Below are 71,904 nucleotides of genomic sequence, written 5' to 3'. Positions count from 1 at the left end.
CACCAGTTTGCATTTCCACCAACATCGCGTGAGGATTCCTTTTTCTCCACAACACTTGTTTCTTGTGTTTTTGATTTTAACCATTCTGACAGCTGTGAGGTGATATCTCACTGTGGTTTTGTTTGTATTTGCCTGATCTTCAGTGATGTTGAGCATCTTTTCATGTGTCTGTTGGCCATCTGGATGTCTTTGGAGAAACGTCTGCTCCTATCTTCTGCCCATTTAAAATTGGATTTTTTTTTTTTTTTGGTGTTGAGCTGTTTAAGTTCTTTATATATTTTGGATGTGTCATTTATCAGATGTGTCATTTGCAAATATGTTCTTTCATTAGGTAGGTTATCTTTCAGTTTTGTTGGTTGTTTCCTTTGCTGTGCAGAAGCGTGTTATTTTGATGTAGTCCCAATAGTTTTGTGTGTTTGCTTGTTTGTTTTTGCTTTTGTTTCCCTTGCCTCGGGAGACACATCTAGAAAAACGTTGCTATGGCTGATGTCCGAGAAATTACCGCCTGTCCTCTCTTCCAGGATTTTTATGGTTTCAGGTCTTACACTTAGGTCTTTGGTCTATTTTGAGCGTAGGGTGTAAGGAAGTGGTCCAGTTTCATTCTTTTGCATGTTACTGTCCAGTTTTCCCAACTCCATTTGTTGAAGAGACTTTTTCCCAGTGCATATTCTTGCCTCCTTTGTTGAAGACTAATTGACCGTATCATTGTGGGTTTATTTCTGGGCTGTCCATTCGATTCTATCGATCTATGTGTCTATCTTTTGGTGCCAGTACCATACTGTTTCGATCACTACAGCTTTGTAATGTAACTTGAAGACTGGAATTGTGATACGGCCAGCTTTGCTTTTCTTTTTTAAGGTTTCTTGGGCTACTGGGGGTCTTTTCTGTATCCACACAAATTTTAGGATTGTTTGTTCTAGTTCTGTGAAGAATGCTGGCGGTATTTTGATAGGAATTGCATTACATGTGTAGATTGCTTTGGGCAACATCAACATTTTTCTTCTAAGCCATGAGCATGGAATGTCTTTCCATTTGTTTATGTCATTTTCAGTGTCTTTTGCCAATGTTTTATAGTTTTCAGAGCATAGGTCTTTCACCTCCTTGGTTAAGTTTAATCCTAGGTATTTTATTATTTTTGGTGCAGTTGTAAATGGGATTGCTTTCTTTCTTTATCTTTCTGCTGCTTCATTATTGGTGTATAGAAATGCAACAGATTTCTGTAAAAATATAGGAACATTAAAAAAATCCCTTAAAACAGTGTACAAAGGACCCATCTGTTGCACAGCTATTATGCTAGACAACTTTTTTGGCGATGTATCTACAGCGTAAGCACAGTTGACAAAGTGCCTGCCCTCAGGAAGCATACGTTTGAACGGGTGTAAGTCCAACCATCAAGTAAGTGAGCAAGACAATTTCAGAAAGTGATAAACACTGTGAAGAAATGAATAGGGCAACAATACAGTCACTCTAAATTTATCTATGACTTTGGAATAGTAAAATATGAGTTATTTTACTTTTCTTTATGAGTTATTCTTTGGGGATATGGTTATAGTGTTCTTTCCTTATCCACAGGTAACAAAGATATTCTGTATTTTCTTCTTCCTTCCTTCCTTCCTTCCTTCCTTCCTTCCTTCCTTCCTTCCTTCCTCACTTCCTCCTTTCCTCCCCCTCCCTCTTCCTTTCTTGCTTGCTTGCTTGCTTTGTAGTTGTTTTTTAAATCTAGACATTTAATATATTAGGCATCTATTTTTGTACATGGTGTAACATAGGAAACATTTTATTTTTTCTCTGTAAATTAAGCAAAAGTTTCCAACAACACAAGTGAATAATATATCTTATCCTCATTTGGTCATGGTATATATATATATATATATATATATATACACACACACACACATATATATATACACATACATACACATATATATGTATATGTATGTATATATATGTATACACACACACACACACACACACACACATATATATATATACACACACACACACATACCATGGTATATTTGGTCATGGTATATATATATGTATATACACAATGGTATATAGATATATAGATATAGATATATACACAATGCATTTCATAACCATAATTCTGAGCTTTTTATTGTTCTGATTGCTCTTCCTTAGGTTAATACGAAAGCGTATTTTATTCACACAGCTTTGTCTTATGCCTTAATATTAAGGACAATTTTTTCTTGTCTGTTTTTCCTTTTGCAACTTGCTTCAGCTATCTGTGAATATCTTTGTATCATACAAGTTGAAGAATGAGGTTAGAATATTTCTTCCCAAAATTATTTGGAAGTTCCTATTGGAATTACATCGACCACTAGAGTAACTGGGGGGGGGGGGGGACTGACATCTTTACAATGTCTGTCATCTACTTCATCAATACTTATATATGTCTTCTGTGTCTTTTAATAAAGTCAAATTTTTTTATATTAAAGCAGGATGGATATATTATGGAGCAGAATGCAAAGTTACGGATTTTAAAGATAAGCCATAGGGCTTCAAGGAAATATCCCACTTGCGATGTATGGCAAGTCTCCTTATCCAGACTTTCTCACCGCTGGGTCTCTGTCCTCTGTGCATAAAGACCTGGTTGAACAAGATTTAGGGGCACTGCCTTTCCCCATTTCCCTGCTCTCTTCTGCCTGCGGGGCTAAGTGGATGGGTGCTGGAGGCAGATCACTTGTGTTCAAATCCCTGACCACAATGACTAATTGTGGAACCTGGGGCATGTGCACCAACCTCTTTCAATTTTTAGTTTCTTTCTTTTTTTTCCCCCAGGAATAAAATGGAGAATCAAATATGATAGTGCATGCCAAATGCTCAGCAGAGTGCCAGATGCTCAGCAGAGTGCCAGATCTGGAGTGAATGCTTACTTGTTAGCTACTATGCCGAACAATTTTAAGCTACAGTCACCATAATGTAGCATGTGAGTACCCGCAAAGGCAGCTGCGGTCTAAAGCTATTCTTTGTTCTGTTCAAAATGTATAACTATACATTTGTATAGTTATAACAAAACGTATAACAAAATGTGTAACGATATCAAATGCGGGAGGGTAAATAGTCTCGGTAAATGAAGAACTGAAATAAGCCATAAGAGAGTAAAGGTGAGGCGACAAGAAGCTGATACAGTACGACATACTTAACAGAAAGGAGATAAAGGGTTTGCAGTGACAATTAGGAATCATTTCGTTAGTAGGTATTATATTGGGAGTGACATTAGGGATCCAGAGGCCGAGAGAGACTGAGGGTTAGTACTTAGCAAGAGTTTTCACTAGTCTGGGCCTGGGGCGAGGGCAGAAGCAACAGGAAGCAAAGGGTGAAGGGTGTTATATTAAAAAGTTAAGCTGTAGTTGGGGAGGAAACCACAGCTCTGAAGATGACATTTTCTTGAAGGAATTGGTGAAGGCAACCGCGTGAACAAGTAGGTGTTGGTGCTGACACTGGGGAAGGTGGTTGCCCGGGCACGGGGCTTCTTCCGGTGAATTATCTCTGAAGTGAACATCCCACTCCCGTTAGGCCCCACTGGGAAGAGCGTGGCCCCCAGATGTCCAACTCTTAGGAGCAGTCGCCTCTATTGCTACTGGAACTCTGAATAAATACGCAGGGTTAGGTCCAATACTGATCGGGGGCCCCTGGGTGGCTCAGTTGGTTGAGTATCTGACTCTTGACTTCAGCACAGGTCGTGATCTCATGGTTTGTGAGTTTGAGCCTCGCCGTGGGCTCTGTGCTGACGGATGGAGGCTGCTTGGGATTCTCTTTCTCTCTCTCTGCCCCTCCCCCACTCTCGCATACTCTTTCACTCTCTTTTTCTCTCAAAATAAATAAATGAACGTTAAAAAAAAAAATCAAACGCTAAGCCGTAGCAGTTGAAGCAGGGCAGTGGTGGGTGTGGGTTGAAGGGAGAACTCAGGCCCTCTCTGGACATGACTTTCCTTTTAATTTTGGTCTCAATAGTGATTTTTCTTATTGCGGAAACGTAAGGGTAGGTAATTTATGCTTAGTGTTTGTTTATAAAGCTCTTTTAGTGAAATTGCATTTTTATTGAAAAAGCATCATTACTATAGATCCTAGAAAATACTAGGAAACAGTTTAATGGTAGGTCAAGTGGCCAATATGATTAGTTCTTGGTAGAAGGAATGAGATTGAGAGCATAGTCTGGAACACATAACCACTTTCCAGGGGGCACACACGTATAAATTCAAATTATAAATATATACATTGTTGGAAGAAGGGTAAATAGATTTGGTCGATACCTTGGGCATAATACTGTCAAGCTTTCCCCTGGATCATTCCCATCAGCATCCACACTTGATAGCATTTCGCCCATCTAACAACCAAAATAAACAAAAACGCTCCCTCGATCCAGTTTCCTCCTTTCCGCTACAGTCCCTTTTCTTTCCAAGCCTCTATGGTGACATTTGGGAGGGAGCTGTATCCCAGCGCTGTTCTGCTTAAAGGATTATACGTACCGGCTGCCTCCTGTTCTTCTCCCAGGCTCTCTTGAACTCTCCTCAGTAAGGTTTTCGCTCCTACTGGCCCACTGAAGCTTCTCCCTTCTGGTCATCTGTGCTTGTCGTGTGTTAAACCCAGCTGTCACTTCTGAGTCCTCATTTTCTGACTGATCTCCAGCATTTGACAAAATCGCTCACGCTGTTCCAACAGATACTCTCCTATCTTGGTTTCCAGGGCACCACATGCCCCCGGTCTTTCTTCTGTCTTTCTGACTACTTCTCAACTTCTCTTGCTGTTTCCTCCTCGTCTCCCCATCCTGTAGACTTCGGGGTGTCCCAAGGCTCAGTCCTTGACCTCTTCTCCGTTTCTGTTAGCTCTCACTGTGTTTGTGCTTTCATCCCTTATCATGGCTTTAAATGCCACAGATATGCTGATGACTTTCAGTGATTACTTCCAGCCCAATATTTCCTCTGACCTCCTGACCTAGCTCCCTGTCTATGTGACATTTCCATTTGGATGCTTCCTAAGTGTCTAAAACTCAACATGTCCCAACCTCTTCATATTCGTCCTAAAGCCAGCAGCTCCTCTGTTTCCTTCTCTCAGTTAATAAGAAGAGACACCATTCTTTCAGCTGCTTATATCAGAAAACTTGGTGTCACCCTCGACTTTACTCATTCGCTACCGTTCTACACCCGGTTTGTCAGCAAATTGCATCAGTCTTACCTTCAAAATAGAATCAGTGTTTGAGCCTTCCTCACCAACCCCCCGCCACCACTGGTCCAATCCTCCCTCATTTCCCACTTGGAATAGCCTCCATGTGGTGTCTCAGTATCTATCCCCGTGCCGTCTATGGTTAGCACAGCCACCAGACTGACCCGTTGACCTAGGTCAGATCGTATCACACCTTTTCACCTTCTTATCCAGTGTCTTCCCCCCCACCCCCAATTCAGAGTCAAAGTCAGTCTTTAACAACAAACTATAAGGCCTGGAATGGTCTGGCACCCTGTCACCTCTATGACTTCATCGGCTACCTTGTCCCCTTTGATTTCTCAAACCAGCTACTCTGGACCTGTTGGCTACTTCCTGCCTGGACCAGGCAAACCCCTGCCTCAGGGCCTCTATTATTTTCTATCTCCGTTGCCTGCCTAGAATGTTCTTCCCTCCTTTGCATGCTTGACTCCCCCATTCCCTTCAGCTCTTTTGTTCAAAACTTGTTTCCTCCGTGGGGCTTTTTCTAGCGACCCTCTCTAACAATCTCGGTTACCCCTTCCCCAATATTTCATTCTCCTCTTCCGTGTTTTGTTTTTTCTCTTTAGCACTTTCTGGTATATAATATATTTTACTTGTTTAATTCTCTTTATTGTCTTGCTTTCCGGCCAAAATGTTTGCTCTTCGAAGTCATGGATTTGGTTTTGTTTACTCTTGTGGCCCCAGTTCCTAGGGGAAAAAAGAGACTGACATGTTGCAAGCCTCAATAAGTATTTGCTGCGCCGATGAATGTAGCTAAATGAATTGTGGGCAAAGGCAAACATTTCCTAAGAACTCTCTTCTGCTGTTCTTTCCAAACATACATTTACAAAGGTTGCTTTCATCCTCTCGAGATGAATGATGCTGGCCGTTGGTGGCCACAGAACCGCTGTAATCTTTAGCCACCAGAACTTTCAGATACAGAGAAGCGACAGCATTAATTGCCGCTGCGTGTGTGTCTTAATCGGTCATTTATCAAGGACCTATTTCGTGCCTAGGACTGGCCATCTGTTGCACTGTCACTAGAAAGGGGACGTCCGGAGGCCCTCAGCTTTATCGTTTCCCCACTGAGCGACGCTGCATAGATTTAGAGTCACTAAGTCTTGCCGGGCCTCAGTTTCCTCCCCGTGAGTGGAGACAGTGGTATGCCACATTCCTGCGAGCTGAAGGGTATGTGAAAGTCTAATACAGGCATTATTGCACACCGCTTGATATCGCCACCAAAGAAATACACTGTCACTGGAAATAATTATAGGTATCACAGATTAGAACCACTATGTAAATAAAGACCGTTGCTCCGGTATTAAAATGTTTTTACCATGTGCGCTTTTGCAAGCATTACAGATATGGCTGCCCATTCCTTCCCCTCAGCGGGAAGTAGGACTTGTCAGGGAAGACAGGGGCCAGAAGAATAGAATTCCACCCCCCCCCCCCAGTTTTATTGAGATACACTTGGCATACAGCGCTGTGTGGGTCTCGGGTGTACAGATCATGGATTGACTTAGACGTACTGTGAAGTGACCACCACAGCAAGTCTATTTGGCAGCCATCATCTCATACGGATACCCCAAGGCCAGCAGTGGGATGTGGAAAACCACCAAGGAAGAGTCTTTAAGCTCCTTTTCACATCCTCATAGGCACTCAGTGGGATGAAAAATGCCTGTGGCTTCACGGGTGCCCGGCCAAGGAATGTACCGTGAGATGGAAAATGGCGGTCCAACCAACAAGCCTTCTTCAAGGGGCTATCATGTTCCTGCCCCTGAGGGGAGTACAGGCGAGACTGGGTCACTGGTTTTGGTTGGCTGGCCGACAACCTCATCAAGATTCTCTTACCTTGTATCTGATTCCATGTACCACTCTGCGTAAAGACTCCAGGGGCTCCCCCCAAACACCCCAAAGTTGACATCCACATGCGTTGGTTTCATAGGTGAAATTCTGTGCCATCTGGCCTCTTCCCACCTCTGCTTCTCGCATCTCACTCCACACCAGCTTGTCCCGTCAATATCCACATCTTTGCTTTCTCCATCCTCTCCATACCATTGGGTTTTTCCTTTGTCCAGAAAGCTGGAGCACCCTTCCTTCCTTCTTTAACTAGAAATCCCGACTCATCCTTTGAGACTTACCTGAGTGATCAGTCTTCTTTCCTTATGTCCCACGCTTACCCACTCGGGGAGATGCCCCTTCTCTGTGCCCCCGGAGAACCCTTTATTGTTTTTAGTTACTGAATAGTTACTCAGGGTTACAGCTTTTTTTCTTGATTCACTCATTGTCCCCAGTACTATCACTGGGCTTGGAACTGCTAGATGCTTAGTAAAATGTCCATTGTATGAATGGGTAAAATATGAGTGAATTGTCAAATATGAGGTAATGATCGCAAAACAGTTTTACTTGTTGAGGTGCTTGGGTGGCTCTGTTGGTCAAGCGTCTGACTTTTGATTTTGGCTCGGGTTGTGATCTCATGGTTTGTGAGATCGAACCCTGTGTCGGGCTCTGAGGCTGATGATATGGACCCTGCTTGGCATTCTGTCTCTCTCTCTCTCTCTGCCCCTCCCCTACTTGTACTCTCTCTCTCTCTCTCTCTCTCTCTCTCTCAAAATAAATAAACATTTGTTTTAAAAAACCCCAATTTTAATTGTTGTGTGTAGCCTAGGACATGAAACCTGGAGCTCACATACAGCGAATATCCAGAGGCATAACCTCAACTGCCATACCTCTGGTCCCAATGCCCCTCAACACCACGGAGTTTGATAAACTACTTTCAGGGGTTCAAGGAGCATCCTAGTCAGACTCACACTGAGAAGGTGCTTAGGATCCCCCCTCATAAAGTAAAGGCAGTGCTTCTCCAGAGGTGCGAGGTAAAGGTCATGGAGAGCCACAGGGCCATAAAGATATCAGAGGAAATGTGCCTTTGCCACATGCACCCCACATAATACAGTACACACAAAGCACATCACGTTAGAATGCTGTAAACCAGAGTCACATGGTGAAGTATCAGGAAGAGAGAATCACAGTGGGACACGTATGTCGTGGTGAATGGAACAAAAACCAGCTTTTCCGTGCATACCACGGCTCACCCAGAGCCACGCATTTCTAGAACGGCCCACCTGACTCGGTTGGCTCTTTTCCCAGCCTGCTGGTTAGGCGGCTGCACGGGTGGTCCCGCACCCGGGGGGGGGAAATGTCTAGCTGAAAAGAGGGGCCCGAGAACCTTAGAGTCTCTCTCCCCTGGAAAGTCTAATGAGAACCAATTCCCTGGTGGTTTAGTGGTTAGGATTTGGAAAGTCTAATGAGTAAGATTTCAGGTGGGTGAATAGCAGAGGCTGAGAAGCTTGGTGGTGAGGAGCAGGCCAGCGTTTTCCCCCTCAGCCTTTACGTCTCCTCTACACAACGCTTTCGAAATAGAAGCCATTTCCTCTCTGTTCTACCACCTGCTCCCAGCGTCAGCTTCAAGGTGGTCTACCACAAACATTCTATACCGACGGTGGAGAAACTGCCAACCTTCCTGCCAGGCACTACACCGAGCAGGGGAAGATTCAGCCCGGGCCAGACCAAAGAAAAAAAATCGCCTTTGATGTTCGGCTGGTCAACACAAAGAGGGAACGGAGGTGGCAAGAAGCTCATGGAAAAAAACACATCACCTCTTGAAGTCTGAATGTACACAGGGGAAGGGGTACTGGTGATCTGGAGACTCTGCTTGGGAGATCCCTGAGTATGGGAAGTTTTTTCTGGACCTAGAACCAGCGTAACACCTAGTCCTGGTAGGGACTTGAAAATACTCAATAAACGATTGAATAAAGGAAAGAGGAAAGACGGGATTATTCTCCAGAGGATAACTGGGTGCTTTCCACGTAGGGGGAAACTGAGTAGAAATCAAATTTTGTCTTGTTTTCTATGGGGGGAAGGGTCAAAAAACCAAACTAAACCAAGACCAAAGCAAAAAACCAAAAAACCAACAAACCAAAACACCCAGGAGGGCTCAGCTATTTCCCTTGAATAACAATGGAGAGTTTGCACCATGGAAATCACATAATTGCTTTGAAGACACCATTTCCCACCACACAGAGGAGATATTTTAAGTCGTGATTAAGACTTAATTGGGATGGGGGCGGCTTCTTTAAGGGTCAGGGTCTAGGTATTGAATAATACTCTCAGTTATCATGGGTGGGGAAACTGCACAGATAGTTGGAATAGACCATCCTAAATGCAATTTGACTGAAGGAAGTGGTATTCCACACAGAGGGAACAGTGTGCAAGAAGGCACTGAGGTATGAGAGAGCAATGTCTAACAAGTAACTTAATAAATGAAGAAAGATCAATAGGATTTAGACAATGATCCTAGAAGTTCTAAGCAAAAGGAGAAATGTAGTAATTAATTCTATTCTTATGAACCAGCAACTATGGAATCATGGACCAACTTTCAAGAAGAGGTGCCTGAAAATCAGAGCTCGAGTTTAAGTATATGGCTTTTGAAGCCACCCTTACCTAGAAGCCGCCTCTGGACCCTTTCCCTCCTCCTACCTTAAATAAAATGTCAAAAAGGTACTGCATTCTTTGATTCTTCCTGGAATAAACAAATCTTCAGGTTGCCTCAGTCGTAGAGTGAGAAGGAAAGGAGGAGTTTGTTTTATGGCTCTGTTACTGAATCTCTGTATTTCAGTTTGAGTTTCAGAATGTTCCTTGTTGGCCTTCCTATTTTTTTTATTAAAAAATAATTTAAAAAATTAAAATTAAATAATTAAAAAATAATTAATTACATAATTACTTCTTTTGATTTGGTCTTTGATACCCTAGTTATTTTGGACACCATTCATCTGTCTGCTTGGTTTCCCTTCCCGTGTCCTGAAAACTGCCCCTGTCGCCATCCCATATGTGAGAGAAACCATGTTCTTATAATAGAGTCTTCATCCCCCTGGCAATGGCTGATTGATCCAGGAGTGAGCATTTGACTCAGACTCTGGGCAGAAACTTGGGACTGGGTGTAAGTGATTCCAGGTTTAGTCTGGATGGGACTACAAACAGAAAATGGAAGCCAGGCTTCAGCAAATGGTTCTGGGAAAACTGGACAGTGACATGCAGAAGGATGAACCTGGACCACTTTCTTACAGCATAATAAGCACACAAAAGTAAATTCAAAATGAATGAAAGACCTAAATGTGAGACAGGAAGCCATCAAAATCCTGCAGGAGAAAATGACAACCTCTTTGACCTCGGCCACAGCAACTTCTTACTTGACATGTCTCTGGAGGCGAGGGAAATAAAAGCCAAAATGACCTATTGGGGCCTCTTTGAGAGAGAAAACTTCTGCTTAATGAAGGAAACAATCAAGAAAACTAAAAGGCAACCGAGGGAATGGGAGAAGATTTTTGCAAATGACATATGGATAAAGAGTCAGAATCCAAAATCTATAAAGAACTTATGAAATTCAAAACCCAAAAAAAGAAATGGGCAAAAAACATGAATAGACACTTTTCCAAAGCATCCAGATGGATAACAGACACATGAAAAGATGCTTAACATCACTCATCATCAGGGAAACACAAATCAAAACCACAATGAGATACCACCTCACACCCGTCAGAATGGCTAAAATGAACAACTCAGGAAACAACATATGTTGGCGAGGATGTGGAGAAAGGGGAACGCTTTTGCAGTGCTGGTGGCAATGCAAACTGGTGAAGCCACTATGGGAAACAGTATGGAGGTTCCTCGAAAAATTAAAAATAGAGCTACCCTACAACCTAGCAATTGCACTCCTAAGTATTTATCCAGGATACCAAAATGTTGATTTGAAGGGGCACATGCACCCCAATGTTTATAGCAGTGCTATCAACAATAGCCAAAGTATGGAAAGAGCCCAAGTGTCCATTGACTGATGAATGTATAAAAAAGATGTGGTGTATATATATACACACACACACACACACACACACACACACAATGGAATACTCCTTGACGATCAAAAAGAATGAAATGTTGCCATTTGCAACAATGTGGATGGAGCTAGAGGGTATTATGCTAAGTAAAGTAAGTCAGAGAAAGACAGATATCATATGATTTTACTCATATGTGGAATTTGAGAAACACAACAGATGGCCATAGGGGAAGGGAAGGAAAAATAAGATAAAAACAGAGAGGGAGGCAAACCATAAGAGACTCTTAAATACAGAGAACAAACTGAGAGTTGCTGGTAGGGTGTTGGATTGGGGGATGGGCTAACTGGGTGATGGGCATGAAGGAGGGCACTTGTTGGGATGAGCACTGGGTGTTCTATGTAAGTGATGAATCACTAAATTCTCTTCCTGAAATCATTATTACACTATATGTGAAATAACTTGGATTTCAATAAAAATAATAATAAATAAATGAAGCGATAGATAAATAAAAATAAATAAAACACCTTTAAACCTTTAAAAAGAAAAGAAAAAAAAGCCTCATGGTCTCAGAGTTGCACGTAGGGCTGCCCGACAAAGCAAATAAAATTACGGACGGTCCAGTTAAATTTGGATTTCAGATGAACAGCATATGACTTTTAGTACAAGTATGTTCCAGGCAATAGTTAGTGTATACTTATACTAAAAATATGTGTTGTTTATTTAAAATTCAAACGTGACTGGGAATCCTGAATTTTATGCGGCACCCTGGTTTCAGGAGACTTCGGAAGAATTCGGTCCAATCTTGATACAGAAGCATGCTCTGCAGAGAAGCATTTCAGGTTCCTGCCCCACAATTCACTCAACTCCCCATCTTCAAAGAGCAACAAATCATGTAGGAACAGAGTGTGCCTGGTGAGCGTTTTGCGTTCACATGAAAAATCTGGGGGGGGGGGGAGGGGAAAGGAAGGCTAAGTATCCAGGTAAATCAGGAAAAAATCCCATTCAGGTATTTGTTCAGCAAAAGCAAAAGCAAGTATTTTCTTCTCTCGTTACTGAATTAAATAGGTAACCGTCTTCACAGAACCTGACTCTAAAATGTTCTGTTAGGAATTTTCACTGTCAAGTACATAAGATTTTGCATGATATTAACACTATATTAATAACACTCACTAATATATGTTGAGTGCTTAATACATGCCGGAAACAGTTCTACATAGTTGGCACGTGCTAACTCACTTAATTCTTGCGTCAGGTCTGTACGGTAATTAGTATTATCGCTTCTTTTTTTTCTATATAGAAAAACAGAAGCACCGAGAGGTTAAGTGCATTAAGCAACTGGCTGAAGTTCACGCTCGAGCTCCGTGATTGTGCATCTGTAACCATGTACAATCACAGCACTAAATATCTTCTCGAGCATAAACCTGTGTGTAGAAATTTTCTTGTCACAAGACTCTAGCGTATGTTCAAATGAAAATTTTTGGTTTTAGTTTTCAGGGAACTTTGGAATGGAAATTCTGTCCTTTAACGTTCCATCGTGATTCTATGTGCGCTGCCCTTGCTGTACCAATTTTTGTCGTTGAAGAGTAAAAATTAGGGAAGTATTTTCTATTTATTTATCTATCTATCTATTTATTTATTTATTTATTTATTTATCTATCTATCTATTTATTTATTTATTTATTTATTTAGAGAGAATGCATATGAGCAGGGAAGGGACACAGAGAGAGAAAGAATCCCAAACAGGCTCTGTGCTGTGAGCACAGAGCTCCGTGTTTCCAGCACAGGGGGTTAGAACTCACCAACGGTGAGATTGTAACCTGAGCCGAAATCAGGAATTGGATGCTTAACTGCCTGAGCCACCGAGGGGCCCCAGGAAATATTTTCTTTCTTTCTTTGTTTTTTTTTTATAAAGTTTATTCATTTATTATTTCTGAGAGTGAGAGTGACAGAGAGAAAGAGAGAGAGAGAGAGAGAGAAGCCAAAGCCTAGACTCCGAGCTGTCAGCACAGACCTTGACATGGGGCTCGAACTCACGAACAGTGAGATGAACAGTGAGATCGTGACCCGAGCCGAAGTCAGACGCTTAACCGACTGAGCCACCCAGGTGCCCCAGAAATATTTTCTTTTGTTTTCAGTCTGCTACTTTCATCTGAGGATTTAAATGTAAAGAGCGAAAGTGTTTATAGTGAAAGGCAAATGAGATTGCATCTTCCTGGTCTTTCACCCTTTGTCCTTCTAATGTTTCTTTTATTTTTGAGGGAGGGAGGGAGGGAGGGAGGGAGGGAGAGAGAGAGAGAGAGAGAGAGAGAGAGAGAGAGAGAGAGAGAGAGAGAGAATCCAAAGCAGGCTCCAGGCTCTGGGTTGTCAGCATGGAGCCCAACGTGGGGCTCGAACTCAGGAACTGCGGGATCATGACCTGAGCGGAAGTCGGATGCTTAATCGACGGAGCCACCCAGGAGCCCCACCCCCACCCCTGGCCTTTGTCCTTCTGTAAAGCAAAACATTTCACCAAACCAAGTTGTTTTAACTTCTGCCTGGGTGGCCTAACGTCAGCATTTATGGAAATGTGGAGGGAGCCGATAAACCAAGGAAAGCAGTTCTGGGTTACCCGACATTAGAGACAGCAAAGAGTGACTGGAGAAAGTTTGCTTCATGTGACTAAGTTTAGCCTCTGGGGAAGGTCTCATGGTGGTCTGAGTCTAGGGAGGAATGGTTTTGAAAGTATTCGTCACCGCTGGTGACGAAATTTCACTGCAGTTTTGGTTACTTTCAATAAACCACATAGACCCGCTGTGGATTAGACTGGGGGCAGCACGCATGCGTGTGTGTGCCTGGGGGCGGGGGGGGGGGTGGAGTGAGGGGGAGGAAACTGGTAATAGCTGTGGTGTGATTTGCCTCCTCGCTGCTGCTCTCTTAGGTGAGGAAGCAGGCTTCAGCAGTGGTCCTCTCGCTGTCAGTAGACCTTTCCGCCTGTGGTTTTTTGTGCTACTTTATAAAAAACAATCCCAGATGTTGTTTCACTCCTTTTTGGTTGAGGTGGATTCTGGGGGGTTTAATGGTTCTCCTCCCCAGATGTGGGTGAAAACAAGAAACAGGTGGGCATCACTGATTTAACCCAGGAGCTGCACTTCTTGGACTCTGTCTCGAGAAATGATTGGACAACTGCACCGGGATCTATGGGAAAAGATGTTTCCTGCAGTCTGGTAAAAATCGCCTTCTCCCCCGGGCGCCTGGGTGGCCCAGGTCATGATCTCACGGTTTGTGAGTTTGAGCCCTGCGTCGGGCTCTGTGCTGACAGCTCGGAGCCTGCAGCCTGCTTGGGATTCTGTGTCTCCCTCTCTCTCTGCCCCTCCCCCGCTCACACTCTGGCTCTCTGTCTCAGAAATAAGTAGACATTAAAAAAAATTAAAAAAAAAAATCGCCCTCCCCCATTCAAGTGTTCTGAATGCCCATCACGATGAGATTAGTGAAATGAGTTTTGTTACCTGCATCAGAGATCCTCGACGGTCATTAAAATTGATACGACTTCTATATTTGTGGACTTGGAATATGTCATGAATATTTTACGTGAGAAGAAAAAGAGGCTAAGGGCCCGTATATAGAGTATATTTTCATTTTTGTCATCTATCTGTACCTATGTGCCTAGCAACTATTCTGGAAAGACTGGCACAGAAGTACTGGGAATGGTTATCTCTGGATAGTAGAATTTTAGATGATTTTAACTTCTCTTTTCTGTTTTCCAAACAATTTTCTAGAGTCAATAGTCATCAAATGGCTCATAAAAAACAGAAATAAATAGTCCATATTACTTCATCTTTGTTTCTGTAAATACCATTTCCACAATGCAGCCATCCCTAACTACTAGAACAGATATAGAGAATTTTTCCAACGATATCTGGTCTAATGTAACTTCAATGGACCCATCTTAGTGGGAAAGGTTATACTTGCTCTGATGAATTTTACACTCCCTTGTCAAAGATCAGTTGGCTCTATTTGTGTGGATCTATTGCTGGGCACTTTAGTTCGTCCCACTGATATAATGATCTATTCTTTTACTAATACCACATTGTCTTGATTAGTGCAGTCATTGACTTTTCAGAAGTTGCTACAGCAGGTGTCCTAGAGAGTGTGACCCGTGCATTATCCAAGATTCAAACTCGTGCCTCTGACCAGTGCTGTGAGGACCCACCTGTAGGCAGTCCCACAGCGTAATTTGGGAATTATTCCTGACTTAAACATGTTCTGTTGTTTGCAATGAAGAACTCGCATGGAAAGAATGATCTCTGTAGAGAGAAAGCCAAGTTTTATTTTTTAGTAGTAGAAGCTCTATGATTTGAGAAGAATAATTAAACGTTAGTACAACCTCCAAACAAAAGAAAGAATCAGTGAGTCTTCGAACCAAGGTGGACCCATAGAAGTTACATGTTTACACTAAAATATCATTAGAAGTCTCTGTACCTGTTCTGGTTAGTGAGGCATGGGTTCGCTGTAGAAGTAGAATTTCTAGAAACGCTTGCTCCATATAAAACAGCACCTCCACCCTATTTCCAAAATCTCTTGCCACCTGCTTTATTTTAACTCATGGCTCTGTATCATCACCACTTGACACATTTTTGCACATTCTGTGTGTTGTTCTTCTCGCTCTGCTAGAATCTAATGCTGGTAAGAGCTGAGGCTCTGTTTCACTATTGAATCGTCAGCCCCTCAATAAATATTTATTAGCTGCATACATAAATAGAAACTAACACTCTTGTAATTTGATTCTTTCCTCTCAGAACTAGAAACAGAAGCCCTGTTCCGTTTAACTCAGACCTAGCTACTTGACGCTGGTAGTGGCCCAGTGTGACCAATAATATAAGGGGGAAAAAGCCAATGGATATGGAGACTAGAATAGGCCTTAAAATATAATCTGGCCAACCCACCATCTTTTTACAGATGGGAAAACGAATTTACAGTGATGGACCTTCTCCCTCCCTACTGATCTCGTCCAAATCTGAACTCGTAGACCTAGGTTGATTGGTTCACTTTATGCCAATGATGGGTTAGAAGTGGAAATCTGCGTTCTCCCTTGAGGAAACAGGACTGAGATATGAGAACTTCCATAGACATAGGAAGCCATATTGCCACTATTACGACAAATGCCCATGACAGACACCAATGTGCAAAGGGGGGGGGGGATCCACCTTAATATTTTTAACAACTAACTCCATTATAGGCATAACAGCTGAATAACTAATTCACTCTCTTCTCCCCACTGAAAGGGAAAAAAGTGTTTTCTCCATTTTGACATTTTCTTCCTTGAATTTCTATATGTGCACTTTTTGGGATGGGGTGGCTCCTGCCAGAAATGCCTAAAGTACACCTGTCACTTTTAAACTGCTCTCAATACATTCACTTCTAGGAACTGTTTATTAATAGGATTAGCATTTCCTCACACTAGCATTTTAAGCACAAAATAAGCAAAGTTTACATATTTATGCAATGCCTTCCATGCCGGTTATGCAAATGTAATTACCACTAGCAAATTTGTTTTGGCTGAGAAAACTCCAGATGCTGGAAAAACATCTAAAGGTATTTTTTTTTAATGTTAGGATTATCAACTGATGCTATCAGTGGGATAATGATTCCATCTTTGGCTTTGACAGTAAACCCAGAAATTCATGAACGTGGCTATTCCAGCAGGAAATAAAAATATAAGGATTAAAAAAATCTCCCAGGGGCGCCTGGGTGGCTCAGTAGGATAAACATCTGACTTCAGCTCAGGTCATGATCTCACAGTTCTTGGGTTCAAGACCCGCGTCGGGGTCTGTGCTGACAGCTCAGAGCCTGGAGCCTGCTTGGGATTCTGTGCCTCCCTCCCTCTCTCTCTGTCCCTCCCCCGCTTGCACTCGATCTCTCTCCACTCAAGTCATGTCATTTACAGAGTGTCCATCAAGGAGTAGATGTGCTCTAATCAACGTGGGTTTCCCCCATTGTATTGTAGTTTTAGACCTTTGCTCTAACTTCCACTAAGCCCTGCTAAGGATGTAACAGAGTAGGCCTTGGTTTCATCACTGTAACTTGTTTTCACATTTGTAAAAAAGATGGTGGACCAGCAAGATGATGATGATGATGATGATGATGATGATGATGATGATGATTATTATTTTTCAAGTAGCCTTCACACCCAGTGTGGAGCCCAATGCAGGGCTTGAACTCACAAACCTGAGATCAAGACTTGCGCTGAGGTCAAGAGTCAGATGCTTAACTGACCGAGACACCCAAGGGTAGGCCTCTGATGAGACAGTATCTGATCAATTTGATTCTCCAGCCAACTCTGGGGACCCCTTCAGATTCAATCCAGTATTGTACCTCCTAAGGTAACACGCGCAACTCTCAGAATCCGCCTGGGTTCTGCATGACAGATGTTTACTGGTCGTGGGGTTAACACTCTATAAAGTGATTGAGCCTCTGTCATCAGGGAGTCAATTTTGTTTTTTCACTCTGTTCTATCAAAAACAAAGTTGAAGACATTTTCACTAGAGATGAAAAGAAAAGATCCTTTTGGTTAGTCAGACAATTAGGGTATCCATGGCACTCATTATTCCACCATAAGGAGGTCTTGCATTTGTGACTGATCCTTTGGGATCAGATGAAAACGTCTTCCAGCTGGAGGTCAAAGGTATCTGGTGGCATGCCCATATCTTCGTTTTGATATGTCAGATACGGGGAGGAGACCAGGTACAGGGCGGCAGAGAATCATAGGTTTGGCAGACGCCAAAAAAATCAGTCATTATTATTCATCGAAATAAAGTCACAACCTCTGATGAAAACCACACATCTCTTCCTTGTCACCAGCTTCTCTGGAAGACTTGGCTCCGGTCTCAGAGTCTTTGTGATGATTTCAGTGTTTGCCTTTTGATCATATTTGCTGCCATTTATGGAGTCCCTTTTATGATCCAGACATGTTGCATGTTCTGGTTCTAATCCCGATGCCTGTGAAGCGGGGAGAATTTTGATTCTCCCTTGTGAGAAACCCCTCGTAGTGGTGAGCTGGGATACGGAAAAGACCCACTGACCTGGTTTTATAGCTCATGGTTCCCAGGGCAGTGGTTTCTCAGGGAGAGGCTCCTTCTGAGGGCTGCTGGCCATGGTCCTGGCCAGTGCGTGTTTCTTTCCAGGCCAACTGAGTCTGCTTAACATCCGATTGAGGAGATCCATAAATGCTTTCAATTCTGCACCACAGAGGATTTTACGTTGATGGCAGATTTCGTGACCAAAATGACAGCCTTCTGATAAACCCAAACCAAAAAACCCTACGCTTTTGCTTACGGATTTTAATTTCCTGGCAAAGTGACTAACGTGACATCATAGAGACTAGGCGCCTTTCTTCTTCCCAGCCTAACCTTCCCTGGATGGTTGGTTATTTTGACGCTATGGCTTGTTCTGGTGAGATTCCCCACTGGCCTGGGAACAATGAGCAGTGTAATGGAGACTATGTATCAGCAACTTCTGTGTGGTGGTCAATGTGCCACATTGCCTCTGTCACCTTGAGCCTGTGGACTCCTGACCCTAAGTGATACCTGCCTATGCAGTGCAGAGCAGTGGTTTTTAACCTGTTGATAACCACAAGCCATTTAGAAATTTCTTTGAGATTTTTGGTGTCCCTTTTATCGAGACACAAGGGTGAATATGAACCCACTGAATGAGAATATGCCTGCCTGTCCATTGCACATACTTTCACTAACAAAGAATAAATAAAATACCTATAAATGACACAGGAGCTTGAAATGTCAGAAGCTAGGTCTTACTGGGTTTCTTCCTCACCCTGTCAGCCTGACCATGAGATCGGTAACTTCCTGGGGGAATTCTCATAAATGTTTTGGTGTATTTCTTTACGCCTCAACCGCCCCCCACCCCCACCCCCCCGCCGCATGTTTTATGTAGTTGAATTCTACTGAACATATTTGGCTTCAATAATGCATACAAGTCGGGGATTCAAGCTTTTTCTATAAAGAGTCAGGCAACAAATATCTTAGGCTTTGAAGACCATGTGACTCAGCGACTCTGTTGTCTTAGTGTGCAAACAGACATCAACGATACACAAGCAAACGGGCATCGATGTGTTCCAGTAAAACTTCATTTACAAAGCATGAGCTAAGTGTGTTGTGCTGACCCCTGACGTATGCTGTTGAAACAAACTTATTATTAATAATATCTATCAGTTATAGATAATATCTGTCTAGCACAGTTCATTAGAATTCACTAATGAAAACACCCCCCCAGCATGGGGGTTTGACCATCCTCCATAATTTTATGGGTTTGACTATCGTGACTCAAAGTCCATGGCAGGAAATAGCTATTTTTTTCCCTGTAATTCTTGTATTTTGGAGGGTAAAAAATTATCCTTGCACAATATCTTATGTAAAAAAATAATAATAACCTATCAAAGAAAAGTTAAGCCATTCCTTATTAGGGATTTCTGGAACTACCCGGCCTCGGTTATCATATTAAGTGGTTACTGAATAAGACATTTTTTTTCTAAACTGTGAAAAAAAGATGTACAATTTTATTGGTAAATCAGCAGAAGCAGAGTAGTAATCAGGGAGGAAATGACCAGACACAGGATTTGTCCACAGGTTGGAGAATTCAACCGAAAAATGTATCATCCAACTGGATTTCTACCCAGCACCAGCTTCTCTGTCTCCATCGGTGTTGAATTCACCACCAAACTATCTCCAACCCTTCTTGCTCTAGGACAGGCTCTAGCTTGGCCATGGTTAGCACCTACCCCTATCATCCTACATCATGCCTACACCATACCTCCCTAGACAGAATCCATGCTCTAGATTGGTTTCTTTCTTTCTTTCTTTTTTTTTTTTTAAAGATTTTATTTTTTTAAGTAATCTCTACACCCAATATGGGGCTCAAACTCATGGCCCTCAGATCAAGAGTTGCACACTCCACCGACTGAGCCAGCCAGGCACCTCTAGATTGGTGTTCCTGAAATGCATCTGCAGTAGGTTTAAGGCTTCCGTGAAAAAGGGTTCTGTAACTTAAAAGTGTTTAGGAAATGCTGGGATAGCCATGTTTTACCACGGCACTTCTCAGAGCTTTTAATATGCACGTGATTTCATGATGTGCAAAATTTCCCAAGGTTATTAGAAACGAACTCCCTTCTTGTTTTTTTCACAGAATAATTTATAGAACTAGTGTTTGGTATGAATTATTTTGAGAAATCCTTATGGATCTACCTGTCATGTTGTTCTTCGGAACTTAGCTTCTTTGTGTACTCCCTTAGGGACCTTCTCTGCTTCACAGGGTGATAGTCTATCATGTAATGTATTAACCATAGTCCAAAGTTAATACCTGAGAGTGGGGCTATATGCCTTATTCATCCCAGGAGTATTTGAGGCTCCCGGACATCCAATGTTACATTTCAAGTAATTGATCAGGCTACTATAGCACTTGTCACGTTGCAATGCGTTATGATCGATAGATGATAGATAGATAGGTAGATAGATAGATAGATAGATAGATAGATACAGATGTAGATCATTCACCAGAAGATGAGTCATGACTTGTTTTTTTCTTTTCTCCTGTTTCTAAGACAGTATCTTACACGTAGTAAGAACTGTCTTCAATAAATAATTTTATGAGTGAGTGATTTTAATGGAGAGATTTTAGGTATTATGCCAGAACGATGGGAGAATTTCTTTGGGTCAGTTCAGCTTTTGGTGGAAACTCAAAAATCAGAGTATATTATTGACTTATTTTCATATTACTCACTGGCAGCACCTGTCAAACTGCTTAGAAACTCCTGGGAGCGCACATAGGTTACTTCCTCAATTCGTATTAGATGCTTCTCTCTCTCTCTCTTTACTTACCTTGAACTTAAAGATAAAAATGTATCCACAAACTACCTAACTTTCTTAATGTCATTTTTCTAATTGCATTCTTGTCTGATAGACTGTGGTCTAATTTACATGGCGAAAATAAAAGAGCATGGTTACAAAGTAGACTTGTCATTTGTATGTTATCTGAGTATTTTGTTGACATAATATTACCAGTTTCCACCGTATTTCCGTGAGGCTGATGGATGTAAATGTCGGAGCACTGAGTCACTGAAAGGCCCAAATGGTTGGCTGATACTTCAAAGCTAGTTTGTGGTAGAACCTTTCCTGATATTCATGTCATAGGGTTTCTTTTATTCCCTCTTCAGTGGTGTTTCTTTGTGACATGTCACTTATTTAATAAGTCAGAAACATGTAGCTGAAGTGATAAGTAGAGTTGTGTTCATGATTGATTTGGTGAGCGTCCCCAGAGAAATATCAGAACTACAAGATACTTTCCCATCATAGAAACTCCTGGTCTAGATCTTAGACAAGATAAGAGAACTAAAATGTTTTATCTGTATTTTTAAGCTGAGCTTTTCTGTCAGAAAACATATTCTTGAGGTTTGCGGGGAGTATCTGTGGCTCCTGTTGGAAATTAGAATGGCATAAATATGTACGTAGCTCGGATCCTCACTTTGTGTGTGTTACTAGCATTGCAACAGTCAGGCGATTTAGTAGAAAAATAGTTGTAATAAATATGACAAAGCACTTTCACCAATGAAAAAGAAAGATACAAACATCCCCGTGGAAATGGACAAACATTTGAAGAGGCAACTCCTTAAAGATTCTCAACCTCGCTAGTAGTCAAAGCGACTGAACAACAATAAGATAGAATCTTCAACCTTTCACCTATAAGTTTGCAATGGCTGAAGTGATTGACGAAACCCACCGTTGGTAGATCTGGGACAACAGGTACCTTCATGCCTTGTTGGTGGGGGTGTAACTCAGCCCCCATTTTTGACTTTAAGCTGCAGTTTCATACATCATACATCCATACCCATGAACTGGCTGTCCAGGTAATGAATTTGGCTTTGTAGACCAGTGGACAAGGAATGACCACTGAGAGTTATCTTATGTGGCACTAATTTGCCAGCCAACTTCATGTTTACCTATTCAACTTTTGCGCATCTTCTTGAGAAAGCAGTGTGTGTGAAAGTAAGACACCATCTTGTGCAAATTTCCTGGGGGGAACTTATGATGAAGAGATACACAGAAAAAGTATGAAAAGTTCAAAAACATGCATATTCTCCTTGCTAGGTGGTCTAGGGTTAAAAAAAAAAAAAAGAAAGAAAGAAGCCAGGGGCTAGCAGCAGGGGAGTCGTAGTGCATCAGAAGACATCTAACAGGGCATTGGTTTTGTGGGTTCGAGCCCTGCATCGGGCTCTGTGCTGACAGCTTGGAGCCTGGAGCCAGCTTTGGATTCTGGGTCTTCCTCTCTCTCTGCCCCTCCCCCGCTCATGCTCTGTCTCTCGCTCTCAAAAATAAATAAACATTAAAAAATATTACAAAAAAAAAAAAGCTGGCTTTGGAATCTGGAAGGCCTGAGTTCGAGTCTTCACTCTATTATCACTCAGCTTTGTAATTGTGAGTGAATTCCTTAACCTCTCCTAGCCTTAATTTTTCATCTATAATATGTAAATAATGACTCTACTCAATGTATTATATTGTGATAGGGATTAAATGGGCTAATGCCCTCAAGAGCTTAGCACAGAGCCTTATGCACTTCAAGTGTACAATGAATCTCCAGCCATCGAATGCTGTAGAAAGGTAGTGAAAGGATATAATATACACAGGTATTTACCTAGAGAGCTGTCTGGAGGAAGGTCCATGGCTAAATTGCCATCTCTGGGCAGTGGGATTTGGGTGAATTTTTCTTTTTTTTCTTTCTTTCTTTTTCTTTTCTTTTCTTTTTCTTTTTTTTACTTTTCTGTAGTGTCTGATTTTTTTTTTACAACAATTATACTGTTTTTTTTTTTAATCAGAAAAAAGATAACAAAATGATTTGAATTTAGGGAAGGAAGCTAAGTACAATTTAAGAGATGTTATACTGGGAGCATGTTTTAAAGAAAATAATAGTCACAGTAATCTTTCTTTTATTTAAAATATTTTTTAAATTTTTTTTTATTTATTTTTGAGACAGAGAGGACAGAGCATGAGCAGAGGAGGGGCAGAGAGAGAGGGAGACACAGAATCCGAAGCAGGCTCCAGGCTCCGAGCCGTCAGCACAGAGCCTGACGCGGGGCTTGAACTCACCAACCACGAGATCATGACCTGAGCCAAAGTCGGACGCCCAACCGAGCCACCCAAGCGCCCCTCTTTCTTTTATTTTTATCTTAAAAAAAAATGGAACCTTGTGCACGGCTGGATTAATCATAGCGGATTGGCTGCGTCCAGGCATGCGAGGCCTTAACTGTTCTTTCCAGGCACGGATCTCAATTACATTTCCCAGATGCAACCCCCTTCTCCCACTCTCTCCTTGTTTCTAGGTGGGACCAGATACCTAGTTCCTCCCAGTGAAACATGACCAAAGAATAAATGTCACTTCCAGATCAAAGTAGTAAAGAATAGGCATGCCTTTTCCATGGTCTTCTGTTCCCTGTCCGGCAGCAGGAAGAAAGGACTCCCAAGCCCCGAGGGCTGGTTTTGCCCAAAGGTAGCAAACCTCCTACTGGAGGGAGGCCTCCAAGAGAGACAGCTGACCAGGAACTTCTGCATTGATCTTTGTGTGAGTGAGTAGTAAGCTTTTATTAGTGTTATGCCCTTGAGAGTTTGAGCTGATTTGTTACAGCGTTTGGTCTTATCTGAGTTCTACCATTATACATCATCCTCTTTGGTCCGTGTATGACCCTCTTGGATTCAAGTCATTACATCGTATAATGTACCACCACAAACCTACCCCCAATGAGAAGAACATTCCGAATAACTTACATCTATGTGCTCCTTCCCTTTGATCTATATCTATATCTAATCTATATCTATATCTATCTATAGATCTAGGAGTAGAGTTTTTGGAGCTGCACAGTATTTAAATGGTCAGCTTTAAATGATAATGCCAACTGCTTTTCTAAAGGTTGTACCAGTTTCTAATGCCATAAGTAATACACGTTGTTCCATATCTTTGCCATCACAGAAGTATTATTAGACTTCTCAATTCTGGCCATTTGAGTAGGAATAAGATGGGGTCATGCTGTGGTCTTGATTTACATTTTCACGATCACTAGTGAGCTTATGCCAAAATCCCTCTGAAGAAAAAGATAAGAAAAGAGGGCCTGCCTTGCTAGAAATTAAGGTTAACTTATAAGGCCACAGTAAATAACCTAGAGTAGTGTGAGCCAAGCATAGACAAATTACCAATGGAACAGACTAGAGAATTTAAAACAGATGCACATAGATGTGGACCTTTGATATATGACAGTAGTGTGGGAAAAGGAGAAGCTACTCCAGAACCACAACTAGAAAATTCAGTTATCCAAAGAGAAAAGAAATGCATTTGGATGTCTATCTCACATCGCATACAGAAGTAACCACCAGAAAGGTTAACCATTTAAGTGTCCAATGCAAGACGTTAAAACCGTTAGCAGGGGTTGGTCTTTCTGGCTTTGGGGAAGGGAAAAACTTATTAGGGCACAAAAAAGCAATAACCACAGAATAAAACATGGAGAAATTTGGTTACATGAAAGTTAGTATTTTTTGTTTATCGAAGACATGGTAAAGAAAGTGAAAAGAGAAGCTACAAACTGAGACAAAATATTTGCAACAGATGTAGCAGACACAGAATTAGTATGGTGAACACATAATTTTCACATATTGCTAACAAAATAACAAATTATCTAGTAGAAAAATGGAATGCATTCTACAGAAGAAGACATTAAAAATTTTTTTGTAATGTTTATTTATTTTTGAGAGAGGCAGAGACAGAGCTTGAGCGGGGGAGGGGCAGAGAGAGAGAGGGAGACACAGAATCCAAAGCAGGCTCCAGGCTCTGAGCTGTCAGCACAGAGCCCAATGCAGGGCTCGAACTCACGGACCATCAGATCATGACCTGAGCCGGAGTCGGACACCCAACCGACTGAGCCACCCAGGCGCCCCCAGAAGAAGACATTTTTATGTGGATCATCTATTATGTATGAGGAAATACAAATTAATTTTTTTTCAGATGAATAAAAATATTCAGATCAAAAACTAAAAAGAAAAGAGAAGATATATTGTGTTTCCTTACTTATATCCTTCATAATTTGTATCTTCTTCCCTCAAAAGTGAATGGATTCCTTCAAAAATGGATTCTACCATTCCATTGTGAGGTCACACACACACACACACACACACACACACACACATATGGCACTGATGTTTCAGAGTATAAATGTTTATGTTTGCTTGTACTTATGCATGCTTACTCACTCATAGGCTTATGTACTCTTAAACATTTACATTTATTCCAAATATATAATCCAGCACCTTCTCTGTGTCAGGCATTGTCCTAGACTCTGAGGAATGAAAAAGATGAACAATTTCTGGAAAGAGATGGCAAATTTTAAAAGTCAGCAAGTAAATTATTGTTATATTACATGGTGCTGAGTACTATGAATGGAAGTAGAGAAGCAAGGGGAGAGCAAATGATACCAGAATTGGCGTGTGGGTACAGTTTTCAATTGGGTGGTCAGAAAAAGCCACAGTGAGACAGCAATGGGAGCGAGACATGCTTATGTCTATGGGAAGAGAATATCAGGCAGAGTAAACAGCAAGTGAAAGGGCTTAGAGGCAGAAGCATGGCTGGCATGTCTGAGAAACAGCTAAGAGGTCATAGTGACTGCAGAAGAGGGATAAGGGAGAAAGAGTGGCAGGAGACAATGTTAGAGAGTGAGAAAGGAAGGCATAGGTCATGGAAGCATTTGTCAATTCTCGTGAGGATTTTGGGTGCATATAATTATATGCATAGTAATTTTATAATTTTTGTATCCTCTTGATGGATTAACCCCTTTGTCATAATACGATGTCCTTTGCCTCTTCTGACATTTTTGATATAAAGTCTATTTTGTCTTAGTATAGTTACCTCTGCCCTCTTTTGGTTTCCAGTTGCATGGAATATCTTCTTCCATCACCTTACTGTGAACTGATATGTGTCCTTAAAGCTGAAGTGAGGCAACACATAGTTGGTTTTTTTTTTAATCCAGTCATTCTATGCTTTTTGATTGGAGAATTTAACCCATTTATATTTAAGAAATTATTGATGGGTAAGGACTTACTGATGCCATATTTTTTTTTCTGGTTGTTTTGCAGTTCTCTTGTTTCTTTCTTCCTCTCTGTATTTATTTGTGAGTTAGACTTTTAGCAGTGTCATTCTTTGATTCCTATCTCTTTATCTTTTGTGTGTCCACTATAGGTTTCTGCTTTGTGGTTACCATGTGGCTTGCATAAAACATATTACAGATATAACAGTCTCTTGTAAGCTGATAACAACTTAACTTCAATTGCATATTAAAACTTTTTATTACCCAACCCCCACATTTTATGTTTTTATGTTATAGTTTGCCTCTTTTTTATATTGTGTATCCATTAGCAAATTATAGTAGCTATATTTATTGTTAATACTTTTGTTCTTTAACATTTACACTAGAGTTAAGTGACTAACACACATTGGAGCACCGAAATATATCAAATAATGGTAAGAGATCTGCAGGAGAAAGAACCAATAATACAAGAATAGCAGGGGATTTCAATACTCCACTTTCAATAATGGGTAGATTATTGAAACAGAAAATCAATAAGGAAACATTGGACTTGGACTACTATTTAGACCAAATGGACCTAAGAGACATATACGGATCATTCCATCCAACGGCAGCAGAATACACATTCCTCTCAAGCACACACAGACCATTCTTCAGGATAGATCATACTGAAGGTCACAAAACAAGTCTTAGCACATTTAGGAAGATTGAAATCATACCAAGTATGTCTTCTGAGCAGAAGAGTATGAATTAGAACTTAGTAACAGGAAGAAAACTGGAAAATTTACAAATATGTGGAAATTAAACAACGAACTTCTGAAGAAACAATGGGTCAAAGAAGAAATCAAAAGGCAAACTAAAAAATATCTTGAAACAACTGAAAATGGAATCATAAAACTTGAGAGATTCAGGAAAGGTGGTTCTAAGAGGGAAGTTTATAGTGATAAACACTTACATTAGGAGAACAAAAGATCTCAAACAACCTAATTTTACACACTTCAGGAAACTGGAAAAAGAAAAGCAAACTAAGCTTAAAGTTAGCAGAATGAAGGAAATAATAAGGGCCAGAGTTACAAGAGCAAATTCTTTTTTCTTTTTTAATTTGATTTTATTTTCTTTATTTTCTTTTACTCTATTTTATTATTTAATATTTCTCAGTTTTAAATTTTTTAAAACTTTTTTCCCTTCTCTTTTCTTTCAATAATCACTTTAAATGTAAATTTACTAAATTCTCCAATCAAAAGACATAGGCTATCAAAATGGATAAAAAGCAAGACCGATCTATATTCTGCCTACAGGGACTCACTTTAGACCTAAAGACACCTGAAGATTGAAAGTAAGGGGAGGAGAACCATTTATCGTGCTAATGGACATCAAAAAGAAAGCCAGAGTAGCCATACTCATATCAGACAAACTAGATACTTAAAAAAAATTTTTTAATGTTTATTTTATTTTTGAAGGAGAGAGAGACAGGGTGTGAGTGGGGAGGGGCAGAGAGAGAGAGAGACAGACAGACAGACAGACAGACAGAATCTGAAGCAGGCTCCAGGCTCTGAGCTGTCAGCACAGAGCCCGACATGGGGCTCGAACTCACAAACCGCGAGATCTTGACCTGAGCTCAAGTCGGACGCTCAACCGACTGAGCCACCCAGGCGCCCCCAGACAAACTAGATTTTTAAACAAAGACTGTAACAAGAGATGAAGAAGAGCATTATATTATAATTAAGGGATCTATCCACCATGAAGATCTAACAATTATAAATATTTATGCCCCAACTTAGAACACCCAAATATATAAATCAATTAATCACAAACATAAAGAAACTAATTGATAATAATACCACAAAGTAGAGGACTTTATTATCCCACTTAAACAATGGATAGATCATCTGATCAGAAAACCAACAAGGAAACAATGGTTTTGAATGACACACTGGACCGGATGGACTTAACAGATAAATTCAGAACATTTCATCCTAAAGCAGCAGAAGACACATTCTTCTTGAGTGTACATGGAACATTCTCCAGAATAGATCATGTACTGGGTCACAAATCAGCCCTCAACAAATATAAAAAGATCGATATCATACCATGCATATTTTCAGACCACATGTTATGAAACTTGAAATCAACCACAAGAAAAAATTTGGAAAGACCACGAACACTTGCAGATTAAAGAACATCCTACTAAAGAATGGATCGCTTAACCAAGAAACCAAAGAGGAAATTAAAGAGTCATGGAGTCAGTGAAAATGAAAACAGGACAGTCCAAAATCTCTGAGATGCAGTAAAGGCGGTCATAAGAGGGAAGTATATAGCAATCCAGGCCTTCCTAAAGAAGGAAGAAATGTCTCAAATACACAGCCTAATCCTTGTCTGGAAAAAAAACAGCAAATAAAGCCCAAAACCAGCAGAAGAAGGGAAATAATGAGGTTAGAGCATAAATCAATGATTTAAAAAACAAAAAACAAAAAACAAACCAGAACAGATCAATGAAACCAGGAGCTGGTCTTTGAAAGAATTAACAAAATTGATAACCCCCAAGCAAGATTTATCAAAAGTAAAAAGGAAAGGACCCAAATGAATAAAATCATGAATGAAAGAGGAGAGATTGCAACCAACACCACAGAAATATAAGCAACAATAAGAGAATATTATGAGCATTTATATGTCACAAACTGGGCAACTTGGAAAAAATGAATAAATTCCAAGAAACATATAAATACCAAAACTGAAACAGGAAGCAATAGAAAATTTGAACAGACCCATAATGAGTAAATAAATTGAATCAGTAGTCAAAAAACTCCCAAAAAGGGTCCAGGGCCAGATGGCTTTCCAGGGGAATTCTACCAAACATTTAAAGAAGAGTAAATTCCTATTCTTTTGAAGCTGTTCCAAAAAATATAAATGGAAAGAGAACTTCCAAACTCATTCTGTGAGGACAGCATTACCTTGATTCCAAAACCAGACAAAGACCCCATTAGAAAGGAGAATTACAGACCAATTTTCCTGATGAACATGGATGCAAAAATTCTCAACAAACTAGCACACCAAATCCAACAATACAGTAAAAGGTTATTCGCCACAATCACATAGGATTTATTCCTGGGATGCAGGGATGGTTCCATATCCACAAATCAATCAACATGATACATCACATTAATAAAAGAAAGGAAAAGAACCACATGATCCTCTCGATAGATGCAGAAAGAGCATTTGACAAAATACAGCATCCTTTCTTGATAAAAACCCTGAAGGAAATAGGGATAGAAGGAACATACCTCAAGATCATAAAGGTCATATAGGAAAGACCCACAGCTAATATCATCTTCAATGGGGGAAAACCTGAGAGCTTTCCCCCTAAGGTCACAACAGGGATGTCCACTCTCACCACTGTTGCTCAGCATAGTGTTGGAAGTCCTAGCCTCAGCAATCAGACAACACAAAGAAATAAAAGGCATACAGATTGGCAAGGAAGCAGTCAAACTTTCACCCTTCACGGACAACATGATACTCTATGTGGAAAACCCAAAAGACTCCACCAAAAAATTGCTAGAACTGATATGTGAATTCAGTGAAATCACAGGATATAAAATCAATGTACAGAAATTGGCTGCATTTCTATATACCAATAATGAAGCAGCAGAAAGAGAAATCAAGGAATTGATCCCATTTACAATTGCACCGAAAACCATAAAATACCTAGGGATAAACCTAACCAAAGAAGTGAAAGATCTGTATGCTGAAAACTATAGAAAGTTTATGAAAGAAATTGAAGAAGACACAAAGAAATGGAGAAACATTTCATGCTCATGGATCAGAAGAACAAACATTGCTAAAATGTTGATACTATGCAGAACAATCTACACAGTCAATGCAATCTCTACCAGAATAACAGAATTCTTCACAGAGCTAGAATAAACAGTTCTAAAATTTGTATGGAGCCAGAAAATGGAACCATAATGTTGAAAAGAAAACCAAAGCTGGAGGCATCACAATTCTGGACTTTAAGCTGTATAACAAAGCTGTGATCATCGAGACAGTATGGTACTGGCACAGAAACAGACACTCAGATCGATGGAACAGAATAGAGAACCCAGAAATGGACTCGCAAACGTATGGCCAACTAATCTTCGACAAAGCAGGAAAGAGTCCCCATTGGAAAAAAGACAGTCTCTTCAGCAAATGGTCTTAGGAATACCGGACAGCGTGACATGCAGAAGAATGAACCTGGACCATTTTATCACACCATACACAAAAATAAACTCAAAATGGATGAAAGACCTGAATGTGAGATAGGAAACCATCAAAATCCTAGAGGAGAAAACAGGCAACAATCTCTTTGACCTCGGCCACAGCAACTTCTTATAACATATCACTGGAGGCAAGGGAAACAAAAGCAAAAATGAACTATTGGGACCTCATCAAGATAAAAAGTTTCTGCACAGCGAAGGAAACAATCAACAAAACTAAAAGGCAACAGACAGAATGGGAGATTTTTGCAAATGACATACCAGATAAAGGGTTAGTATCCAAAATCTATAAAGAACTTATCAACCTCAACACCCAAAAAATGGGCAGAAGACATGAACAGACAGAAGACATGAACAGTGAAGAAATGGGCAGAAGACATGAACAGACAGTTTTCCAAGGAAGACAACCAGATGGCTAACATACACATGAAAAGATGCTCAACATCACTCATCATCAGGAAGACAGAATGAGATACCACCTCACACATTTCAGAATGGCTAAAATGAACAACTCAGGAAACAACAGATATTGGTGAGGAGGCAGAGAAAAGGGAACACTTGTACTGCTGTTGGGAATGCAAACTGGTGTAGCCACTCTGGAAAATAGTATGGAGGTTCCTCAAAAAATTAAAAATAGAACTACCCTATGGCCCAGCAATTGCACTACTAGGTAGTTTTTTAAATTTTTATTAAAAAATTATTTTAAAGAATGAAATCTTTACATTTGCAACTACGTGGATGGAACTGGAGGGTATTATGCTAAGTGAAATTTAGTCAGTCAGAGAAAGACAAAAATCATATGACTTCACTCATATGAGGACTTTAAGAGACAAAACAGATGAACATAAGGGAAGGGAAACAAAAATAATATAGAAACAGGGAGGGGGACAAAACAGAAGAGACTCATACATATGGAGAACAAACTGAGGGTTGCTGGAGGGGTTGTGGGAGGGGGGATGGGCTAAATGGGTGAGGGGCATGAAGGAGGGCACTTGTTGGGATGAGCACTGGGTGTTATTTGTAAGTGATGACTCACTAAGTTCTACTCTGAAACCATTATTACACTATATGTTAACTAACTTGGATTTAAATTTAAAAAAATAAAGAAATCCTGTGCTCATGGGTTGGAAGAATTATTATTGTTAAAACGTCCAGAGTATCCAAAGCCATTGATAGTTTATATAATCCCTATCAAAATTCCAATGGCTTTTTTCACAGAAATAGGAAAAACAATCCTAAAATTCATGTGGGATCAGAAAAGATCCTTAATAGCCAGAGCAACCCTGAGAAAGAAGACGAAAATGGGAGGCATCACACTTCTTGATTTCAAACTATATTCCAATTCTATTGTAATCAAAACAGTATGGTGTTGGCAAAAAAACAGACATACAGTCCAAGGGATCAGGGTCAAAAGCCCAGAAACACACCCATACTTACATAATCAATTAATATTTGACAAGTGAGCCAAGACTACTCAGTGGGGAAAGGACTGTCTCTTCAATCAATGGCGCTGAGAAAACTGGATATTCACACGTAAAATCGTAGAATTGGACCTCTATCCCAAACCACTCACAAAATTTCACTCCAAATGGATTAAACATCTAAATGTCGTCCCTAGAACCATAAAACTCCTAGAACAGAACATAGGAGGAAAGTTTCTTGACATTGGTCTTAGCAGTGATTTTTCAGATATGACACCAACAGCACAAGCAACGAGGTAAAAAATACGTAAGTGGGACTCTGTCAAACCCAAAAGCTTCCGCACAATATAAAACAACAACAACAATCAACAAAATGAAAAGGCAGAGTGGGAGAGAATATTTGCAAGCCATCTATCCGATAAGGGGCTACTATCAAAAATATATCGGCAACTCCTACGACTCACTCATTAGCAAAAAACGAAATTATCCAATGAAAAATAAGCTGAATAGACGCTTTTCCAAAGACGTACAGGTGGCCAGCGGTAATGTGAAGGTAGTTGGCCATTAGCGTCCGCGCATTCGCAGGCTAACACATCAGCCTGTTTTGTCCCAGGTTTCTATTTTCTTGTCGCCTAATTCTTCCCCACCAGAGACCGTAGTCCTGCTTTGAAAAACTGGAAGTGAATAATTCACTCTGAGAGTTTAACCAATTTCGTTTCAATATGCTAAAGAAAAATTCAGCCGTGGGTCAAATTGTCTGTTTGATTGAAAGCCTAAGAGGAAAATCACAGGCACAGGAGCCTGCCATCTAGTGGGAGACGCAGAAATATAATTGAGCAGGGCAATAAACTATAAAAACGGTGGTGGAGACAAAGCTCCAAGGGAGCACAGACGATGGCGCAACTCAATTTTATCTAGAGAATTCAGGAAAACATGCAGTTTCCAAGTATGGAGCTGGGATGGGCATTGGGAAGTGATATGTGGGAGGGTGTAAGCGCGGATGGTATATTTGGTTGAGCACACACACATTTGTTGAGACTAGGAGGTTCGGGAACGGTGCGTGAGGGGCAGAAAGGGAACCTGAAAGGGAAACGTTCTATTGATCTTGAACGACCTTGTGTATGACAAGAAGAGACCGGAAATAGATTCTGTAGGCAATGGATATTGGCAAAGAGCTTCTCAGGAGGGAAATGACACCATTGAGACATTAGAATGATTAGTCTGGCAGTGTCGCGACAATAGATTGGAAAGGCGGGGGGAGACCTGACACTGGGAAACCAGTTGGTCTACTGCAGTGGTCCTACTGAGATTGACGAGGGCTTGCCTAGAGCCACTGGAAAGAGGAGCAGGTGTACTGAACAGCTACCTAGAAGGTATACTTAGTGCACCTTGGTTGAGGGCGACATGTGAGTGGATAGCAATGAGTCTACGATGGCCCCAGGTTCTGTGTTTCGATAATGGATGGACAATAGCATCATTTTCCAGGTCAGGGAGGAATAGGAGGAAAAGCATTTTGACTGGAGTACCAGGAAGGTGCCACGGATATACTTGAGTCCTGCTAGAGGTCTGCGAGTGGAAACTACATTTGGGGAAGACTCCATGGCGACAGGTAGCAAGAACTAGAAGATGGTCTTACGATTTTGCCGAGTGATTCTACTTCTGGTTACTAAGGGGAAATGACTCCATATCTGTTAATGAAAACTTACCTTATAGACGGGATCTATGTGACAATGTTAGAAGGGAGGGGTTTAATGTGTGTGTGTGTGTGTGTGTGTGTGTGTGTGTGTGTGTGTGTATCACAAAGACTGTGAAGGACCGTGCGAGGATATTTTACACTGATGCTAAAATAGTATTTGGTCACAAGTGTGCAAACATGTGTCTACCCATAGAGACTTACTGGAAAAAATGTTAAAGATGAACGCTGGCAGGATGGTATGATCAGAGACAATTGTCTCTTTCTTTCTTTCAAAAGAAAGTTCATGTCAGGCCAACTACTTATCAAGAGCTTTTTAGAAGGTAGATATTAATTTGTAATAAAGCAAACATGTGCATGCAGACATGCTCCAAACACTCTTATTTAACTGCTTCTTGGGTATGGGGGTGGGGGGGGCGTGTAAAGAAATGGGAGTCATTCGAATGAGGGTCCGGGAGAGGAATGAGAAGAAAAAGTGGTTGAGAAACTCAGGGCCCCAGCAGCAGCCCTTTGTCCCCCAAGGCGGTTTCTCTGGATGGCATCAGGGACCTGGGGGGCCACGGTGGGGGAAGCCTCACGTCACAGCGGATGTGACATGAGACAGGTGGGGAAGCAGGACCGCTGTGACCACCGCACCTCATTTCCTTACACTGTCCCCACACTGGGCCACGGTACCGATGTGTCCTTGGGCCATGCCTGCAGCGGAAGATTTGAACTCAGATCGGTGGCAGGAGATGAGACAAAACCACGTTCCTCGTCTGCTTGCATTTGGTTTCACTGACACATTCACCACAAGGGGCCAAGGCCACAAGGTGTGGGGTTAGCGCGAGTGGGGGGGCGTGGGGGGGGGCAAAGGAACTTTTTCTTCGGAGAGAAAGGCATCTGTACTGCAAAGACTTTCCACGATTCCACACCCACCCCGAAAGCCCCCTCTTACCACAGGAAGTGCGCTCACCACTGGAGGAATAAAGAGGCTCTTGAGAGCGGTCGCATCTTCACTCTGCCTGCACAGCTCAGAAGGACTTCAGCCATGAGACCTCTCGTCCTGGCCCTGCTCGCCATCTGCTTTCTCACCGAATTCATGGCTGAAGGTAAGCTGATAGGTTCTGCGTGAGACGGGCAACAGATAATGCAGGCAGGTGGGCACACGTCTGGGGTCTGAGTCAGGTTCTGACTCGAGAAAACTGCTTTCCCCGGGGTCAGCCTCAGACTTCCCCTGCGCAGAATGGGAAGGGTAATTTTGCTTTCGGGGGACTTGATGGATGCCGAAGACAGACAGAACTCGCTTAGAGTCTGGGCTCCAACTTTTCGTAACTGGGTGACTTGAGGGTACGTTTCGTAGCCTCTCTGGACCTACACTTACTTGTAAGTTGAATATCATGACAGACACTCTCACCTGGGCTTAACATGTAAACGAAAAAAATTAGGGCGACTTAGCAGATTTCCTCATGAGTAATAATTTCTTGATTAACGTTAGCCGTGGCCTGGTGGTGATGATTGTCTATGCCTTTGTAGCTTTTGCCTGTTTAATAGCTCCTTTGATCCATTCTCAGAATTTTGGAAATTTTTGCCACAATGCGAGGATGAATTGGAGGGTGTATGTCTTGAGGCAAATCATAAATTTCTGTTTGAAAAAATGAATGGGAGCTCATGCCTTCATACCCAGGAAATCAGTATCACCTTCAAGTAGGAAGGAGAGTCTATGATTACTGCTATGAATGTTGTTCCCATTAATGATAAACTTCTTTAGTTTATAAGAGACCATGTGATAAGGGCTGACAGATCAATGCCTTATACCCATTCAGAGAATCCTGTAAGACAGACCAAGATGAGACCTAGCTATACTAAGCCTCACCTGACTGTTCTACATGTTTCTTTCTTTTTTTTAAGTTTACTGATTTATTTTTGAGAGAGAGAGAGAGAGAGAGAGAGAGAGAGAGAGCAGGAGAGAGGGAGGGAAAGAGAGAGAATCCTGAGCAGGCTCCGCACTATCAGTGTGGGACCCGACGTGGGGCTCGAACTTACAAACCTGAGATCACGACCTGAGCCAAAATCAAGAGTCAGACGCTTAACCGACTGAGCCACCCACGCACCCTTACGCATCTTTATTTCTTAAAGGATCATTTCCCCCCACAGTTGATTGGAGTTTACTTCTCATGGCTCTGGCAGTAAGAGGGACTATCCTTCGAGTATAATTAAGGTTTCAGCTAACTCTCCTTTCAGTCTCTTAATTTGTAGCCAAGTTTCCTCCCTGAGTCACTTCCCAAGTTTCTTCCCTGAACGACCGCTACACGTCCCACTGGGGTTTAAGCCTCTAGCAATCTGTGCTCTGACTCAGCTCAGCAATATGAGCGAGGGCGATGCCTTCAGCCGTAACACACGCGCACAGACGCTGCTGGGAATAAGAAGATGTGGGGGTTTAGAGTCTAGAGGATTCTTGGGGTCTTGGGGAATCCATGTTAGGTGCTTCTCAGAGAAAAATGCTGTTTCCCAAGCAGTGCCCCACATCAGGCTCAGTGCTGACAGCTCAGAGCCTGGAACCTGTTTCGGATTCTGTGCCTCCCGCTCTCTCTCTGCTCATGCCCTGCCTCTTTCCCTATCTCAAAGATAAATAAAAATTAAAAAATAAAGAGATTCTACCAAACTCTTAATTATTATTACCCCTCCCCAGTTATTTCCCCTTCTTCAATGTAAGATGGCTGTCTAAGCTGAAGCGTAATCCCCCTTGTGGGGGTTTCTACTGAGGACGAACAGTTGATGAACAACATCCTTTATATATCTCACACTTTAACATTTAAAATAATACATGTGGCTCCCCCACATTTTCTGTTGCCTTCCCCAAATTACTCTTTATCACATCACCCTTTGTCAGTTTATTCGTAGCATTGCAACATTCATGCTATTTGAAACGATATTTTATTTTTGTTTGCTTGGTTTTCTTCACCAGGCGTGGGGAGTGAAGTTCTAGAAAGGAGCATCTGCGTGAGCCTGACGACCAAGAAACTGCCAGTTAAAAACATCAAGACCTACACCATCAAGGAGGGCTCCATGAAAGCAGTAATGTGAGTTTGTTTCCCCAAAATCTGGGCTTGATGGGACACAGCGTATAGAAATACTGCCCTCCTCAGGAAGTTGGCCCAGAGGAAGACTTCAAGCAAAGCAACAGCCCCTTTGTTTTTCTGTATTAGCCACGTCTTTACGGAGCACCGAGTGGCAATTTTTGAAAGCAATTTGGCAATCAGATAAAGAATATCATCCTTCTGTCTGATTTAGCTTAGCAGAAGAGTCTGACTGGGAATTGGATGAATATTGTGCTTCGTTCTGAAGGCTAGGTTGGGAGATGGCTGGTTTGGGTCAGGATCTGACCATAGGGCCACACTGGTGTGAGATGCTTCCCTTCCCCTCCTTTCCCTCACCCCTCCCTTCCCTTCCCTTCCCTCACCCTCCCTTCCCTTCCCTCACCCTCCCTTCCCTTCCCTTCACCTCCCTTCCCTTTCCTTATGGTGTGCTAAAGTCGGGCGCCATGTTTTAGCAGTTACTGTATCTTGAGGAAATGTGTGACGAACTAGCCTACAGGGAACCATTGTCTTTCCAGGATCTCATTTTCAGAATAGCAGCTCCCCCAACACATAAGTGCAACTTTACCCAAAGAAATTAAATAAGGAAATCACCTTTGTCCCCAAAACAAGACGGATGTGACTGACTCCATCTTTGCCTTGCTTTGCAGATTCATTACCAGACGTGGCCTCAAGGTCTGCGCGGATCCACAAGCCGAGTGGGTGAAAAAGGCAGTAGAAAACGTGGACAAGTCCACCAGAAGAAACATGAAACAGACCAAGCCAACAGGAGCCCAACATTTCACCAATTCAGCTGTGACCCTGACCACATAGTGGCCTTCTGGCACCTTGTTCCCTCGCTAGCCCGCCAGCTCATTTCCCTTTACAAACTCCTGGACTAATTAGATTGTATTCACTTTTTATAAAAGTGCTGCACGAGTCCACTTATTTTCTTGTATTTTTATTTTTCGTGTCTCTCATATTCATGTAGATGCTTTAATTAATAAATATTTATTACTCAGAAGAGTCTCAAAGCCTATGCATTGCGTGTTGGGAAAGCGTAATACATCACGTAAGTTCTAGCTCCGTCCTAACCGTACCTCCCTTTGACGGAACTCATGACGGGAGCGATTTTGGCCAGTGTCTGTCAGAGACGAGAGCCGTATTCACCATTCTCAGGTTCCAGCTTGCAGTGGTCCTCCACACGCGAGTCACAAGTGACAATGGTGACCATGGAAGCGATTTAAGATCTACCTCAACCTGTTTTCCTAATAGAGTTCTGTTTGTGGAATAAGGGAGAAAATACTGTCGTTGCATTTCTATCCTGAGCGTCCACCTACTCAAAAAGTGGCTTCAGTCATGTTTGATCTCTAGCAAATTCTCTTATCCCTCTGTGTTTCTTTGGGTCTTCCGCGAAAGAACGCAGGCACAGGACGTGTCGGTTCTTTGTCAAGGTAGCAAAGGTCAGACGTTTGGTGAGAAGATACTTTATTCAAATGACCGTCAATGCTCTTTGAATGGGCAATGCTGCCTTTCTGTGACATCTGTAATTGTCACCACTTCAGGGAGCGTTCTAGGCACGCTTGCCTGCCAGTAAGCTTTTAAACACCTCAAACACTGTCAACCTGGAACATTCCTTGAATGTGATCACAACTTGCGGTAAAGTTTTAATGAAAGGCGCATCCAGGCGCTCAATATCCCAGACTCACGCTCTCTCATGTTTTCATTAAATTGCCGATTTGATTCACGTTTATGGCTATACTACCCCAGTAGCTGGTGATGCGGACATCTAGGTCTGACTCTAAACTGCAGGAACTTACTGTGCTTTGATCATTTGAAGCGAAGAGAGAGGACTTACTACTCTCTAATCCTCAGGGGGCACTCCACGCTATCAAATGCTTTCAGAGAGTAACTGAGGGCAGCTGGTTGGAATCAGCTCACTTCTAGTCATTCAGCTAGCGAGCCAGAGCGGAAACCACCAGAAAGCTGCTTCCCAGGACACTGTGGACCCATCTATCCCTCCCGCTTCAATTTGCCCACCCTAAGTTGGAAAGCCGGTCTTGAAGAAACGAGCACCAAGGATAAAATACTCGCTTTGTGAGGGGCGACTCACGGCAAAGTCACGGATGGGGAAGGCACAGATTCTTGAATGAGCTGCGTATGTGCCTCTCCCCAATGTCTCCCAGACGCTACAGGTTTTCATGAGATCATGGGATATGTGGAAGAATGTATGTATGTGCGTCTTGTTAACTTACCACATTATCTAAAGAGGTGCTGTGTGATGCCGAGGGGTTTCAGCCAAATGTTGTACAGCACCTCCCTCCTTCTCTCTCTCTCTCTCTCTATATATATATATAGTCAAAATTTAATTTTTTTTTACATTTTTATTTATTTTTGAGAGACAGAGAGAGAGAGACAGAGCACACGTAGGGGAAGGGCAGAGAGAGGAGACACAGAATCCGAAGCAGGCTCCAGGCTCCGAGCTGTCAGCCCAGAGCCCGACGCGGGGCTTGAACTCACGGACTGTGAGACCATGACCTGAGCCGAGGCCGGACGCTCAGCCGACTGAGCCACCCAGGCGCCCCATGTATATGGTCAAAATTTAAATAGCACAAAAGGGCTGCCAAGGAAACCCACAGTCCCCGGCCCTATGAGTTCTCTTTTCTAATCTTCCTCCTTACAAACAACTGCTTTTCACTCTTTTGGCGGAGGGTCCTTCCCATAGTTACCTTCAAATCACCAAGAGTTTCACACCACTGTCTTCCGGGTTGTCGATTTGGACATTATCTGTGACTGCCTCTACGAACCACGAGAACTTAGCTCACTTAGCCCCAAGTTTCTGCCATTGTCTCTGTATGATTACGTGGCTATTTTCAGTTCATTCTGTTTATAGCTTTAAGTCATAAACCTATCATTTATTTCTTGTCCTGTCACCTACAGGCAGCATGTCCTGACTTTGCATGTGTTAGTACCGTTCTGTTTTCTACAGCAAAGACTTAAATAGGGGTGACTACATCACCAGTGCTAGTGGATTGCTTTGCAACTGTTAAGACAGTGAATCTCATAACCGACCTCGATTGGAGACAAAACAACGAACGTATGCAAATTGTGAGGCCTACAGCTCAGATCTGAGCCCCTGGAGGTGTGGTCCGAGTTCAAGCTCGTGACCACTAGGTCGTGCTGCCTTCCTCTCCTCAGAGGCCAGTCCCCTGAAGGCCAGACCACATACACAGAACCCACGAAGAGACGAGCAGGCCTACATAATACCTTCATCGAACCAACTAATTAATCCGTTCGTGTTCTTTCTCGCACTCATCCGGCAGACGCTTATGTGTGCCTGATGCACGCAGTCTGGATGCTTTTCTGGGCCCTGGGATGCAGGGTGGGGGAGGGGGGAGCCAGACACAGTCCTTCCCTGTGGGGAGCTTACCCAGCTCAGGGGACAAGTTCACCAGAGGGCCACAGGGGTGACGAGAGGGAGAGCGGAGAGTGGGGGCAGTCACTGGCAGGCGTAAAGCTGTCCTGGCTTCAGCCTGGGGACAGGACGGGCTTCCCCTGGAAAGTAGCCTTTAACCTGAGACGGAAGGCTGAGCCAGTTGTCCAGAGGCGTTCCAGGCAAAAAGAACGAGCAGCCGGTCAAGCTGCCTGCAGGCGAGAGAGATGGGTTGAGGAAATGCACAGGGTTTCGTAGGACTGAGGGACAAAGAGAAGGTTAGAGAATAATTTGGGTGGGGGCAAAAGTGAGGGAGAGAGATAGAGATGTCGCCGGGGCTTTGTCAGCCAAAACAAGGAGCATGCCCACACGTGCAAGGCTGTGGGAAATGAGCCTGGTTTCGAAGTAGAAATTGAAAGGCAGAGAATGAGGCGGGGGGGGCTGGGGAGCCAGTTGGGAGGTGGTTCTGGACCTGGTGACTTTTGAACTTGGCCTGGCCTGGGGTGACATGTTTTCCCTTTTCCTCTCGGGCCTTTTCTGCTTAGCCCGGGTGCCCATCAGGGACGCGTGACTGCCTGACTCTGACCGGGTGGCTCAGCTGTCACGCCAAATGCCTCAGGCCAGCCAGTTGGGTCCCCGATTCCTGGGCTGCGGGCGGCCAGGGCCGGGATGCGGAAAAACCGCATTTGTGGAATCACCTTATTATTTGCATTATTTACTGGCTAAGACTGGATCTGTGGGACCAAGATGAGTCAACCACCAAGAGGAAGGAGGAGGCTGGGTTGAGAAGCCATAAACCTGGTATCGGTGGGGGTTTTAGAGATCCACAGCCCAAACCTTTTGATTTTTCGGTTTCCTGCGAATTTGCTGAGCCCTTGCCAAGTACAGGGGGCACAGGATCTGGTCCACTGTTATGGAGCCCGCGGTCTCGTGGGGGAGAAAGTGCAGTCCCCAAAGCCGTTCCCACTTGGACATTCCCAGAAGCTCAGCTCAGGGCTGGTCTCTTCTCAGAGCTTTGGGATGTCCCCAGCCTAGGTGACGGCCTCGCATGTGCCCACTCGGCCCCTGGGTTTAGCTCTGTTATGGCTCATCTCACTCTGAAATACCAATTACTTTTCTTTATTTCCCGTCTTCGTCGTGGAGGTAGGGACTGTGAATTTGATCTCTCTGTTTCCTAGTGCCTGGCATAGTGCCCGGGACATCGCAGGCTTCCAATTGGTGGGATATAGACTACATTATACGTATCTCTACTCTAGCAGTTATCGGAAAAAGCAATAGGCATGGAGAAGAGAGAAGAGTTCAAAGTGCCCCAGGGAGGCTAGGAAAAGCTCTGCAGAAGAGGTGATGTAAAAATTGCACCTTTACACCCGAGAAGGAGCTTTCCGGGAAGAGATGCTACAGGCCGGTGCTCCTTCCCCAGGGCGGGGTCCCAGGTATGAAAGCCCGGAGGCAGGAGAATCCAGGAACGTCAAGGGACACTGCTTCTTTCTGGGACTGCTGGGGTGAAGACGCAGGGGGTCATAAAGGCAAGGTCGCTGAGGCTAGACTGAGAAGCCCCGAATGCCCTGGAAAAGGGGAGGGGTTTCACAGGAGCACCCCTCGGCGGGGCAGCATGATCAGATTGAGGTTGGAAATACTACCTTGGGGTGTGTGTGTGTGTGTGTGTGTGTGTGCGTGTGCGCGTGTGTGTGCAGAAAATGGTTGGGGGTGGGGGGGAACAGCGAGGTGACCGCTGCATCAGGCCGGGCTGGAGGAGGTGGTGGCCCGAATGAGGTGGCGGCGGTGGGAATAGGAGCCAGAGCCCCAAGGCGGGACCGGCATGGCTTTGGTTGTCAACCGGATGTGCGGGCGGAACCAGTGGGAGGAAGGAAGTGGGGCTGTTCCGAGGCTTCCAGCTTGGGTGGCTGGTCAAGAAAGAGCACAGGTGATTAATAAGATTTTCGTCGAATTTCTGGTGAGGTTACTAATGGATCCGGAAGTCAAACAGCACCAAGGAGAAGGGGATGAGAAGGAGGAGGCCTGGGAGCGTAAAAAGACTGTATAGGCCCCAGCGCTCCAGTCATTCAGACAAAAACCCGAGCTACACTCTTATTCCCTTTTGACAGACCCTCTTTTGCCAAGGGCAAGGTAAAAATAAGACTGAGTATCTGTGAGATGCTCTGTGCCACTTGGGGAAACAAAGGTACCCATAAATGGAATACAGTATCCGCTGGGTGAGTCACCAGTGTTATTTTAAGAGGGATTTGTCACTCGGCAGTGGGAGGCAAAGAGGAGAGGAGAGATGAATCTGTAATGAGAGAAGAGAGAAAAGAGATACAAAAAAAGGTTGGGAGTGGGAATCGGGGGTGACTGTGAGGCGGTGTTTGAGGACAGGGGGGCGGGGGGCAGAGGCCAAAGGGACTTGTCTTTTTTCTTTCCTTGGGAGGAACTAGTAAACATTGGGACAGACGGCTGAGGGGGAGAGGGCACAGGAATGAGCAGGGGTGATGAGCTTGGAGGCTCGGGGGGGAGGGCACAGGAATGAGCAGGGGTGATGAGCGAGGCCAGACTGAGATGGTCTTAATCTGAACCAGCAGATGCTGTGTGAGGGGCCATTGGATTCTGTTTCTCTGACGACTGGATGGGGGTTGGGGGGGGAAAGGGGTAGATGGGGGAGGGGAGCACTGGGAGACTAACCCAACATAAGCAGTGGGGGAAAGAGAGAAGCCAGGGGTCCTCGTGCGATCTCCCTCCCCCTTTCTCACCACCCCGGGGTAGATACTAGTGTGGCCCTTAGGAGCCTTAGCTCCTCCTGGACTCCTGTACTGTCTTTACCACTTACTATACAGGTGACCACGGGAAAATTCCTCAATTCCTCGGTGCCTTCGGCCACCTCATTTATGAAATTGGAGTAATGATAGTGCTGAAGATTATCGTGAGGGTTAAAGCAGTTAAAACACAAAGGCCTCGCACAAAGGGAAGGCTCAACGAATGTTAGCTTTTATTATCCCTAAGTGGGTAGGATGGGAAAGGATGTGGTAAAATGGAGGGTGGGTGGAAAAAGGAATAGATACGTGGCACATCCACCAGATTTCCTGGAAGCTGACACATACTGGCTGCGGCCTCGGTCTCCATCATTTAGGCGAAACTGGATTGAGTTTCCTCCATTTTCTTTATAATTGCATCTAACCCACCAAATCCTAGAGTGTTCTATGGAATACTTGTACCACGAGAGTCGCCATTTTTTTTTAATACAAGCTAGTATGGCCATATGCATTTAGGAAATGATCACACTATCCCCCCTCCTCTTGGAGGATCACGGTGACGTAGCTTCTCCCAGTCTCAGAGAAGTACTGTGAAAAAGACAGTGTTCAAGCTCACTTATCTCACTGCGTCCTCAGGTTAACCTGAGTACAAAGCTCCTTTCCCTATACCATTTGCCAACATCCGAGGAACACCTACGTTTTTCAAAACACTGGAGACCGAAAATCTACTCAGATCCATAACCTTGCAAGAACGGAGCTGCAATCTGGTAACAGCACCAACACAACCAGAACGAGGCATCTACTCCAGGTCTGCTCATTTCTTGTCTCTGGTGGAGCCTAGAGACCCACTTTGGAAAATGTCTGTTATCGTGGGGCTTGTGTGTGGGTGTGCGTGCATGTGAGGCGCTCCCGGACCCTTTGGTTCCTTTGTGTTGTCATTGACCAGGTACTGCCTAAAGTGTCTACTTACCAGCCCCTGTTGGATACCTACTATGAATGAGATGTCATGCCAAGTACTTTGGAGCCAAAGGAGAATACTTGAAGGATCCTAAACTTTCCTCTTCCTCTGGCTTTGCGTATGCCTTTCTTTATGCCCGGAGAGCGACACCTGCTTCCTCTTTCCTCCTTCTCCAATCGTCACTGTCCATCTCAGATGCCACCTCCTCTAAGAAACATTCCCCGTGCTTCCAGCTGGATTTCATCGGTGGCTTCTCTCAACTTCCAGCCTTTTCTTAGGCTATTCGTTGTACTCTGTCTCAAGTTGTAGCTATTTGTGAATTTTTATCCGTCAAAAAAAAAACCCACCAAAAAACGGGGGGTTGTTGGCAGGAGGGACTGTGTCCCATTCATCTCTGTATTCCCTGTAGTGCCAACAACAGGGCATCCCCAGAGTCCATGCTCAACATACAGTTGCTGAGTTAGAGTTGTTAAAAGTAACATAAGGTGTGGTCCCTGTCACTGAAGTCATTTATGTTGTGGTTGTGGAGACAGTACGCACAAAGGGTACAAAGGTACCAAAGGGTACAAAGGGTACAATGGTACCAAAGGGTACAAAGGGTACAAAGGAGGGCACAAAGACAACAGAAGGTAGAGGTGAGTAGTAACTGGCTAGTTAATGGGATGGACTGAGGATGATCTTATATTTCTTTCAAAGAATCAGTTCCAGTTGATTGGTAGCGATCTTCTGTATTTGGTGAGATCTTGAGGGTACTTCTTGGCTCCGTGGAAAGAGGGCCGTGGTCAGTTATGGGTGTCTTCCTGGTGATATGAGCTCACTGGTGGCATGAATTTAGATTATTTGGTGATGCTTATGGTCAACAACGCATGAGGCTGAGAAGAAGCAGGTTATTAGGGGCCGATTGGGATTGGTCACAGAGAGCTTGTGCCATGGATAAAGATATTGCAACTGGACCATGGAGAGGGAGTAGGAATTACAAACTCATGGGGAGGGGCGCCTGGGTGGCTCAGTCGGTGGAGCGACCGACTTCGGCTTGGGTCATGATCTCATGGTTTGTGAGTTTGAGCCCTGCGTCGGGGTCTGTGCTGATGGCTCAGAGCCTGGAGCCTGCTTCTGATTCTGTGTCTCCCTCTGTCTCTCTGCCCCTCCCCCACTAATGCTCTGTCTCTCTGTCTTTTTAACATAAAAAAAAATTAAAAAAAAAAAACCTAACGGGGAGAAGTGATGTAAGAGAAAAGGTATGGTGGGGGTAAAAGACCAAGATATTTTTGTGGATTATTTAATGAATTTGCCTCTTCTCTTAGACTATCAGTGAAGTCAAAGCTCATTTTTGCTCTCCTCATGACTGTATACCAATGGCCGGCAGTGTGCCCAGAACTGCCCGGCAGTGTTTGAGTACAAACACTCAGCAAATATGCACTGAATGAGCCAGGAGCATGGCCAGGAGAGTTAACCCGACAAGTAGGATAAATGCAAATGTGGCTTAGGAAGGCTTCTTGAGACTGAAGAATCACCTTTATTTTGCAGTCCCTCTGGAGAGGTGAAATTATTTAGGGGACAACTTGAGTTCCCCTGAGACATCGGTGGTGTATTTGAGTCCCTCTGGGGAGGTGAAATTATTTAGGGGACAACCTGAGTTCCCATGAGATGTCGGTGGTATTTGAGTACTCTATTTCACAGCTGAATTAAGGCGATGCATTTAGATCCGTCTCCCATGATTGGACCTCATCACAGCCTTACACACCTGTACCCACGCCAGTAGGAAATGTAAGTCTCAGTAAAGGGTGGGTGCCCAGAACACGTTTCTGGGGCTGTGCACAGAGGCTCCCCAGGTTCCCAGGGAGAGAGCACTCTCACCTGTCGCAGGAGAGCAGGCCGTTTGTGAGTGGGCTTCAGGGCCGGGACATAGTCATGAACACCTGCAGCCTGAATCCTCTCCTCTGGCCTCATGGCTCCACGAGGGGCAGCTCAGTTTGGGAGGAAGATTCATCTCATTCCACAGGACAATTGCATGAGAAGAGCTGTGTGTGAGGCCTCCCTGCACATCCCATCACAATGGGTTGAGAGAAACAGTGAATATTTACACATCCAAGCCATGGACTTTCCACCTGGACAAAATATGGGCCTTCGTGTTTGGTTTTCATGGTAAACAGACAAGGCAAGTGGTCATTAGTGTGGTGTCGTGACGGCTTTAATCACTCCGGTGATTATTTTTCTGCCTTGGCTGGAATTCTCGGACTGACCCCCTCATCACAGTGTTGACATTTTGTGGCGTGTCTGGAAGAAGTTGTCTCGGGTGTCAAGGAATCAGAATTACTTAAGTGTTTTGATCGACAACAGCAGGGGAATCTAATGGTTAGATTAGATGACAGGTCGTTCTACTCATTGCTACCAACAGTCCTTTCCCATTTGTCCAAGAAACCGTTCGGCCTATGTTTGGATTAATGCTCACATTTACGTGGACTGAATGTGACTATACTAAATTTTACATCCCATGTAATAGACTTGTGATATTTAGTAAAGAATACTTTGAAGATGGACATTAGATCCTTTTTTTTTTTTTGAACACTAGATTCTAAAGTGAGTCGCTTAATGTAGTTGGGGTTGTTTCTTGATCTGCCTAGTGATTGTACTGGGGTGTTCAGTTCATGAAAATTCTCTTAGTTGTTAACTTATGTGTATTTGTCGCTATGTGTGTTATCATTCAATAAAAATGGAAAGAAGTTCACCTGTTCTCATCATATTTAATACTGGAATTCTTTAAGAATCCACAAGAGTTAAATTTGACAAAATTTTGTATTTATGTATTTATTTAAGGATTTTATTTTTTTTAAGTTTATTTATTTATGAGAGAAAGAGGGAGAGAGAGTGCATGCAAACAGGGGAGGGGCAGACAGTGAGGGAGGGAGAGAATCCCAAGCAGGCTCTGTGCTCTCAGCGCAGAGCCCGATGCGGGGCTCAGACTCATGAATTATGAGATCGTGACTTGAGCTGAAACCAAGAGTCAGATGCTTAACTGACTGAGCCACCCGGCTGCCCCTTAAGGACTTTATTTTTAAGTGATCTCTACACACAACATGGGGCTTGAACTCACAACACAAAGGTCAAGAGTTGTGCGACTCAGTCCTCCAACTGAGCCAGCCAGGGGTGCCCCAGTAGCAGATTGTCTTAAAGGTGAAAGTTTTAAGGTCCCTAGAAGTGGAAGAAGACAGCTATTTCCCATTACGTTCACCTTGAACAATTAATTTCATGGAGTTGATATAATATTATTCATAATCACCAGTGTGGAAATCTTGCTCCCCCTGCCCAATGAAGTGTTTCTCCATTTACCTGGTCAGAAGCAAGATCAACAAGCAGAGGAAAACTGCATCCAAATAAAAAGATCCCAGGACACCCTTGATGTATCCCCCTGGCGTATTATCTTGATGCCTTGAAAGTAAGAAACAACGCCAAATGCCTCTGTTTGCAAGTGTCCTTTGTGAGAACATTTTCCCTGAGATCAGGGAGGAAGATGGGAATTGTAATGTTTACAAATGAGGACAAAGAGGCTGCCCAGCCAAGGTAAGGACTCAGCCATGGCTTTGACTCTGGTCGGGTTCTGTGTTCTATGTCCTTCAAGTATTCATTGAATATTTACTATTTTAATAATTAGGATCGATGTAAATAAGGATCGTTCAGCAACAGACACGCATAACTCTTTATCGAGTGTCCATCCCGTATAAAGCAGAGGGCTGGGTGCCTTGGGCAGTGGAGAGGATCCACAAATCCTTTCTAATTAAGTGTGTATCTTCCTCCAGCCAGGTCCTTGGCTTTCTCAAGTTGGGCGGGGTGCGTTTTAAAAATTACGAGCAAACTGCAGTAACTCTTGCATTAATGCTCTCTCTTAAGACACTGGCAAACTGTTTTCGAAGCTCTGAGGACCTGAATGTGGCACGGAAGTTCAAGAATAACTATGGGAGCCAAGCCATCCTTAATTAGCACAGCTAAACCCAGGGCCTGTGACTAGGGAGGGGCAATCTGCAAGGATCGCGTGAAGGTACAATGATTTCTAACTCCAGCTCCTCCCGAATGAACGTGATGTATCGCTTCGTGCGCAAATATATAGTATTTTATTATTCTGTGTTGAAAATGGATGCATGAGTGATTTCAGGGTTTGCCGACAGGCTTCGCCACAGATCTTGGGGGAGGAACCTTATAGATGGCCTAGGAATTTACGGCAAGGAACTTAAAACACTGTTTTGTAAAGCTGGCTGCGGATTTCGGATGGAAAAGCTTGTCTCCGTTTTGCTACTATCCTGTGTTGGCATACGAGCCTGGAATATTTTTTTCCTCTTGGGCCACGATGGTGTCAAGATGCATTTTTTTTTCCTCCAAGCATCATATTAAGGTTGTGTTGAGCCCCAAACTGGAATTGGGGTTGGTTGGCTGCAGGAGCTTACTTTACCTCCGGTCGTAACCATGGTGATGACTCTCAGCCTCGGCTACATGACCGAGTCCTCTACCTCACCTTCTGGAACCCCAGAGAGAGGACGAGGGAGGATATTATTGGCTTTCTTTCTGGCTAATGGGTGTGGTCTTTGGAGGAAGCACCATCTTCTATATAGAACCGCCTCTATGTTCACAACATAGGGACGGACCATGCTCCGTCCCTATGTTCACAACATAGGGACGTCCGTTACCAAGGGACGGACATGGGGGCTTGGTAATAGCTTCCTGTGTTTTTGGAGGAGAGGTGGATCCTACTGCCATTACCCAAGGTGCCGTATTCCCTTTCTGTTCTTTCTTTTCTCCCTGGCCCTAACTAATATGCTCAGAGCATTCTGGTTTCATCACCGTGTCCGTAAGTACGTCTGTATGTTTGGAATATGTCGAAGCTATAAAGGAAGAGATGGAAGGAATAAAACTGCAAAAATGGAGTCTCTTCGACACTGAGATGAGCTTAGGCATAAATATTTTCTTCTTTCCTGGATTACATCTTGTGTGCACACCTCTTGAGCAGAAAAACAATTTCAAAAGGTAGAGCTATCCTCTGATTACACTAATAAATCACACGGGTTGCTACGAAGATGTGTAATATATTACACTCTGGAGGAAGAAGGTTACTATGATGAATTGGTGTCATCCGTCTTACATATTCCTGCCCTTCTAATCTTGATGTTAGATTGGATTTATGTGAGCGCTTCGAATTTTTAATTTTTCTGAAGTGTGTTTATTTCAACTTTTAGGACAAGAAGGTTGACTTCTTTACGGGCTGGAGCAAATGTGAGAAAGCCAAGAAAGCCTGGCTACATTTCTTAATTTTTTGTAGATCAGGCTGAGGTACACGGATTCAGAGAATTCAAAATCATTAAGACCATTAACTCTGATCTACGAGGAACGGAGGAAACAAAACTTTGCTCAGCGGGATCTGGTTTAACTGCTTTTCTTGGGAGTCTGTCTTGACGTAGTGATGATGACTCCATGGCATTGGAGTCAGACAGCCCTGGCCTCAAATTCCAGCTTGAATAATCACTGGCTGTGTGACTTAATCAACTGCGACACCTCTCAGACCTTCAGTGTCTCCCCCTGTGAATAAGACCTATCTCACGTGATAATTATGGGACTCAAATGAAATAAAGTGATGAACAAAACAGACCAGAGACAAGATCCCTGTCCTCATGGAACTGCCTTTCTAGGCAGGGTGGTGGGGAAACTGCACGCGTGTGCGCGCACACACACACACACACACACACCAATCAATCGGGAAGTGATGAGTACTGTAAAGAAAATGAAACCATTGTAAAAGGACAGGGATGATGGGGGGCAGGGGGCAAGGAGTGGTCTTCTTCTTTCAAGAGGGCATGGTCAGGGAGGTCTTCTTTGATAATATTGAGGAGACCTGAATGACATGAGAGTGGCCATGAAGACATCTCCATGAAGAATATTCCAGGCAGGGGGAGGAGTTAAAACAAAGACCCTGAGGCAGGAACAGGATTGGTATGTTGAAGAGCAGGGGAAGACCTGTATGGCCAGGACTGATGGGTGACAGGAGGATACTGGAGGGGGAGTCAGGGGGCTCACAGAACAGAGCAGGAGCCCCCTATTGGCCACAGAACTCCGGATTTTATTCCGAGCTGAATGAGGAGTCATTAGAGATTTCTGGGCAGAGTCATGATGCAATTTGTTTTATATTTTGAAAGGATCCATCAGGTGCATGCAAAATAGATTCTAGAGGGTCAAGGTGGAAGCAGAAAGTTCAGTTCGATTAGTAAAGTAACCTAAACAAGAGATGGTGGCTGAGGTGGTGGGTAGGAGAGGTGGTGAAAAAATGGTCATATTTGGAAGATTGTTTTCTATTTTTTAAACAACTCTGTTGAGGCATAATTTACATACCATACACTTCATCCATTTTAAATGTACAATCAGTATTTTTTGAAAATTTCTAGATTTATGCAACCATCACCCCAACCCAGTTTTAGAACATTTCCACCAGCCCCCAAAGATCCCCCAATTCCCGTTCACGTTTCACTCCTGTTCTCACGCCTGGTCCCAGGCAACCACTAATATGCTTTCTCTCTCTGTGGGTTTGCCTTTCCTGGACGTTTCATATGAGTGGAATCATACAACATGTAACCTTTTGAGTCTTGGTTCTTTCACTTAGCATTTTCTTTTTGAAAATCTAGGTTGTGGCATAGAACAGTAGTCTATTCCTTTTTTCTTTGCTAAATAGTATTCCGTTGCATGAAGACAGTGCATTTTGTTTATCTGTTCACCAATTGATGGTCATTTGGATGGTCTTCCTTAATGACTACTATGACTAATCCTTCTGTGAATATTCATGTACAAGTCTTTGTGTGGACATAGGTTTTCATTTCCCTTGGGTAGATACCTAGCAGTAGAATTACTGGATGTTACTGTAAGCTTATATTTGGCATTGAGCATTTCTTATGTTAAGAAAGTGAAAAACTGTTTTCCAAAGTGACTGTATCATTATGTATTAACACTCAACAATGTGTGAGGACTCAGGTTTCTCCATTCACTCACCAGAGCTTGTTATTACCTTTTTTAAATTGTAGTCATTCTAGTAGGTATCTTGTGATTTTAGTTTGCCTGTCCCTCATCACTAATGATGTTGAACATGTATTGGCCGTGTGTATGTCTTCTCTGATGAAGTATTTAAGTATTCGACTCACTTTTTGATTGACTTGTTTGTTTCTTTACCTTTGAGTTACAAGAATGCTTCTTATATTTGGGACACAAGACCCTTTGTCGTATTTATGCTTTACAAATATTTTCTCCCAATCTGTGGCTTGCCTTTTAATTTTCTTGACATATATTCTAAAGCATAAAATGTTTAAAATTTGATAAGGTCCAACGTATCTACTTTTGGTGACATATCTAAGAACTTTTTTTTCATTTTAAAGGCAAATCTAACGGAATTTGATGATGGGTTTGATGTTGGGTCGGGAAGAAAAGAGGAGTCAAAGATGACTGAAGATTATGTTCTGAGCAATCAGAAAAAAAAGGAATTTTCATTTATCAAGTGAATAAAGACTGGGAAGGAAAAAGTTAGGCAGTGGGAACCCAAAGTTGTTTTAACCAAGTTACATTTGAGATCCTCGTTAGGTGTCAAAGTGAGGGTGTGAACCAGGCAGTTAGATTTAGATGGTTAGAGTCCAGCTGTTTGAGATAGAAATACAAGAGTCATCACAGAAAGAGAGTATTTAAAACCACAGCTTGTAGGTCATGCCTTAGGGTATGAATGTGCACAGAAGAAAAGATTTCAAAGCACTGACTCCTGGAGCACTTACATTAATAGAAGTGAGGGAGAAGGAGAGAAATCAGAATGGAGATTGAGAAGGGTGTCAGGCATGTCAAATGAACCACCAGAGTGGTGTTCTGGGGGACAAGTAAAGAAACTGGCTCAAGGTACAGATACGTGAGGGCCGTAGGACCGAGAATTTGTTGTTGGATTTGGCAACATGAAGGTCATTGGTGTTCTTGGCAAGCACAGTATTCGTGGAGTAATGAGGACTAACGTCTGATTAGAACGGGGGAAAGAGAGAATTGAAGGAGAGAGTACAGCGTGTTGTTAGGGATGACTTTTAGCCATAACGAAGAGATGAGCCACAGTGAAGAGAAGAAACATGGGATAGTAGCTGGACAGAAATGTGGGGTGGAGGGAGGTTTCTTTTCCTTCCGCACCCTCCTTCTCTCCCTCCTTTCTGCTCCCCTCCCTCCCTTCCTGCCTTTTAAAAAATATGGGTGATACTACAACAGACAGCGGGAAACTGATGCCAGGAGAGAGGGGAGATAATTGTAGAAGTGAGATCCCTGAGGGTGTGATTGCTGAGCCTTGGTGAATACGTGCCTATAGAAAGGAGCATGAGTGGTTGATCACTGTAAAAACAAACCGGGTTGTTCATAAAGAGAGGTGTATATGCTGGAACTTGGTGGTGGGAGTACGGGGAAGCTTGCTTCTGTTTGATCTTATTGTTTCAGGGTTATCAGCTGAGAGGGGAAAGGAGGAGAGAAAGGAATTGTTAGTTTGGGGGAGAGAGAAGAGAGCAGAAAGTTGATGTCTAGGAGAGTGGGAGTTAGTGGATGAGATTGAAGGAGGGAAAAGGGGGCATGGATGTAAGGGAGAGATAGTGATGATGAATCCTGGAATCGAGGGGAGGTGAGTGAGGACCTTAGGTGACAGCCAGTGGAAAGGTGGTAAGGTCAATGTATTTGGGGCCATAGTGGAATGCGGTCAAAGAGTTGTTGGAATCAGGATACTAGAATGAATGAGATCCAAAGATAGGGTATGTGGGTCAGAAACCAACATGACGGGGTGCCTGGGTGGCTAGGTCAGTAAAGTGTCAGACTCTTGGTTTCAGCTCAAGTCATGATCTCATGGTTCGTGGGATGGGGCCCTGAGTTGGGCTCCACGCTGACAGTGAGGAGCCCACTTGAGATTCCCTCCCTCCCTCTCTCTCTGCCCCTCCTCCACTCATTCTCTCACTCTCTCTCAAAAAAAAGTAAACATTAAAACAAGAAATCAGGGGCGCCTGGGTGGGCCGGTCGGTTGAGCGTCCAACCTCAGCTCAGGTCAGGGTCTCACGATGTGCGAGTTCCGGCCCCGCGTCCGGCTCTGTGCTGACAGCTCGGAGCCTGGAGCCCGCTTCGGGATTCTGTGTCTCCTTCTCTCTCTGCCCCTCCCCCACTTGTGCTCTGCCTCTCAAAAATAAATACATGTAAAAAAAAGGAAAGGAAAAAAAAAGAAGTCAACATGACAGAGGAGATGTCATCCTCTGGTGATGGCAGTGTGTAGAGTATGACCACAGGAGTGAGGATCTCAGGCACAGTGGAAAACAAGGGGTAGGGAAGAGGGAGAGCAGGCCAGTATTTGAAAACACAAGCCACGTGGATATTGACGCCGGCGAGAATCACAGCAGGTGTAATGAGACAGAGTCCAGCACCGGAAGTGAGCATTTTCAAGCAATGAAGGTCAGGATCCTTTGATTCTCAAGAAGCCTGCAACCCAGAGGGTGGGTTGGTAGTATTGTCTCATGATCCCGTCTCCGGCGTCTGCAGGGAAGGCGGGGGAGAGGGAGAAGCAGCAGTTTGCAGGCAGCAATGAATGCAAGGAGGCTGCTTAATCTGTCGCCAGATGAGCCATGTTTGACGGGCAGGAGACAAAACGGCCATCGTGTGCCTGGGTCAGGGCAGGTGCGCCGAGAACATTCATTCCCTTTTCTGAGTCGGCAGCAGGCGCTTCCAAACCTGCACATCTTGCTTTTCAAATTGTCATTTGCCTTCGCTTCCAGTCTGCGGCGGCATGGCCTTCACGCTACTTAAAATCTGCTTTTTAAGGCACATCCATGCTTGGTTCTGTTCTAGCGGACGGCAATATTTCTTGGGACGCGCGCACACACACACGCACACACACAGCGATCCTCCGGAACACCCTCAAAGCAGCCACAGACATGTCATTTTCCCTCAGCGTGACACACCCTGAAGGTGGGGTGGTGGGTCAAACTTAGTTCTCTTCCTGTGGCTGTGAACTTGCGTTTTCTCTACGTGAAGTTACGTAACTGTTTAAGGGACACGAAGCCACGAGCGAGGGTCCTTTTCTGCTGTTGTGTTTGCACCCAGGCAACGTCAGCTTTTTGGATCTAACGGGGTCCCGGGAACAGGCATGCAGGCTCTACACTCGTTCCCGGGCCCCTTACGAAGCCACATTCCTCCCAGCATTTCTGGGGATCCCTAAGAGGGCTCTTAAAATGATGATAATAGCCCTACTCCTCGCCGCTGTGGCTTCTGCGACTGTGCAAGCTCAGCAGCCCTCATGGTCAGCAGAGCTGCTAGTCCGGCCACCTGACGGGTGTGCTGAGCTGAGTCCTGTCTCTCTAGCTGGTCTGTCGCCTCCTGGTGCAGTGGCTTACCTCCAGGACGCTCTTTGGCTGTAAGAGTGAGAACGTGCATTCCAAGGACGTGTAGGTGGGGGAGGGGAGGGTCCCATAAGAAGGCCACTGAGCCCTGAGGTGTTAAAGCGGGTGGCCATGCAGTGGGTTCACACAGCCCCCCACCCCCCGCCATATATCCAGGTATCTGAGTTCACACAAGTTCAAAGCATCCATTCTCATAAACGCTCCATGACTCCCTCCCATTCAGAGAGTCTGGTCATCACAGCAAAGGTCCTTTGTCCGTTTCAGACTCTGTCCCATGTTCCTGCAATCTCACGGCAACGCGACCCCAGTGACAGCTTTCTCCCCGTGACCACCACAACAAAGGGATCCAACCGCGATTTCTGCATGTATCCCAGAGCCAAGGATGGATTTGCTGTATGTTTTCCCTTCTTTCTCTCGGGTTTTCACCCTGTTCTAGGCTCAATGACCCTGTTGTCGATCGCTGGATGCAAGTAGATGCTTGGGGGTGGGGTGCTGTCCCCTCCACAAAGGAGACCCGCTTGCCATACATCTCATTGTGCCTCTGTCCCGCTGGATCAGATAGAATTTGACCTAAGCAGACGCTCAGCAGCTGAGAAGAAAAATTTATTATATTGGCATAAGAACTTCTGCAAAGAATGGGTAGAACCTGTGAATATTCCATTTTCCATCCCTATCGACTCAACCGGGCTAAACCCAATTTATTCATTCTGATATAGACCCCAGAGTCTTTTCAGTGTCAGCTCTCACCATACTCCCTGTCGGTTCTGTGTATCCCTCAATATGTCACGGTTATTAGAGTATATGCCTTTAAAGTATTTTTTTCCTCATGGGCTCTTACAAACTCCTCCCCCCCCAAAAAAAACATAAAAAGTAAAATTTGTGGTTATAATACTAAATCTAGAGGACACACAAAAGTAAAAAGGAGAAAACAAAAATCAGCTATAATCTTAGGATCCATAGATATCACGGCGTCGTTACTAATTCTCTTTTGCTTTCCCTCTGCCCCTAGGATTCTTTAAAAATTGAATGGGGGGGCGCCTGGGTGGCTCAGTCGGTTGGGCGGCCGACTTCGGCGCAGGTCACGATCTCGCGGTCCGTGAGTTCGAGCCCCATGTCGGGCTCTGGGCTGATGGCTCAGAGCCTGGAGCCTGCTTCCAATTCTGTGTCTCCCTCTCTCTCTGCCCTTCCCCCATTCATACTCTGTCTCTCTCTGTCTCAAAAATGAATAAAACATTAAAAAAAATTAAAAAAAAATAAATAAAAATTGAATGGGGATTATATTTAATTTTGTGCCTGCCTCTAAAGATAGCAAATGTTATAAGCAGAGGTTCCTTTAGGATCTTATTCCTGATGGATTTGGTTGAAGAAACAAACCAGGTGAAATAAAGTGAGATTTTAGTACAGCTAATACAAAGCATCCGCCGCTGCTGATTTTCCTTGGAGGCGACCCTGGAAGCCTCTTTCGGAGCCGAGCTCCTACTTACTCTGCAGTCTCAGCCACAAGAAGAAGAAAACATTAAGCCAAAAAAAAAAAAAAAAAAAAATGCAGGCTGACGTCTTTTCCATTTCTGCCCCGCCTCGGTGTAATAGACCTGTGCCTTCACTTCCTGGGAGTGCGCCGCCAGCTGCTACGATTGGTAGGTGCCACTAGGACCTCAAGATGTTGGGAAGAGGGACAGATCATAAACGCCACTCAGTGGTTCTGAGTTTGGTGAGATTTTTGTCCCCACCCGAGAGATGTCTGCAAAATGACCCGTGGGTAATCCGAACTGGCTCGGCCAACTCCTATTTCAAGAGAATTGAGAAAAGGGGATTTACGGTCACCCTGTCTGCCTATTTTCTAGGCTGATGTTCACCACATGTTTTTTGGGGAAGGCTGGTTCTGCTGCTGTTTCGTTCTCCTGACGAGCCCTTGCCTTCCACGAGGCAGGACCACTTCATGTTGGAAATCAGCTAACTGACTTGATTTTGGCAAGAAAGGCTCGTAAATCTGAGGTACTAAAGAACACAGTGATGCAAACTCTTCTTAGAATATGTATTTATTTTTGGAAATGTGTAGTTATATACACGATACCCACAGGCTCCGTGAAACAAAGCAACATGTATGCTGACCGGTGTAATACACATTTAATTCCATCATTAAAAGAAATCTTTTGTTTGCTCTGACACCTCCACTTTTATGCTTATGAGGGGACGGAAATGTCAAATTTAGCACCCCGGGGAAAACTGTCCATCGGGTTCAGGAGGAACTGAGGCAAATGGTAAGTCTGATGGTAGGAAAGCATCCAGACCCACGTTGTTCTGTTGCACAACCCCCGCTTTGCAAGTCAATCTCTTACGTCACATGTACCACAGGACTGATGATGGGCCCTGGAGACAAGCGTGTCCCCTGCCCCCTTCCCAAACCAGCGGCATGAACAGTTAGTGAGTTTGTCATCTTTGAGATCATCACGGAGACACAAATAGCAAGTGTACATTTCAGTCTACAAACAGAAGTGTAGGAGAAACCTAGTTTTCTTTGCTTTCCAAATCTCTCTCCAATGTTAATTTCAAGCCATGTTTTGCTAGGATGGGGCAGTGTCTTCTCAGCCAACTTGGAGTCTTCTCTCCCCACTACCATTATCATCCTAGGGTTTAGTCTAGCTTGAGGAGATATGGGAAAGCCATCACATGGGAGCAAGGGTCCATCCAGTGCTCGGTTCACACGGGCATCCGCTGTTCCATGCAGCCACCATTGGGACATCCCCCCACTTGTGTCCACGTGACTGTCTCCTCTAATCCCCGGCAATGGAATCACGCTGCTGCTTTTGTGCCCCATCTGGGGTCCCAGAACTTCTTCCAAGGCCCAAGCTCTGTCTGTATAGCGTGGTCTTTTCTGGAAGAGCCATCCTCCTGCTCATCGCAAGACCCGGTTCACCTTCACTTCCTGCAAAAGACCTCTCCTTGTCCCTCCAGAGCCCATCTCCCCTCTTTTCCCTTTAAGACTCCATGGTGTTCACCTAGCACTTGCCATGCAGGGATTGTCTTGTCCTGAGGGACCAGAGTCCTTTTCACAAGTGTCTGTAGGCCTTTCTAGGAATGGGCTCAGATCCTCACTGATACGTCTTCCTCAATGAAATTAGCACTCCATCCTGCCACCAAACACCCCTCAAGCTCACGTACAGAAGCAAAGAAAGGAGACACAGGTAACAAGTAGAAAATGCAGACGCATGTAGGTTACCAAGATTATGCCCGACAAACCAGAAACGTGCCGTGTATATGTTTGATCTTCTGCACTACACTATCACTCAAAGGCGGCGTCTCTGTGTTAATGATTTTTTTTTTATCTTCACCAGCATCCAGCCCAGTGACTCAGATGATGGATGCATCTGTTCTATGCTGACCCCAAGTACGATGAAGAAATAAGAGGGAAATTAAAAAGCAAATAAAAATCCCCACCAAAACGATATTTCTTCTTAAAATGTTGACCGGAAAACTGCAGACACAGAAACGATAGATAGATAAACCCTAATAATGGACTGCTCTATCAGCTCTGTTAGTAACACAACAAATTCAGTTCCGTTCAATCAGGGTTGTCTCATTTCTTCAAAGTGCTGCTGGACGAGGCTCTGGTGATAGAGAGAAAAATAAGACATGGTTATAGGGTTACATTTGATATGACTGCTTAGGATTTCCTAGCGGGTAGGCGTGTTATGCACTCATAAATAGGAACACAGATATGCAAGAAACTAGTATTTTCTTAAATAAAACACTCATTTTTAAGAGGAACCCAAGGGGCCCAGCTAACTCCTAGAGAAGGGAAACATATAAGGTACGGGGGATCAGAAGTCACCTACAACCTCTCAAGTGGGAAGTTCCTCAAAAACCAAAACACGCAGGGGCGCCTGGGTGGCTCAGTTGGTTAAGCGTCCGACTTTGGCTCAGGTCATATATGGTTCATGGATTAGAGCCCCGCACCAGCCTCTGTGCTCAGAGCCTGGAGCCTGCTTCGGATTCTGTGTCTCCTCCTCTCTCTGCTCCTCCCCTGCTCATGCTCTGTCTCTCTCTCTCTCTCAAAAATAAATAAAACCTTAAAAAAATTTAAAAACCCCCCCAAAAGATGCAATATTGTGTTAGCTTCAGGTATAATAATACAATGTTGCATGGCAATTATACCTCAATAAAAAGAAAACAAACTTTTTAAACAAAGAAAAAAACCAAAAAACAAAACAGATGCCATTCTTGGTAGGTAACTAAGGAGCGATTCTATGCATACGGCTGTATACAGATCTTTATTAAAACCCGAGTCACCGCTATTTGGATAGGTCTTGCACAGAATACACATACCCATTGTTGTGTAAACTGAGACACTTTGGGAAGTCAAAGGGAGCACTGTCCTTAACAATTACTCTGTGACCACAGCTGACATAAAGCTGGAGTGCGGCCATCCTCGTCCCGCAATGCTGTGGCCATCCTCGTCCCTCAATGCTGTCGAAGTGAAGGAAAAGAATTAAGGGCAAACCCAAACATAAAGACACTTGAAGACCCTTAAAATCCCTTCTCAATATCAAACCCTCGCTGACTCAGAGGTAGATTCTCCTCTCCTTTGCAGTGAGAGGGAAACAGTTTCCCCAGAATAATTTCACAAAATTTCTGCCACCTCCAGAGCTTACCTTTTGTGAAGTCCCTGCACCGGGGCTTTCCTGTTTTCAGATCTGAAATTATAACAATGTTTACTTGTTTTGGGGCTGGTGGGAAAAGAACCAAAAAATGGTGAATATTAGATGCCAAGAAGACAGTATTATTTCAGTGTGTTTGCATGGGACGTTGAATTTGTGACGGATGCTGAGTATTGAATATATACTTAAGTAACTTCCCTGTAGGCGATTTTAATTTTTTTTCGCGTTTATTTATTTTTGAGACAGAGAGAGACAGAGCATGAGTGGGGGAGGGTTGGAGAGAGGGAGACACAGAATCTGAAACAGGCTCCAGGCTCTGAGCTGTCAGCACAGAGCCCGACGCGGGGCTTGAACTCACGGACCGCGAGATCATGACCTGAGCCGAAGTCTATGCTTAACCGACTGAGCCACCCAGGCGCCCCTAGGCGATTTTAATAACATACATTAGTTCCTTTTATAAAGTAGTACATATACACTTATTGTTTAAAAAAAAGTAAGACAGATATACAGAAGAAACCAAAATCACCTATCAACCCATAGAGAGAAAACATATTAGTATATTTCTATTTGTGTATTTCAGATAGTTGAGATTATACTATATATGTACCTTTTCCTTCTTTTCTTTAACTTTTTTTAAACATTTATTTACTTTTGAGAGAGGCCACTCCACATTTTTCAATACGGAGGGGTTTCATGCAGGAAATGTGAGGCTTATATAACCTTGTATACAGCGTCGCCTTGGAGGAGAGCACTTGGAAGAGATCAGGAAAGCCCAAGGTCTGGAAGCCCAATTATTTCTGCGATGCCACTGCTGCTGAGCACCTGCCAGAGGCTGGCCCCCCACCCCTGTCCCCCGCCCCCCCCCACCCTGTGCCTAGAACTCCCGCCAGAAATAATGGCCTCTCCTTTCCTTCCGCCTTGCAAACCAGGAAAAGTGCCACCCACTGATCAGATCCAGACACCTGCTGAGAAATAACAGTATCCGGGCTGGCAGCACCTGTGACGTCCGGGAAAGCTTAGGCGGACAGGGAAGATAATGCGGCGCGTCGGTTCATGTCAGGGCCACAGGTGATGCGACAAATCCGACTTCACTTCATTTTTCTCCCTAATTGTACATTTCAGTTATTGCTCCGACCCGTGGCTGCGAATGGGACGGCGGTAGCTCAGATCGCAGCGCTCGCGGCCCCACCCGCATCCGTCTTAAGTACGCGCCCCGTGTCGGTTCCGCCTGGGGGCCCGGGACAGCCCACCCGCGGTTCTCCCCCCACCCCCGAGTCCACTCCCGGCCCGGCCGTACCTCCAGCCGCACCGCCACTGGAGGGCAGCACCTGCCCGCCACCCGTGCAGCGGGAGCGGCTCCGGGGCTGGGTCCCCCAGCTGCGGCCCCTTCCATTGCCAAGGCGCGGCTCCGGTCCCCCCCCCCCCCCCCCCCCCAGCGGGCTTCTCCCCGGAGGGACGGCTGCTCCGCGCCAGGGCCGCCGCTTCTTTCCTGAGCACCGCACCGCGCTTTCAAGGCCGCCGTCTCCTTTATGGCAAAGCATCTCCAGCCTGTGTGGATGCCCCCCCCCCCCACCGCCGAGGGTGGACTTGACCCCTGGGCCTGGGTGGAGGCCCTCTCCATCGGCCCCTACCTCCAGCCGGGCTTCCCTTCCGGAAGCTCCTTTCCCCGTGAAAATCAGCTCACGTGGGGCCCCGGGGTGGCTCAGTCGGGTTGGGCGTCTGACTTGGGCTCAGGTCATGATCTCCCGGTTTGTGAGTTCGAGCCCCGCGCGGGGCTCCGAGCCTGGAGCCTGCTTCCGATTCTGTGTCTCCCCCTCTCTCTGTGCCCCTCCCCTGCTCACGCTCTGTCTCTCTCTCTCTCACTAATAAATAGACGTTAAAACATTTTATAAAAGAAAATCAGCTTGTGCAAAAGGACGCCATTAACTGCCAACTCTGACATTTCTTGGCACGTGGGTTTATCGTCTGAACCTGTAGCACCCAGCGCTGCCAGGAAACTTTTGGACATCACTCTTTGCCCACGTTCTTCCCATAGATTCCCAAACAACGGAATTACTGTATACAAGAGAATAAACATGAAGGTTTGATACATACTGGCAAATTGATTCCAAAACCTCTTACCAATTTATACATCCGCCAGCTAGTTAACAGTGCCTCTCCTGGAACCCTGGCTCACTGCACTTTTTGCTGAGTGGTATTTTATCTGTATCTATTTATCACCTATGTAGATATTTCCCTATATTATATATATGGGATATGTAAAGTATACATATCCTATTGCATAATGTATAACATTTACAACATAGATCTATTTCCCACAGGCTGCTTTGTTCACCATATTAAAGCGAATCATGCCCCAACCCTCTCTCTCACGTATATCCTTGAGGCTCCGAAAACCAACACCTTCTAAAACTGTGAGGAAAGTTAACACCCTCCTCATATTTGTCTCAGTCAACGGTAATTGTGGCAGTTTTAATTGTGGACGGAATAAAAGGTGTTCTTCCACAAGTTGAAGGTGTAGATCACTAAGGAGTAGGTTGAGCCGTGGGTGGCCAAAATCCCAAATACCAGTGGGTTAAACCAGATTTTTTTTTTCTCTTTGTCATAGTGGGTCTCCTAGTGGCTCTCCCCTGGTATGAGAGCATCTGAACCAGGTTCATCCACCTTCCTTTCCCAAGTTTGCATCCACCCAGCAGGAAGGAGAAGGGGAAGGCACGCTTCTGCTTGCTAGAAGATACTTTGCAGAAGCTGCACATAACCCTTCCTCTTAGAGCTCATTGCCCAGAAGGTAGCCAGCCAGCCAAGTTCAGCTTCAAGGAGGGTGGGAAATACAGTCTCTGTCCAAGTGTCAGATGAGTTCAGCAGGGAACACATACCAAGGAACAAATAGTGGTCCCTGTCCCAAAGGCACAGAAGTACAAGATATGTTGGGTTTTTTTCCTTAAATGGCACAGTTTACTTATTTCCTGGAATGCCTGTGCTCCTCCTTTACATAGAAAATACAAAGCTGTGGATAAGAGCCTATTGTTTTCCTTTCTTTTAATTATAGTCTGCTTTGACATAGATTATAGCTTCAGAGATATTTCAGATTCATTTTGGAATTCACATGGCTGCAATTTCTCATGCTTTGCTCCCTTTCCTCGCCCAGCCTCTCTGTCTTGCCGTCGACGGGTCTGAGAATACACACTCAGACGTAGCAGGTGAGGTTTGCTTCCCGTCCCTTCCTTGACAAAAGAACAAGGAAAGCTTTCGAAAACATCAGGAGGCAGAGAAAGAAACTAAGAGAGAAGAAGGAGAGATAGCAGGTCTCTGCGTTGAGCATCTCAACTTAGAATGAATATAGCCTCCGTCATGCAAATTAAAAAACCCAATTTGGATGGGCCAGGGAGGTTTAATGGAAAGATACACATCAGGAGACTTGGCAATTTACAGGGGCAGGATCTCATCATGCTTCTGTACACATCTCGTGCATCTCATCAAGCACACAACAGGCCGAAATTACAATAATCCAATTTCATAAATTATTGGCCAAATAAGTGAAGACAGTGATGTAAATTTTGGGGATTAGAGACCGTAAGCCAAGAATAGGCACTAGCTTGAGCAACGGATCTCAGGGAGCCCTGAGTCTGCTTATCATCCGAACCACTTGGCGAGTAGCCTTTCTGCTGACCAGTTGGTTGGGCCAGAGTTCTCTGATCACTTGCCCATCTTTCCGTTCAGTTTTTGCAAACCTCTCCTGAACCACATATTCATGCAGTGCGCTCTACTCGAGAAATACTTTCTAAATGAAGCAGTGTGTGCATAGTTGATACAATGATGATGAACTTGAAGTTGAGGGTATTCGCATAGTAAGTGGCAGAGAGTGGGAAACTTCCTGCTCAAGGTTCAAACGCTCATCGTTTAGGGAGTCCAGCCCCCCAAATTCTTCCGAGGTCGGCGGATCTTCAGGTGCCCCCAAATCTGAGCTGTTGCTATAAGCTTTTAGCCTCTGGTTAAGGCTGGCTTCCACGCCGCCCCTAGCTTTGGGTGTCTGACCATGTGACTGAATTCTTGTGAACGGTGTGTGAATTCAGTCAAAACATATCTGGAAAGACATTTAACTGAAAACCTCAGAGTTCAAGGAGCTCTATTCGAGAGTATGCAAACGTACAAGAAGAGGATGCACAAAAGAACCCAGTGGAGGGGCGCCTGAGAGGCTCAGTCGGTTAAGCGTCCGACTTCGGCTCAGGTCATGATCTCACGGTTCGGGAGTTCGAGCCCCGCGTCGGGCTCTGTGCTGACAGCTTGGAGCCTGGAGCCCGCTTCGGATTCTGTGTCTCCCTCTGTCTGCCCCTCCGCCGCTTGCACTCTGTCTCTCGCATTGTCTCAAAAATAAATAAACATTAAAAAAAAAAATCCCGTGGGGTGGATCTGATGAGTCTTGACATGGGGGCAAAAGTGGGTTAGCCTGGGACATCAGGACTTAAGCCAGCCTGGGAACTGCTGGTGAGGGTCTAAGTCTTTGGAATCATTAGAAGCTCAGTCATAACAACAGGAGGAGGATGGGGCAGGGGCTGTTTTTTCCTCTTTACAGTTGAGTGCCTGCCCAAGTCATACAGTGCAGGGCAGCGGGGAGGGGAGGGGAGGGCGCTGTGATGAAAATACAACTCAGGTGTCCCGACTTGTAGGCCAGGGCCCTTTCTATCATGCTGCAGCCGCCTGCTTCCAAGAGAGCCACATTCGATGCCCAGAAAATGCCATGCAGAAGCCTGCTGTGACTATTCTAAGTTTGAGTGGGGGTGGCTGGGGTATATGGTGGGTAGAGCCAGGGGAGGGCTGTGGGGAGGCCATCCTGCCATCCTGGATATGGAAGCCTTTTTTTTATGGCTTACCCGGTTCCAGCTGGCATAAACAAGGCAGAGCTGAAGATTAAATGCCCTGGACATTATTAAGCCCATTAGGGTTCTGGATACCTCCCCCCAGACTTCTCTTTACATCCCCAATCAAGTTTGATCAAATTTCTCACCTGTTCATGAAGAGATGTCCCTCTTCCTCGCCTCTCCTCAAGGAGCAAATATTCTCTCATCTACTTTGGGAAGGAAAAAAAAAAATTCTTTTAGTCCAGAGTTCAAGTCACCAAGAAAAAAAATGCGTTGCTGTCCTCTACCCGGCCTTGGGGGACCAACTTGTCTCAGTCCGCCCGGGACTTTCACAGTTGAAAATCTCATGTGCTCCCTTTAATCCAGGACAAACTGGGGTTCTAGGTCATTCTTGCTGCCTGGGGTGGGGGTCGGGGCACTGAAGCAGACCCTGCAAAATGCTTTGTTCTTGCTAGATAAAGACAGTGGGTGTGGCTACCTACATCTAACAAAGGCAGAAGGATTGGTGAACTGGGCTGCTAGCCTCTTGCTCTGCAGGACAAGGAGCGTCCCCATGAAGGTGAGGGCAGGTTTTTTTTGAAGCCTGGTCTTCCAGTGTGAACGGAGAGGCTCCTTGGGGTGGAAGAGAGTGGCTGCGGCCGGTGGGGGTGGGAGAGGAGGGGCTGGGTGCCTCATGTTGCCTGCAGGCAATTAGGCCTGTCTGAAGGAGCCCGGGGAAAATTCTTGTTCCCGGGGTAGAACATTCTGGTGAAGTCAGGCTGGGGGCAATTAGCCTATGGGGTAATCGACAAGAGCACAAACCAGTCTGTGCTTCCTTTCTCTTGGCTGGCTCTCCCTGGCCCACGCGAGCGGGCGGGACCCTCACCTGCCCTGCAGGTGCGGGGAGGCTTGCGCGGGGCCCCTTCCCAAGTGTTCCCGTTTCCTGAGGAAGAAGGGTTCCCTGCTCAGGAGGAGGCAAGGCCGCCTTTCTGACCTGTCACAGGGTATTTGCCGCGTCTGGATTTGTTGTCTCGGGGCGCGGCTCTTTGACAGCTGCAGAGGGGAGGACGGTCCAGCAGCATCGCAGCTTTCACCGTCCGGCCAGGAGTTTGGATGCCCGGGAAGCTGAATTCAGCGCCCCTGCGCGCGGGGCTCATGCAACCCGCCGGCAGCAGCTAGGCGCAGGGCTCCAGGGGGCGTGCGGGGGCAGGGAGGCGGCGGGGCGGGCACCGCACTGCAGATCGCAGCCGGGAAAGCGCGCTGGGAGGTTCGGCGCCCGCACCGCCGCAATGCGGAGCCCGCGGCGGGGCTGGAGGAGCGAGCCCCGGCGCAGCCAGCCCTGGTGCTGGGGCGCGGAGCCCTAAATCCGGCGATGCTCCGGGGGCGGGGCTGGGGATGGCGGGGAGAATTGCCTTGTGGCAATAGGTGGGGGCGCGCAGCATGGGAAGGAGCTCAGGAGACCGAAGAGAGAAGAGAAGGTCCGAGGCCTTCCGGCAGTTTCTAAGGGGGAAGGCAAGGCGGCAAGCCCCTGTAACTGATCAGCAGCAACTGTTTCTCTTTCGGGGCCGCTGCCCCGCTCTTTCTTCCCTGTAACTTGCAGCCACATCCCTCCCCGTCTTTGATCCTCCTAAACCACGGCCCACGGCTGCCCCCCTCAGCTTCCCTGCTGGAGTCCTGTTTGAGGACGCTCCCATGCTGCACCGGGCAGGTGGTTGCAATCCCACAATATTAATTTGACTTGATTCTGCACAAGGAACCAGGTTAGGCCCTTCAGGGCATATTCCTGGCCTCTGGGTATTGCAGGGTACTGGTAAGAAACGACAAGGGCCCGGATAAATAAAGCACATAGCCAAACGTGGAACCTGAAAACCTCGAGGGAGTTACAAAGTATCTTTTGTATATTTTCTCTATAGCTTTTTTTTCCCTGTAGGTACAAACTGTGAGGAACTTTGTCTCACCTCTGCAAATCTGATTGGGTAGTCCAGAGAAAGCTATAGGTTTTCTTTTCTTTTCTTTTCTTTCTTTTTTCTGTTTTGTTTTGTTTTGTTTTGTTTTGTTTTGTTTTGTTTGTCTATAGGTTCATTTCAGCTTCCATCCAACATCAGGAAATTCACTCTTTCGGCTTGGGTGGAGTAAGCCCGCTTTTAAAATCAGACAGACCTGTATAGGCCTTGGTGCTGCCTTTACTTGCTCTGTGTTCTTGGGCGCGTCCGTTCACACGGTCAGTTTTCTCAACTGTGAAGTTGGGCTGAAATAAAAAGAGGTTAAGAGCACAGGCTCCGATGTGGCGATAGGAATCCACCGCTCACTGACTGTGTGACCTGGGTAAGTTGCTGAACCTCCTGGTGCCTCAGTTTTTTCACCTGGAAAGTGGGCATGCCAATACTACCTACCTCCTTGCGTTGCTATAACGATTGAATGTGTTAATAGATGCATAGAGCTTAAAATAGCGTCCCGCACAGAACACATAATAATGACGATAACAATTTCATCACAAGGTAGCTATGCCGTCTGAATTAGACAGTGCACATAAAAATATGGGGAGAATAAATATGCATACAGGTGACCATCACCCTCCTTTACTTCCAATGAGTTAGGGAACAGCAGAAGAGCCCTTCTGGACTAACATTCTGTACCACGGAATTGAGTCTAGCATGAGTAGATAATTTTTCCTTCTTTTGCCACTTTCCCTTTAAGAAAATGGAAAGTAGGGGCGCCTGGGTGGCTCCGTCGGTTGAGCGTCGGACTTCGGCTCAGGTCATGATCTCACGGTTCAGGAGTTCGAGCCCCGCGTTGGGCTCTGTGCTGACGGCTCAGAGCCTGGAGCCTGCTTCGGATTCTGTGTCTCCCTCTCTCTGCCCCTCCCCTGTTCATGTTCTCTCTCTGTCTCAAAAGTAAATAAAACATTAAAAAAATTAAAAACAAAATGGAAACTGAAGTTGATATAGGGGATGATTATCACTATGACATACTCTTATTACATTACAAGGTTATGCTAAAGCACACTTTTTGGAAAAGTAAAAACATTATGATTCACATACAAATATAAAAATGAATAAACTCCAAATACGTTATTTAACCCATTCATTAATTGGGGAGTGAGTAAGATGCTAACATCTGTTCAAAGGACGATCTGAGGAACACACACACACACACACACACACACACGCACACCCCAGCAGGAATGCAGAAATGAATTTGCTAATTGATGCCACACTGGTTAACAATCTAGTGCAGGGGCACCTGGGGGGGCTTGTAGGTTGGGCGTACGACTTTGGCTCAGGTCGTGACCCAGCGGTTTGTGGGTTCAAGCCCCACGTCGGGCTTTGTGCTGACAGCTTAGAGCCTGGAGCCTGCCTCAGATTCTGTGTCTCCCTCTTCCTCCTCCTGCCCCACTCACGCTCTCTCTCTCTCTCAAAAACAATTAAACGTTAAAACAATTAAAAGAAATCTGTAGTGCAGCCAAATACAGCATGTGGGTTAACTTCTTTTACGAGATGGAAACCAATCAAATCTCTACCAGACAAAATTCATTTGCATTTCTATAGGCAAGGATCCTTTGCTTTACTCTCAGTTTTCCAAAGCTTAACTTCTATTCCTCCAGAGCTCTAAAGCTGTCCAGTGAGCGGAGACAGGGGAAGATGCGCGAGTCCATAGTATCCAATAACCCTCAGAGAGTCTGGGGTGAGCCTGTGCCTCGGTCATTGCTGCAAGAGCACCCAGTCACGTCCCCGACAGTTAAAGATAAACCAAGTGATAAAGTACCATGTTGGAAAGAGGGGGGGGATTTATTTGCGGGGACGTATGCACACTTGTTCGTTGATTGGGTAAAATGAGATGAACCTATATTTGTGATGTCACCTTATCCAACACCGTGGGTCCCCAGGATCAAGACTGCCATCCTGCAAATGTGGAACAGTTTCGAGGTGGTAGGTGACACCAGCAGAGGCTGCTCACAGGCTTCTCAGAGAGCTTCTGTGGCCGGCCAACTCCTCTTCCAGAGGCACTGAAGCCTTGAGAGAGAAATCATGCCCCAGGTCTGCAAGGGGGTGAGATGGAAACCCGAGGTTGGCTCGGGCAGGGAGGATCTAGGCTCCTGTGGCCTGATCCGCCCTAAGCCCCTGGGCCCCAAGCTCCCCATGACGTATGTCCGCTCTTCGAGCACCGTCTGTCGTGAGTCCGTGAGCCGTGTTCCGTCTCCATGAAGTGGGAGATTGTTTTTTCCCAGCTCCTTGGAACACAGCTATGGGCTGAGAGATCAGGGGACAGCTTCCTCGGTTCCTTACTCAGACCACGTGATTGGGTCTCATGGGAAGTGATTCTAGAGGGTTCTCAGAGCCTGTTTTCCGTTGCCCTTGCCCGAAGACCGCAATCACAGTGCAGATGAGCGTTTTCCGTCTTACCATAGGAGAGGGACGCCGACTCTTGATAACGAAGCGGCAAATGGCAAGCGGACGTTCACTGTGGCTTCTCTGTCCGCAGATGGCCACTAGCGTGGGCGTGGGGGATGGAGGGCCAGAAGACACACTTTGTGTCCTGAACGGATGCCACCCTGTTCCGACCGCCTGCACGCTGCCAGGAGCCGCTAAATGCTGTGCTAATGCCGTCTTTTCACGCTGCTGGACGAGGGGCAGGGGGCCAAGGGATCTTGTTTCTTCCTTCCTTTGCTTCAACCTGAGCAAAGATCTTGTTTTTTCCTCCCTTTGCCGGCTGAATGGCTTTCCCCAAAGTATACCGGGCCCTTGGGATTTTTCTAACCGAGAGAGCATTGCAATTGGGCCGCATTAGAGATCCACGCTGATTTTGACCTTCAATCTAAATAATTAGAGCCTTCTTACCTAACTAAACAAAGAAGATCTGGGGCAGCACGGGACAGATTTAGAAATAACCCACCAGGAGATCAGAACTCGGCCTGAGGAGGACAGCACTGTGCTATAACCCAAATGGGAGAAAACTCATCAGATGGAGGCAGAGACATGCCTCCCTATCTGCATCACCCCCCCCCCCTTTTTTTTCTTTTAACAGAAAAATGACTTTCAACAAGCCCCTTCAACAGACAAATCAACCTCAGATGAAATCCCCAGCGGACCTCCTTCCCTGCCAGGAATAATAAACTACTCCTGGGCTGAGCAGCTGTCCAGCATCACTGAGGGCTGCTGTTTCCTTCCCTCCAGTCCTGGGAGAGCCCCGAAGCCCCTCCTCTCGCTCCTGGCCAGTGCTGCTAAATTTAGCTCTTCCAGCATGTGCACAGTCTATATTTAGTGCCTGAGAGTCAGAGCTCAGCGGACAATTCATCAAGCCATCCGTCATCCCTCTATCCAAGCGACACGTAGAGAAAAATCCTTCCAAAGACCAGCTTGCCCTCCGCTGGGGTGGAAGCCATTCTGATGATGGGGAATCCACGGGGCCAAAGGGGTTTTCTCCTCCCGCAGTGGTGTTAGGACTGCCTGAGCTCACCAGGCCCGCAGCCAAGGGGTGGAGCGTGGCACTGGAGAGCCAGAGGGCAGCGGGAAGAGGAGGGAGGGAAGCCGGACTCGGGGAACGGCCTGCAGGTGCGGGTGCGCTTGTTCTATCCCCTTTGCGATCGTAGGCGACCGGGTGTGGATCTTAAGGCTCTAGCTTAGATGCCACTTCTTCATTGGAATTGCCTTGAGACCACTCAAAGTGGGTTAGGAGCCCCCGCCCCGCTGCACACTGTATAGAAACTACCCCCTGCACTGTAATGTGCATATAAATCACGGGGGGCGGGGGTGTTGAGATGAAACTTCCCATTCTGTGTATCCGGGGCCTCAGATACTGCATTTCTTATGAGCTCTGGGGGCAAGAGATGATTCCATTTGGACTCTTCCAAGAGGGAGCACATGTGTTCAGCAGCAGTGTCGCAAAGAAGAGGACAGTGACCTGGCATTATAGACAAATAAAGAAGAATCACGAGGAGGGTCTTACCCTGAGAACATTCAGAATATCGGAGGGCGCGGTGGTCCTTTGCCGGTAGCCATTTGAGAAACCCGAAAGGGTAGGGGGTTCCTGAGAACAAAGGGGTGAGAGCATTTCTAAACCTTTGTTGTTCTCCCGGAGCATAGGACTCAGGTGAGTTTCAACCTGTCAGAGTGTAAGGTGGGGACAGTGAAGTGTGGAGTCGGGCTCGGATAAGCGACAGGTGTCTGTGGACCAGCGTAACCTGGAGGTGGTGGTGGTGTGGAACTGGCTGGAACCTGTCCTTGAGAGCTCATTGTTAAACATACAGCTGGTTGCTAAACCACTGGTAGGTTGAAATTGGCCATGGTGGGAGTATTTATACCATGAAAATTGGCAAACACTGTAAATCAGTGTTCCTCTTCTGCCCACTCATCTCCAGAGCTTACACATTTATCAGCAGCCCACTGCCCAGAAGGCCCTGTGGAGGAGGCAAAATTCGAAATGGACCTTAAAAGTTGGGAAAAAGAGCATCTTGTCTCTCTCCTTCACAAGGTAGTGCCAGAGAAGAGACGGCACGATCCTTCGACTCCAAGATGAAGTGCCCAGAGTTGAAATAGAAATGAATTAAGCATTGCTTTAAGTAAGGACATACGGTCTGGACAAGAATTTTAATTTTAATTTTGAGATGGGACAGAAGGAAAGTTGTGACATGTAGATACAGTACTTGTGAGCCGTTCCCAGCATCCAGAGAGTTCTGTTCAACAGGCGTCTTCCGAGCATCTATAATCTAGTGGTTGTATTATGACATCTCTGTTGAGTGCCTTCTGAATTGTCCAAAGCAAGATCACTTTGTTTTTTATTGTTTGATTGTATATTTTGTGGCATTATGATTACTCTTTAAACAGTGTTTTTAATGTTTATTTACTTTTGAGAGAGAGAGAGAGGAAACAGGGGAGGGGCAGAGAGAGAGGGAGACACAGAATCCAAAGCAGGCTCCAGGCTCTGAATGCGGGACTCGAACCCACAAACCCTGAAATCATGACCTGAGCTGAAGTTGAACACTTAACCGACTGAGCCACCCAGGTGCCCATGGTTACTCTTTAGAAGTGTGACCATTGTATCTACCTCCTTTTTAGTAAGTAAGCTGATATCCCGCATCATTCAGCGATAGCCAACAACATAATTCAGTACGGGCATGGAGAAAAAGCCATGTTATGCCATATCAGAGTAAGATATTCAACACTTTTCGTGCATTTCTCTTTCAAAGGGGGCTATATGGTCCAGTCATTGTCCTTCTCATCCTTTTACCCTGACCGTCTCTTCGAATCACGGTTCTTTCACTATTATTGTTATTAGAAAAATTTTAATTCCTGTATAGTTAACATACGGTGTTGGGGTAGTTTCAAGTGTATGGGTCAGAGTTCTCTCTCATAAGAAGAGTTCTCTCTCTCTCAACTGTTCCTTAATTTTTTTTTTTTTTAACGTATACACTGCTAAAATCAAGAGTGGTCAGACAAGAGTAAGATTATGTTAGGACAAACGTATTCCTCCTACAGAAACGGAAACAGAAACAAACCCTTCCGAGGATATATCAAGTTCAGGACTCTGCTTTGAAGAATAAAGAGGAGGTAGTTAGACATAGGAGGTGGAAGGAATTCCTGTAAAGGGAGTAGCATTTCGTCGTGCTGTTACGCTCTAAGGCATTCACGATTGTCGTCACCGAAGCATGGATAGGCTTGGGGTAAAATGAGACGTGGGCTAGAATAAGGAGGAAGAAGGTCAGAATCAGGCAGTGGTGGTCACACCATTCAGAGCTTTATGGTTTGATCTTACTTGGGAGTTGGAGCTTTATCCTAAAAGCTCCAGGGGAGTCTCAAAGGATTGGGATCAGAGCAGCAGAAGTGTGGTTCTAGGCTGAAAGAGGATTACACAGAAAGCTGGTAGTGACCCCAAGTGAGGGGGCTCTGTGCGGAGACTGGCAGGTGGTTGAAAATTCAGTTCCAAAGGTGTTAAGGGGGTAGTGTCTGCCATCTTGGTGATGTGATGTGATTGATTGATTGATTGACTGGATTTGGGGATTGAGAGAAGGAAAAGAATAAAAAAGATTCAAAGGTTTTTGTGTCTAAAGACTGAATGGGTAGTGTACCATTTACGGATTGGGAATACAAGAGAATTTGGACCAAATGCATTCGACACATATCTGGGGAAGAGCCCCTTGGAGAAACTCACAAACGTTTATAGTTCCTTTATGTTCCCTAGTAACTTGTTATGTATTTCACCTGTAACGTGACGTAAGTGGCCTGTCTTCATGATG

At 44.6% G+C, this 71,904-nt stretch overlaps 1 protein-coding gene and 2 long non-coding RNA genes across 3 annotated transcripts; 2 read left to right on the top strand and 1 right to left on the bottom strand.

Annotated features, from left to right (window-relative positions):
* Positions 1-34,422: 34,422 nt before the first annotated feature.
* On the top strand, positions 34,423-37,649 carry XCL2 (X-C motif chemokine ligand 2). Its single transcript, XM_015062335.3, has 3 exons — positions 34,423-34,660; positions 36,517-36,631; positions 37,297-37,649. The coding sequence occupies exons 1-3, from the start codon at positions 34,600-34,602 to the stop codon at positions 37,457-37,459; spliced, it is 339 nt and encodes a 112-aa protein (XP_014917821.1). The 5' UTR covers positions 34,423-34,599; the 3' UTR covers positions 37,460-37,649.
* A 4,665-nt stretch (positions 37,650-42,314) lies between these two features.
* Positions 42,315-51,390, top strand: LOC128313045 (uncharacterized). Its single transcript, XR_008293171.1, has 3 exons — positions 42,315-42,383; positions 43,439-43,610; positions 48,986-51,390. It is a non-coding gene; the product is annotated as an uncharacterized LOC128313045 (long non-coding RNA).
* A 7,256-nt stretch (positions 51,391-58,646) lies between these two features.
* On the bottom strand, positions 58,647-65,250 carry LOC106966213 (uncharacterized). Its single transcript, XR_003416187.2, has 3 exons — positions 64,666-65,250; positions 63,839-63,898; positions 58,647-58,902 (listed from the first exon to the last, which is right to left on the bottom strand). It is a non-coding gene; the product is annotated as an uncharacterized LOC106966213 (long non-coding RNA).
* Positions 65,251-71,904: the final 6,654 nt, after the last annotated feature.

This window comes from Acinonyx jubatus, chromosome E4 (assembly GCF_027475565.1).
Source record: "Acinonyx jubatus isolate Ajub_Pintada_27869175 chromosome E4, VMU_Ajub_asm_v1.0, whole genome shotgun sequence".
Classification (NCBI taxonomy): domain Eukaryota; kingdom Metazoa; phylum Chordata; class Mammalia; order Carnivora; family Felidae; genus Acinonyx; species Acinonyx jubatus.
This window is presented reverse-complemented; position numbering and strand designations above follow the sequence as displayed.

What these genes read in the sequence shown, in the direction of transcription:
- XCL2 (XM_015062335.3), top strand. Translation starts at nt 34,600, where the DNA reads ATGAGACCTCTCGTCCTGGCCCTGCTCGCCATCTGCTTTCTCACCGAA. An exon ending in CACCGAATTCATGGCTGAAG is followed by an intron (nt 34,661 to 36,516) that starts GTAAGCTGATAG and finishes TTTCTTCACCAG; the next exon opens with GCGTGGGGAGTGAAGTTCTA. An exon ending in GGCTCCATGAAAGCAGTAAT is followed by an intron (nt 36,632 to 37,296) that starts GTGAGTTTGTTT and finishes CTTGCTTTGCAG; the next exon opens with ATTCATTACCAGACGTGGCC.